Below are 63039 nucleotides of genomic sequence, written 5' to 3'. Positions count from 1 at the left end.
AAAGCCTTCGAGTTTTTGGATCAAAACACTTGTAGCCTTTTTTATTGTTTCCATATCCCACAAAAACACACTTCAAAGCACGAGATTCAAGCTTAGTCCGTTGGCGAGGATGCAAATGAACATAAACCACACACCCAAAAATTCGTGGAGCCAAAAGTACTACCGGTGGGAGAGTGCAATGGTCAGAAAGGGCATCCAATGGTCTTCGAAAATTAAGAACACTGGATGGCGTACGGTTCATTAAATAGACTGCCGAATTCAAAGCTTCACCCCACAAGTAAATAGGAACATGACCCCCAATTAAAAGAGACCGAGTAATTTCCAATAAATGTCGATTTTTTCGCTCTGCGACACCATTTTGTTGAGGAGAATCTGTGCAAGATGTTTGGTGAATAATCCCTTCAGAGTGCATAAATTCCATCAATTCTTTCTTTTCGTACTCACCACCATTATCAGAACGAAAGACTTTTATTGGAACACCAAACTGAGTAGTTATCATTTGATGGAACATGCGAAAAATTGAACATGCGAAAAATTGAACAAACATCACTCTTGTATTTCATTTGATAAACCCAAGTCATGCGAGTGCAATCATCAACAAAAGTTATAAACCACCTCATCCCATTAAGAGTAGAAATTGGGGCCGGTCCCCAAACATCTGAATGAACTAATGAAAAAGGTAAATCTGTTTTATGATCACTCAAATGAAATTTAGTACGATGGCTTTTTGCTTTCACACAAGTTTCGCAAACAAAATCTGAAAGATTACATCCATGAAACAAGGATGGAAATAATTTCCTAAGATAGCCAAAGGAAGGATGTCCCAATCTCCTATGCTATAACCAAATTTTCTCCTTTTTTTTATTCATCGAATCTCCATTTACCACAAGAGCGTGCCCTTTTTTATCGGATTGTTGGAATCCATCTTCAAGATAGTACAATCCGCCCATTTGTCTACCACTGCCAATCTTCTCCCGAGTATGGATGTTCTGAAAGACACAGTGAGTAGGAAAAAATAGAGCAACACAATCATGAGATTTGGCTAATTGATTCACAGAGAGAATATTACAATTTAACGACGGCACAAATAAGACATCATGGATTTTTAACGTGGAAGATAATGGAACTGTACCAACTCCAAGAACCGGAGATGATACATCATTAGCAGTGGTGATAGTGGCTTTGGAACATTTAGGAGATAAATGACTAAACTTATAACGATCACAAGTCATATGGTCTGTTGCGCCAGAGTCAATTATCCAATTACTATTTCCAGTAAAAGACATACCAGACTTAGCAGTGAATGCAAGGGTTGTGGCTAGATTTGCTTTTGGATCAGAGTTCGCCTCCTTATAACCCCAACGTTTTCTCCCACGGATTTTATTTCGGGCATTCAAAGACCACTCCACATAATTGGTACCGTCCAGCCGTTCCGGAGTGATGAGAGAGGATGTTTCCTGCATATGGAGACCAGACACAATAGTCGAAGATTCGTTCTTCTTTGATGATTTAGCACCACTTACTTCAGCCATGACGGCACTAGAAGAAAATTTTGCAGCGGAATGATATGAACAGAAACACCAACAATTGTGAATACAGGACCTACTTCAATTCCTAGAGTTTAAGAAAAGGAGATTGAAGGTGGTTTTGATACCATGAAAATAAACACAATTGTGGAGTAATTTTCTGATAATTCTATTCATCGTAGTTGTACAATATATATAGTACAAACATTAACAAGGAAAGAATACAAGATTACATGAAAATATTCTACACTTATGGCATAAAATAAGATTACACAATTAAGGATATTGACCAAATCAAATATTGACTAAATTATATCCTTAATTCTAGCATTTGTATAGACTTGTGTTTAGAGTTTCTGTTAAACGAACACGCTCGTTGTTCAGCTCTAGAGATGCTTTTGAATTGCGAGGTACTTCGTTAGTACCCTGATGAGTCTTTTCGTGAGCTAGTTCCTTGTGTTCTCCTGAGCTGGTTCCGTGTGCTAACTTGAATAAGTGCATTTCTATGTTCGAAGGAAAATAAGAGGAGATTGTTCGCAGCGCCGGCAACTATTTCTAGTTGTTCTCGGGGTTCTTGTTTTCATTGAGAACTCCATTCTCTCTTAGAATATAGAGAAATTTGACAAGAACGGGTGTCAATTACCAAAAACGACTCGACCACTAACTTCGTCCTGTGAGAGAAAATTCTCCTAATAGGGATGCGAAGATTGCTCTAGACTATTTTTTTGTTAAGGATTGAGTTAGGAATCCAATGTTTATCAAGAGGGTAAGGGAGGGATCACCGGATTAGATTCCAACTTAGTCTGGAAATGTTATTTTCTAGTTGAGTTTGTTATTAGGAATCACAATCCTATTTTGATCTATTTCAAACACATGAATCATAAAGATGTGAGATCACATTCACATTCATTACTAGTACTCCTACACACTGAAACATGAAATATAACATCATATTAAGTGGAAATATTATCCCTCAATTACGGACTTTGAGTTGGTGCTATACAGTAAGGTGCACAGTATCGTGTTGTACACCTCCGAGCCGTCGAATCGTGCATCCGACGACTCGAATCTCATCTCGACAAACCAACGATTGAGAGCCGTTGAGATGAGATCCGAGCCGTCGGATGCACGATCCGATGGCTCGAAGGTGCGCAGCACGGTGCTGCGCACACTACTGCACAACACCATCCCTCAATTCCTCACTTACCCTTAATAATCTTAAAAAATAAGTACTTATTTCACATTTTTAAACTAAAAAATAATGTAAATGAAAAATAATTTTTTAATTTTTTTGCACCGTATTAAAGATCTCAATGAGATCTTTCAAACTAGATCCATATTGCATATTTTTACATTTTAATAAACCTATTATTTTTGAGTTTGAAATTGTTTTCTTAAAAAATAAGTACTTATTTCACGTTGCGGAACGGGGCCTATACCCTAATGAGTGTTCTCATGAGCTAGTTATGTGTGTTCTCATGTGCTAGTTTCGTGTGCTAAATCGAATTAAGTGCATTTCCATCTTCGAAGAATAACTAGAGGAGATTGTTCGCAGCGCCGATAACCCTTTCTGGTAGTTCCTGCCTTTCTAGTGTCCTTGTTTTCATTGAGAACTCCTTTCTCTCTTAGAATATCAAGAAAGTTGCCAAGAACAGGTGTCAATTACCGAAAACGACTAGACCATTAACTTCGTCCTGCGAGACAAAATTGTCTTAGTAGGGATGCAAAGATTGCTCCTAGGCCATTTTTGTTAAGGATTGAGATTGCTCCTAGACTATTTTGGTAAGGATTTATGATGTAGAACACGTGAAAGGCCAAATTTCATGATCAATTGGATTGGTTGAAGTCTCAGAAGCCCAAACGTTGTTTAATTACAAATTACCCGATTTGGCAACTTTCGGACGAGCTCAGATCAGACCCAATCTTGGTGAGCTAACTTATTTTCGCGCTGCGGTCAATACTCACCATCCTAAGTTGTGACTGGTGGTATTTTTCAGCCTAATTCTTTCGTTTTAGGCCTTCAATTGGACGTTTTTGCCATTTTAGAAAATATTTATTTCGTTAATAACTTTTAGCGTATAATTCCGTAGAAGTTTATTCTTTTTGGGAAAGTCTTATTTTTCTTTCATTTTTTCAATTTTATTATTTTCCCTAAATTTTGGGAATTTTCATTTTTGAGTTAAGGTTTTGCTAGGGTTACGTCTTTTTTCCTATAAAATGGATTGTAACCTAATGTTTAAGCAGTTTTTTTATCAATAATATACAAACTTTGTCTCTTTATCTCATGTACTCGAGTTTATCATTCGTTTGATTAATACGCAACTAATCTCCTTATTAATTTCACTGCGTCAATTTAGTTAGGAATCTAAGGTTTATCATGAGGGTAAGGGAGGGATCACCATATTGGATCCTAATTTGCAAATGTTATTTTCCGGTTGAATTTGTTATTAAGAATCACAATCATATTTTGATCTATTTTAAATATAGAAATCATATGGATATGACGTCACATTCACATTCAATATTGATAAAATACTGAAACAGGAATCATATCCTCTTAATAATCTTAATTTCATGGCTCAGTTCATAAAAAAATTTTAAAAGTTAGATCTTTTTCGTTTTGGTATTTGGATTTTGGACATTTTCTCAGCGCACGGTTCCTAATAAATTTTCTCTAAATCATTACTATCATTTTTCTTTCTATCCCCCTTGGGTTTTGGACCTTTCTCTCAACGCACGGTCTCCAATAAATTTTTTCTCAATCATTACTCTCATTTCTCTATATATCTATTTCCACTCAAAATCCAAAATCCAAATACCAAAACGAACAATGTCTTAGGTCTACATAAATTGCTAAAACACATGTTTCCTACACAAGACCACTAAATCAATCAAAACGCATGAATACAATTTGCCTCAAGTATTGAGTTGATTGGAATTTAATTATTGACAATCATAATTACTTTCCCTCTCAAGATCCCGTCATCCCAATATAGCCTTGGATTCTATTGCACCATGAGAGACGAAGGAAGAGAAAATGTTAAATAAAATGACTAGATGTAGGAAATTACCGCCATCTAAAACATTTTGCACATTTCCTTTTTCAATTGAATTTGTTTTTAATTACGTACTTAGTTTCACATTTGTTTTCTTCTCCGCTGCAGGCCTATTTTTTCAAAAGTGCTAAATTCCTTTTTTTTTTTTTGGTCACCTTCTCTACAGGAGTAGTAACTACTTCTCTTCTTTTTATAATGTTTCCTTGAATTGTGTGAGGGGGTAAATTTGTTACCATAAGTTATCAGCATAAATCAAAAGAAAATAAAAGAAGAAAATTAGAATTTCCGTTTGATCGAAAAAAAGAGAAAAGAAAATTACAAATGAATTAATTAGCGATTCGCTCGTCCTCGGGGTATAGAAAAGCCGCCGACGATGGTTGTCAAGTAATCGCCGACCATTTGGAGGGGTCCAAGAACATAAGCTCCAAGGATGGATTGTCAGCTCAGAAAACTTCTCCAAAATAGTTGACAAACCAAGGAACCCGTTATCGAGCTGAGGAGAAAAGAGTCCTTGAATAGTTGACAAGTAGCAAAGCTTCTCCAAAATGGTTACTCGGTGTCCCATCATTGCCAACCAATCAAAAAATAAGCTAGATTGACAAATAGCAGGATAATGTAGGAGTGTTCAAGAAAAACGTTCGAACCGTAAAATCGGTCGGATCCGGACCGAACCGTTCTATTTGGTCCGGTTCTACGATTCTGTGGTCAGGTTATGGTTCCAAAAAAACAAGAACCGTTAATTTTGGTTCGGTTACTGGTTCCCAATTAAAGAACCGAAGTTAGAACCGGACCGGACCATTTAGAACTAATATATATAATTATATAAAAATAAATATGTGTAAAGATTGGTCTACTTTTGGAACATGGAAGAAGTTAGTGCTGCTGATTTAAGTGATATTTTGGGCATTGGAGCTGTTGTTCTTTACTTCAAGATGTGCTGCTATATTTTACAGTTTATGATATATGTTTAATTTTAGTCCTAAATATAATGGGTCATAAATGTTTTTCTGTCGCTGAATTTAATATTTCATAAGTGGTTTTGGCTTATTTATTGGTGGTTTTCGTCAATGTTTTTCGGCTGAGTGTCAAGTATTTCGTGAACTATATTGGATTTTGATTTTTATTAAAATGTCTATTATTATTTTATGAGTTATTTGAGGCTTTAAAATTTTAATTTTGTGAGTTTATATTTTGTGAATAAGGGTTTGGATGCTAATTGGATAGAACCGGAACCGAACCAAAATCGGACCGATTTTGCGGTGCGGTTCTGGTTAGGTTCCACGCATATATTGGTTAGGTTCTGGATCCCAATTTTCTAGAACCATTGAAAATGGTCCGATTTCTGATTTTCTAGAGAACCAGACCAATCCGAACCGTGTACACCCCTAGGATAATGCAGAAATCCTAGCCGTACCGACCAATTTCAAACCGAAACCGTACCGACGGCCGCTTCGGGCTGTCTCCGGCCACCGGACGGCCGATCCGAGCCGTTCAAAAATTCTAAAAAAAAAAACCGAGTGGCCTTACGCGGGAATAAACGGCATCCGATGTATGTAGAGTGGTTAGATCGAGTACCCTATTTTTCGTGTATACTCGTGTATATATGTATACGCAAAAACTAGGGTACTCGATCTAACCACCCTACACATATCGGATGCCGTTTATTCTCGCGTAGGGCCCCTCGGTTTTTTTTTTTAGAATTTTTGAACGGCTCGGATCGGCCGTCCGGTGGCCGGAGACAGCCCGGAGCGGCCGTCGGTACGATTTCGGTTTGAAATTGGTCGGTACGGCTAGCACTTCTCAGGATAATGTACCCATATCACAGATCTTAATAACAATATTATATTAATAGTTGTTTTCAAGGGATTACTCACGCACAGAAAACTTCCTCATATATATATACGCAAACATATACAAGATGAAAAACTCTCTGAGAGCCACATTCCGGCTCACCGCTAGGAGCCACACCGGCTCGCCACTAAACCTCACCCACTCAAGACTACATTTTGCTAATTAACCCACAATCTTACACTGAGAGTTTGTTCCGCAAACGAAAAAAAATTCTTATTTTTTAAAAAGGCAATTTAAAGTTCAAAAATTATGATTTTATTGAAATCTAAAAATATGCAATATGGATCTTGTTTGAAAATCTTTTATACGATCGATGCAAAAAAAATTGAAAAATTATTTTTCATATACATCATTTTTTAGTTTGAAAATGTGAAATAAATTTCTTATTTTTTAAAAAAATTTCTGGAACGGGACCTGAGCATTACAAAGCATTATATAGGCAAAAGGGAGGGAGAATTAGTACGAAGAGCATTGAATGCTCTTTTCATGCGTGAGGGAGAGTCAAGAAATCTTCTGCAATCCCAGCAAATCCAGCAGCAGCCCATGTGGAGAAATCAGGAAAAGTCAACAATAGTACTCGTAACTTTTAACCATGTCTAAGGCAATTAATGAGTAGTTTTGGGTGGTTTGCCATTTGCCTACAAATACGAGAAACATAGGCAGCAAGCAGCACAAGGCATGCGAGAAATACCTAAAGAATGCAGTAAGAGAAAATGTACAGTATTTCCCTATCCCTTTTCTACACTTAGGCTCCGTTTCAGAACACTTCTAAAAAAATAAGTACTTATTTCACATTTTCAAGCTCAAAAATAATGTAAATGAAAAATATTTTTTCAATTTTTTTTACACCGTATTAAAGATCCCAATGTGATCTATCAAACAAAATTCAAAAAAATAATTTGCGTAAACACATGATTTTTAAGCTTGAAATTGTCTTCTTAAAAAATAAATACTTATTTTCCTTTCCGAAACGGAACCTTATTATAAGTTCCTGTGAGTTCTTGGACCAGCAGGTTTTGTCCATAGTTAGTTTTCTCTCGAGGGAAAACTAACTGTTTCTCAGAGGGCATGCAGATCTAGTCTCACCACCCGAAGTGCTGTTAACGGTATTTTATCTTGCATAGATCGAATAGGTTGTAGTTGTACGGAGGATAATCACGTCTTCCAATCAATAATCCAATCATCTGTGGGAACATCAGAGATCACACTCTGAACACATTACACAGAATGAGCATTGTAATGCACGCCTAGGAGTGGAGTAGCTTAGTTTAGTGTGAAGCTTAGAATTAATTAGAAGAACAAAGCTTGGTGATTAGCTTTCAGTTTAGATTGAAAGTTAATTAATTTCGAAGCCAAGCGTTTAGGTTAAGAGTAAGCAAAGTGTTTCGAGTGTGTGCGTTGTTCAGAATTTTGTTCTTGTTAATTTGTCGCCCGTATTTTAAGCTAGAGGATAATTCGCGCAATCGCAATTGCTCAAAAGTATTTTTCAATAGCCCAATTTTATTTTTACTGAATTCTTACTGATAATTAAGAAGAATATTACTCTCTCCGTCTCAATTGAATTCCAAATTTTTAATGGTCCATCATCATTGCATTTACATTATAGAGCAAGTATTTTGATGTCCTCTCTTCACCGAGACATTTTTTTTTGGACAGCGGAAAATATCCAAAAGCATCAAAAGAAAAACGAATGGGGTATATCGGACCATCGATAAGAACTTTTTCACAAACAACGATCACAAAATCGTGCTTAGCCGAGATGTGACTCCTTCGTACAAATTCAAATCCGGACGGCAACGAATACTTGTGTGGATCCACCCTTCTTACGTCTATCGAGTATTGAATATAAAATGCGGTGTCATTAGACTTTTTTTTTTTTTCAATCGGCAATGTTATTGACGGACCGAGGGACGGGCTGCACAGCATGCTGCGCAGACGCTGGCGCGACCTTGCCGGCATTGATCTGAAGATCGGAGACGTCCACTGTGTAGAGCTCGTCAAAACCATTGGGAAAAAAAGGAAAGAATCATAATGGATACGAAGCACTGGATCAAAACCACTGAATCCATTTTTTTAAGTTATATGTACTCCGATTAGGCACTTAATAATATTTGATTAAGTTAATTTTTGATACACTTATAATACTCGACGAGCTCTACGTAGTGGACGTCTCCGATTGTCTGATCGATGCCGGAAAGGCCGCGCAGCACGGAGCTGCACAGCAGAGTCCCCGGATCCGTTATTGACTGCTGCCTCTGTTTCGATCGAGCAGCGAAGACGCGCCACGTAGGTGGTCCCCACCGGAACTAATTGCTTACGTGTCAGAGACAAGAACGTGCATTGATTGACGGAGGGGCGGATTGTCTGACACGCGGGGCCTTGTTTCTACTTTTTGTCTCTTGCGTTTGCTTTTTGCTTTTGTCAGGTTGTTTAGTATACGGTTCCTCAAGTTTTAATGGACCTATTGGAAAAAGAGAGAGTACGTTCGATTTGGGATTTTGGATTTGGATACTGATTGTGTAACTTTCTTTTTTGTTAACACCACTCTTCTAAAATTTTGGATTTGGATACTAATTTTATCACTCCTTTTTTTGTTAACGCCACTCCCCTGAAAGTGTATTTTTGGGTGCAAAAATATACTTTCATGGGAGTGACGTTAACAAAAAAAAGAGTGACAAAATCATTTCCCTGGATTTATAGGTAATTGTGGCTGATTTGGATTAAAAAGTCATTTTGACTTCTTCTTTTTTGTTTTCACTCAAAATTTTTTCGAATTTACTAGTTTAGCGTCAAACTTTTGTGACTTATTGATTCATCTCAACGAGAATAATCGAAAAAGAAAAAAATTATAATCGAAACTCATAAATTTTTTCAAAAAAAAGACAAGAATAAGTAAAAAATGACGTCTTTTTGACTTATTTTTGTCTTTAATAAAAAATTGTGAGTTTTGATCAAAAAATTTACTTTTCTGATTCCTCTCGTCAAGACGAATCAATAAATCAGAAAAGTTTGACGCAAAATAAACAAATGCAAAACAAATTCAAAAAAAGACAAAAAAAATAAGTTACTTAACTTTTCAATCCAAACCCACCCTTAGTGTAAAAAGAATAGAATAATAATTAAAAATAGTGGTAATGATTGAATAGAGATAGAGAGAGAAAAATGAAAGTAATAATTGAAGAGAAATAGAATAATGATTAGAATCCAAAATCCAAAACCCTTAAACTAACTGGGTCATAGTGATTTTCGCACTCCTCATATTGTTAACCGCACTCTTAATGGAAGTGCGAAAATTAATTAATATTGATTTTCGTACTCTTCAAAATTAACAATTTGGAGAGTGCGAAAATCAACTCTCAAACTATAGCCAATCTCTCCTCCATAAGCGGACTAAATACGTGTAAATATTTTTACATTAGATAAGTTAACAATTTGGGGAGTGTAAAAATCAATTCTTAAAATGCAGCCAGTCTCTCCTCCATAAGCGGACTAAATACGTGTAAATATTTTAACATTAGATAGGCGGTGTGATTTGAACACTGGATCTATTGTCTACTTTGATACCATATTAGATTATTAATTACCAACTCATCTAAAAGCTTAAGCTGTTAGAGGAAGGGACAACTTTATTATGGAAAAATGATATTGACACTCCAAAAATTGATGCTGGCCCTCCAAAATCAGTGTAATTCCAAAGCACTTTCCTTTGTTTTTTGGATGGCCTACGTCAATTTTTAGAGTGTTAATACCATTTTTCTTTTATTATTTATACCTTCAACAATGTTCAATGGAGATCTTGAAAAGAAGAGGAAAAAGAAACTTATTGATGGTGGCGTTGACTTCACCCTGTTCGTGAAATACATGATACATCCATTCTTTACGTGAAGGAATTGCTCTAACCAGCCTTTTAGGTGTGAGCATGTCTCACTAATTTTTCGTGATTGATATCTTGCCAATCGAAAGATTGACTTTCGGATTGGGAATGATATTATTTTTAACTTTGTTAGAAATTTAATGCCGTTTTCCTAATTCCTATTAATTTTTGTAACAATTTCAAAGTACAAAGATTAATAAAATGATTTTGCCGTTATAAAAAAAAAAAAAAAACACTGTGTTTTAAGCTGCTATCTTTTTTGAATCACAAATAGCAGTGTAAACTTGCAACTTTTTTGTATGAACAATACTGTTGGATACCTCTAGCTTATGTGAGAAACGTATATTACGTACCAGACTTATGTTAGGAACATGTGCGAAAAATTGAGTCCCACATCAGATAAATAGAAAAATAGTTGAACCTTAATATACAATTGAATGACTTACCACTTTTTGTAACCACAATTAGCAATTACCAAACACGATCATGTTTTTCGTGCAAAGCCGTAGGAGCTCGCCTAGTGTAACAATAGGTGTGGGAGAACGAAGGTAAAAAAAACATTGGAAGTAATCTGTTGCCATATTCAATTCTTCGCATTACAAGAAAACTGAAAACATAAATGTAATTTCCTCTGTTGACAAATTTTGATGCAAATGTTCAATTACACCCAATGAATCAAATAATAAAATGTACACTCGAATAGTATAATACAAAATAAACACCTTATTTTCCTCTGAATTTGACCAGCACACCAATATCAACACATAAAATGCAAAGGAGAATTGCCCAAGAAAATAGTACAAAACAACTTACAAAAAATTGCTCCAGCAAGTGACATTGCCATACTTTAAATGGACACTACAAAAGGGTAAATCTCCAGCAGCCTATATACATTGAAGTAAAATTAAGCTCAAAAAACAAACAAGAAATTACCGTGTTCCGAAAGCTTTGGTTGTAGCTAAGTAACAAGAACATCACAATTAGGCATTACTTGTTAGCCCACTTGAATTCTATTTCCAGATTCCGCGAAGGCCCACTTTTGCTCTCCGGTAACAGAGTGTACTCGCCAGCTACTGACCCCAGCATCACAACACGATCAATCTGGATTGTTACTTTTCCGAATGAGCTCTGCCAAGAGATTAACCGGAAACAATGTTAAGTGACACATCAAGTAAACATCTAGAGCAAAGAATTTTGAACAAGATTACTATTTTGAAAAAGATTTTCCGGCTCATTTACCTTTCCCATTTTGCTTTTATTCTTGCAAGAAATATGAAGCTTCTGGCCTTTTGGTGGACTTTCAAAGGACCATGCAAAGCTCTCATCCCACTCTGGATTAGGACCAGTTGATACCACCTGTTGGCAAATGAAGACAGAATTTGTTACCCCATGTTTGAAGCACTGGAAGAAGAGGGGCTAGTGAAACAGAAGAAAATATTATTTCTCATGAAAAATACCAGAGAAGGATATCCCCATACTATCACTTTAGAGTTTGGACCATTCGGGCTGATGAACATCTACACATGCGATCACTTTTTGGACCATTCTCGTGACTATCTGCATATGTGATCACCTTCTATCTCTTAACTTTTTTATTTATTTTTATTTTTTTGGCAAATGTCAGAAGTTGTATTTAACTGTGAGGCGAAAGCCTACATAACAGAGAGGAATCCTATGGGGGCAAATGGGCGTCCACAGACCGGACAAACCATTAGAGAGGGCAATCAGAGCACAGCATCTGGAGCCCTATTTCAAACTCGCCTAGCGAAATCAGGTTTGCAGAAAATAAAACTAATACCAAGCAATAATTTTACCTTGTTAGTATTTTGGCCTTTTCAGTAATTTACGTATGTTGTTTTGGTCAACGCCTTTTTCTTTTTCTTTGGAACTATGGTCAACACCTCAATATTTGACTAATAATTATTAAGAGCAGGATGTGTCCATCTATCTCAGGCCTGAAAACATTCTCCTGTAATCTCAGTTACAGATGTATCTTTCCAACCTCTATACAAGTGGGACTAAAGTTTTCTAGTAAGCACCTGAACAGCAAAATCCAAGTAAATGTATAGCGACACAGTTGGACTCCCTATTGAATTTCAAAGATATTAGAACCTATTACTCTACTTGATTTACCCACATTCACATTTGTCTAATGCAGCATAGCCCCAATTCTGCAAGCACAGCCCACAACGGCAGCATGGGTTTGTCTATGGCTATATCATTCTGTAAAAATACTTTGAAGCAATTCAGAACCTGTTGACATTTAAAATCTTTTCCTGCCTTGAATTAATTAAAAATAGAGTCTATTTGCTCCTTCTACAGCCACTTGAGTTTTCCTTTTTTCTTGAAACTCCAGAAGTTTTCCTTTTTTTGTTGAATTCACGTTTTATTTTTTGGATTAATCATCCGTCTCAACGATAGGAGTCTAAAAAGTAAAATTTATAGCGAAAAGCAAAAAAAAAATTCACTAAAGACGAAATATACCAAATAGCTGGTATTTTTTTGTCTACAGTGTCGTCTTATATGAACTTTTTTCAACTTGGTCCACATTTTTATACTTTTCCGATTCCTCCCGTTGAGAGAAACGATCAAATCCCAAAAATAACGATGAAAAGCTAAATAAAAATGTCGAAAAGTAAGTTCAGTCAAAAAATACCAAATACAAAAATATTAGTGTGAACTTAAAGGTGGCTGGCTAGAGGTGTATTATTCAGAATTTTTAGCATTTTTTGTGGTCAGCTTCAAAATTGTAAAGCACTTCCATCCAGTAACTTAAATTATAAAACATGACGAAGCTACACCATCAAACAAAAGGAGAACAAGGAATCGTGGACCATAACAAAAGCATCATACCTGTGTTTGCCTTGGTGGAGTGTTGCCAAGTGTAAGCTTGCAATACACACTTGGGTTTCCAACGGACTGCTTCATATTGTTGCCACGCTTAATTATTACCACCAATGTCCCGGGTAAACACTGCAAAAGATATTCTGCCTTCTCCTGAAAACGAGGTGGGCCCGACTGGATTAAATACTGCAGCACAAGAATTCCATCAGCAGCAGCAATTGATTGCGCCCTTGAGACTTCAGCAGGGCATGCAGACCAAGCTTGCCTGAGAAGAAAAAGTGAGTCCAAGGCAGCTTCTTGAGTGGCCTCTGAGCCAGTTTTGAGGGATGTGATCAGATGGGGAATACTTAGTGTGGCAGGCTCAGTGGCTCTAAGGCGTGGGAAGTTGCTGAAGAGTGCATTCAAAGCTTTCAGATACTCTTCATTCACAGTTCCAGTGGCCCATAAGTCCTTCTCTAGGGCAGCTGCAAGACCAAACAACCTGATTAAACAACTGATTTTATTTTTGCCCGGAGTGCCATCCTAACAAGAAGCATCCTCGACGATTTTATAGGCTTATATCCAAATAGGCAGTAGCATTTAAATATAGTAAAGTAGCCAATCTTATATGTCATACTTCCCCTTGAGGTGCAAAAAATTCAACCTACCCCTGTAAGATGCAATGCACTTGAACTCAGCTCAGGTCCAGGGCAACTTTTAAGTTTAATCTTTTCTATATGGCGTATATGCATTTCGCCCTGAATGAAAAAAAATGTAGATTTCCTCATGAAGAAACAACAAAGAGCTTTGACAAAACATATGGTGTGGCTAAAGCCACCCACATAGCTCATCACTTTTTGTTGTCAGAAAGGTTCCTGTGACTCAAACCCACAACCAGTAGGCTAGGGTGGATAAAACTTGCCATCTCGTCATGTCACGACCCATATGACTTACAATGTACTTATGTAATAGGCACACGACCAATTCAGTGGTTACCAGTAAGATAATTCTATCCAAACACATCATTTATAATTGTGTCCTTATCTACCAATGTTGATACAAGAAACGTTAACGTCAGTAGAGGGCTGAAAATACCGTATGTAGTTACTAGTTGCCTACATTGTCGGAAAAGATATGCCTATTACAAGAGGCTAATATCAAAATGCCTATTACAAAAGGCCAATATCAAAATCTATTGAACACTTCAATACAAAAACTCCACCAGTGTTGGTAATAGGGGCATAATAGGGTACCGTAGGGAGAGGGAAGGGATTCAACATCCATGCACCAAAAAACGTGTGTTTGGATATGAAAGTTTGGCAAACAAATTACACCTAACCAATAAATAACAGAAACCTATAAAGGAACATAAAAACTCTGATACCAAACCTCTGCTTCTAGGAAAAAGTCTAGTTATAACAGGCAAAGAAGTTGCCATAAACCAAGAGACACTTGTAAGTCAAATCCAATGGCATGTGTATTCATGCCAATGAGAATGCAGACACATGCAAACAAGTAACTCAATCAGAACCAGACGAATTTTTCACAAAGAGATTAAAGAGGATTTACCAGTAATAGCTCTGACTGTTTCACTGGAAGCATACTCTTGAATAGTATTGTTCGAGAAGATAAGCTTAATAAACATGGCAGCCTGAACTGAAGTATCTGGATCACTCGAACCAATCAGATCGAGTACAACCTGAACACCACCAGCTTCTGCAACTGCTCTTTTATTTGATTTACTGTACATCACAAGGTTTTGCAGGGCACAAATTGCCACCACTTTCATTTCTTCGGTCGGTTGGTCCTCCAACAAATTCACTAGGGCCCGGCAAGCTGAAACAGCATCTGCAGTGCGAGCAAGAGTCTCATTCTGGAATATGTCACCAAGCGCAAGTGTTGCCAGTAACCTTGCCTGTTGACCTTGTGTTTGTGGATCTAAAAGGTACTGTGATAGTGGCAAAATTGCTGGTTTGGAAGCTTTTGATTCCCTAATCTTTACATTGTTCAGTAACACCTCAAGCAATCTTGCGGCAGTTTCCTCGCACTGATGATGCCTGAGAAGTTCAAGTAGAGCCTCAATTGCACCACTTTCTGACATTGCCTCAGCACTTGCACCATCGTCACTTTCCAAAACAAGAAGAGCATTCAGTGCACCAGTTACTGTGCTTTCTGAGCCAGAACGAAGCAACCTCACCAAAACGGCAACAGGTACTTCCAAATAAAATTCAGAACTAAATTGCAGAATATTGGCTAAAACAGAAGCAGCTGATTCCCACAAGGCGTGAGGGAGTGAGGGGTCTGCTTGCAATATCACCCTGGAAAGCTCACTGACCCCGCCTTCTTTTGCGATTTCGTTTGGCCAAGTCAGTGCAATACCCACAAGACCCTTTACGGATCTTTGCTGCAAAATGTGTACTCCAGAACCAAGGGAGCGAATTAGAGGACCAATCACTTGCTGCGTCGCTGGATCCCTTTGAAGATGTTCTTCCAAAAGTATATGAGAAAGAAGCTCAGCTGCCAACTGCTGCACTAACGCAGATGGAGAGTCTAATAGAGGAATAAGTGGTTCAATAGCTTGGTGAGGTGTCAAGTTATAGTCGGCTCTACACTGTGGATGCTCCAAAATATTTACAAGAACTTGTAAAACGCTATGCTGTCCGTCGGGTCCAAACTCTGGTCGAGTTAGCAACAGGAAAAGGGGCTCCACCACTTTTGCAGAAGATGGACCCTTGGCAATTGTAGCGTTATTGGTCAATATTCGGAGCAATTCTGCGAAAGCGGCAGAAAGAAAATCTGGAGCTTCATGGAGAATATCAAGCACGCTTTCTATCACTCCAGATTTCACCATTTCCGTCTTACAAGAAGGCCTATCTTTGCCCAACTTCACAAGAGCTTTGGAAACAGCCTCATGAAGCAGGAAATTTTTACCATAGAGAAGGCCAACAAGAGGAATAACGGCACCATGCGCAGCAATTAGTTCCGCCAGTTGCTCATCATCCAAGAGTTTATCCAACGCACGGACAGCCGAATGCTGAGCTGGACTAAACTCTGTTACAAGCAATGAGACCAAGGGCTCAACACAGCGAGCTGCAGCCATTGTAGACCTGATTCTTGTGTTTCCAAAAAGGACCCCACACAACTCGGCTGCATCACCCTTCAATTCAATCGAACAATTCGACGAAAGAATCCGACAAAGAACATCGACCGCATTCATTTCAACATCCGCCACCGCAAGCGCTCTTGATGGGTTATCGCTCAGTAACCTAACTAGGGCAGCGATAGCAGCATGTTGCTCTTTCTCCAAACCAGTGTTTAGAATTTCCACCAATGGTTGAACAGCTTGCCTTGAAGAGTCTGCATTCCTAATATGGTCAGCGGAAAATAGGTTTTCCAATGCTTTAGCAGCACTGTACCTTGCACCCCTTCCACCTAAACACAAAACTGCTACAAGTTGACTGACAGCACCAAATGCAGATTCATGTCTCCGAATTTCAGCACTGCCAAATAGGATTCCCAATAGGTCCGTAGCAGCTTCCTCTGTTGCGTCTTGTGGCCCAAGCGAAAGATACTTAGTCAGTGCTTCCAGAGCCCCAGACTCTACCATTAGAATCTTGTTTGGGGGACAGTCTTTTGCAAGCTGAGTCAGAAGCCCAAGTGCTAGAAAAGGTGCCCCCGGACGATCTGGAATCGGTTTGAGTAGATCGACAAGGGCAGGGATTGCTTTTCTAGAAGTAGCACCAACCCTAATGTCATCAACCCTAAACAACCTCTCAAGAGCTGCTTGTTCCGGATAACGTACTAAAGAAAATTGCTCTGACAACTCCAGAAGATTAGATATGTCAACATCAGCACACCCAAGCAAGGAAATGAGACCACCTGCGGCGCCTGAATTTGCAACAGACAGAAGAGTCCCCCTGCTTCCATTACATACTAGACTGGCCATAGCTTGTGCAGCAAAGTATCTGTTTGCTGACTCCTCTGACTTCAACAAATTTGCAAGTACTGGCACAGATTTCATCGTTGCATGTGCTCGTATGATATCTCGCTCTTGGAACATAATTGCTAGTAGTAATGCGCAAATCCATAAGCTACTATCTTCTTTAAAATCAATCTGCGTGGATTACCCCAGTATAAACAGAGTGTCAATTGCAATATTAGTATCTGAGAAACATTCATTGGCTTAGTGTGAACAAAAAAGCAGGCTAGAAAGTAAGAATTTTACAAGGCTTGCGCAAAAATCAAAGGATTTTCCGATCCCTAGATGCAAACAAGAAGAAGGTTTACACTCTGTGAGTGGAGCAAAATCTGAAAAACAAAATCTGTACCTGACTATATTGTGATTCAGATATTCTCTCAGTGAGGACTTCAACTGCTCCAGCCTCCATAATCTCAACTTTACTTCTGTCGTCATGACAAGCAAGGACAGAAAGTAGCCATACAGCCATGTTCGCACCAGAAATAACAGCTGTGCTTGTTTCGGCTTCGCCATTCCTCCCCTCTTCAGCATTCCCACAAATACTTATGGACTCGTTATCCGCCTTCTCTCCAGAATGAGGAGACTCCATGGAATTAAGCATTCCAACAAGAGATTGAATAAGAAGGCTACGTGAGTTTGACTGGTTCAAATCCTCCAAAACTCTCTGGTGATTCACTTTTGCAGCACAAATAAGAAGCGCAGTTCCCCCAATCTTGACCCTTCTGTTTGAGACACGGATAACCCTTCCAGCAATTGATGAAATACATCCAGAGGTGCTGGCAATTGCATTCCCTAGGACAATAGGCTGAGACTGGCAAAGCTGTGACAATATTTCTATAGCTTTGTCCTGCAACAAGGGTGATGATTCAGCAATACAGGACACAATGGGGATTATGCTGTTTGGAAATTCAGCAAGAACTGCCCATGAAGGTTTGATATGCCCACTAGCTCCTTCTGACCTTGAAAGAAAAGCAAGGGCATCTAATGACTCTGACATGGCAGATGATCCATTAGCAGCAGACTCCAGAAAGGCAACTAATGCAAGAACAGTTCCAGCACGATTCACACAATCAGTCAGCAAATAATCAATTTGGCGAGAATAAAGTAGCCGCGCAATTGCTGCTGCTGCATGGGTTTTACCGGAAACTGTGCCTTCCCGCACAACCCTAGTAGCGGGAAAAATAATTTCTTCAGGAATGGCTTTCTGTGAGACTTCACTGTCCAGAAGAAGATTTGCTAAAGCACATGTTGCTTGCTCCGCCACTTGCAGAACTGGAGAGTTAGCTAGCACCACCAACAAAGGTAATGCATCTCTAGCAACAGCAGCCACATCCTTGTTCTCCCTGATTGACAGAAATATTGCTGCAAGGCAACGCGAGGATTCCACTAAGATACTGTCTGAGTCAACGTTTAGAAGCTTTGTGACTGCCAAAAGAGTCTTGACAGCAATGTTACTTTCACGTAAGTCCTTTCTGAGATCAAAAATTCCAGCTAGAGCTGCCGCAGACTTTGCCTGAGTCTCTTCTAGAGGAGAGCTTAAAATTTTTATCATTGTCTCTATTGCATCATTTGCAGCACCTCCTTCACGCAGCATGTCACTAAGAGGGGCCACAGAAAGCATGCTTCTTAATGCATCCAACACATAAACTTTGGATTCGGGTAAGTCACTGGTTAATAAGGCGCTGAGTTGGCTGATAGTTGACGTGTCTGATTTGTGGATCAAATGGTTCAAAGTCTTTGCAGCAATTTCTTTACCATTTGTGCTACCGTTCTTCAGTAGCCATAATAAAGCAGGAACAGCATCAGCACTTTCCACGCATGCACGTATATCTTCACTGTGATTACAGAGATTCCCAAGGATTGTAGCCGAATCTTCCTTTGCTTTTGCGGACCCCGTCTCTAGAATTTGAACTAGTGGAGGTATGCCACCGGCGGCTGTGATAGCCCATTTACTTTCATCATTTTCATTAGATAGAAGGCGAAGTAACGCAACAGCACATTCTTGTTGTTGTTCTGATGAAAGCCCAAGAAGAGAAATCAATAGCTGAATACCCTCGCGGCCTTGAAGGGCCCGCCAGAGACTGCCTTCGTTGTTGCAAAGCATGAGCAGGGATCTTGTCAGCTCATCTTGTACTTCATTGGTTGCCATTGTGATCAAACCAACCAAAAGATGCTTAGCCTCAGAATTCACAAGTTTATTAGATAGTATGGCATTGCCATACAAACTAGCTAGGGCTTCTATGGTCCGTTCCTGAACAAGAAACGGTAAGCGGGGCTTAATTTGTTTAACCAATGTTTGCTCAATATCCAGAGGATCCGATGATCTGGTAATTTCTGCTTTGCTATCATATATCATAAGAGCCGACGCTAAAGCTCCCAATGTGTCGGCAATTTGTGCAGGGGAAGAGCATGATTCAAGGCTTTGACCAAGGCTTGAGATGACATAAGACAAACCACCAGAAATATTTGCAAGAGCGCACATTGCATTCTCTTGTAAAGCTTGAGCATACTCACCTTGCATGAATTCTTTTGAAGGAGCTATAGTTGCATTTATCAAAGCAGGAATCCCATTACAACTAGCTATCTCTCTCCTTGCTTCTTTGCACTGGGCAGAAAGAGACTTAAGCGCACCAGCAGCTTCTGCTCTGACAGGAGCTTCATTATCGGGTCCCAAGAGCTTAAGGAGTTGTTTGGTAGCCTCCGCAGCTAGGACTTTAGAGCAAACAGATGCATCCTCCATCATTACACATGCAAGTAGAAAGCAGACATTAGCTTGAGTGCTTGAATGTCCGCTTTCAAGCAATTTCACAAGTATATCAACCCCTCCAGCTTGTAGTGTTGCAGACCAGAATCCCTCAGTGCTGCTGGAAAGGTTTCTTAGAGCTCCTGTCAACAAGTTATCAACCAGGTTTCCAGCCTTTAGCCCCTTTTTTAGTTGCTCCCACAGCACCGGCACAACTCCTTCAGTTGAAAATATTTTTGATCCGACGTGATCTTTTGCACCATCTTGGGAAACAGCATGAATAGTCTTAGCAGCTGCAATTTGACCTTCTGCTGAGCTGGACCTGAGGAGCCCAAGCAGTGGAGGAATGCATCCCCCTAGCAATACTTTCACCCTCAGTTCATTCTCTTTACATAAGGAGCCCAAAACAGTTGCAGCCTGCAGTTTCACCCCAAGTGATCCTGATCGAAGAAGCGACACCAGTACAGGAACTGCTTGAGAATGAGATCCAACAGCGCTAAAAGCACTTTCGCGTGTATCAATGAGCTCGAGTAACTGCTTCAAGGAATATTCTTTTTCCTGTACAGATGAGGAATTCTGACGCAACTGCTCAATGCATTGGGCAACACTTGCCAATGTCCCATCTGGATCTTCCATGTTACTACGCTCTCTGCAAGTAGTGGGATATGTAAGATACTTAAGTTGTGATTTCATCAAAATTGTGACCAGATATGGGCCGACAATATATTATTCAAAACTTAAGTAGAACCAAAAAAATACACGAGGCAGATGTTCAATGACCTCTTCAAACATTTAGTATTTCCAGAGCAAGAGTCTAATGGTTACGTAGTCGAGAAGAAATGAAGGTCAAAAGATTAGGAACTCTAGAGGATCATGAATACAAAGAAAATGTGGTTGAGACTCTTGATGAAAGGAACGAATTCCATGACAACCAACCAAGGGGAAGCCCCAACAAAGCAGACATAAAATAAATGTCACCTCCAACTGAACCAAGTTAATTAATTCCACGATGTTAGTTGTGCTTGGTAGTCAATTAAGTCTTTTACTTCAGTGTTTTCTTGGGGAAGGGGGTGAGATTTTACATCAGCGATTGGAAGATGAGGTCTTTTCAAATCAGACATTCCACTATTGTAAAATTCAGACTGATTTCATTGGAATCCCTATCCAGAATTGGAGATATTCCTTTAGATCTTCCTCTCATCTATTACAATGTTTTTCTGCTTTGACAGGGACTAGAGTTCAAATTTTGTCTGATCCAATAAAACTGGAAGCCAAACAGCAGTAACTGCATCCTAAAAGTGGAAATGGCTTACATTCAGGGGATCATGACTTATGAGTAATTCTTTTTTCAGAATGTGGTATTTGATCAGCCATACAGAAGGACATCGCCCAAGTTCATTAATTTGGGGGAAATCAAGCAAAAATAGAACCACAAATGGGCTTTTTTTCCAAAGAGAGGTCTCAATCAGTGTATTTCAATCTCTGCGGTGAGCAGGAAGTTTTTACCTCGAAAATTAAAACATTCAATCTCAGGTCACCCTAAAGTGAAGATCAGTGTCAAGCTTAAGGCAGAACAAGATCTCACTCATGGCGTTACTCGAGAGTGAAGACTGAGGCTTGAGAGTTGAGATTCATGGGACATGTATGTGCGAGGAAAATTATTATAAGATGGATGGAGCCTTGTTCTAGAAATTACATGAATTGCCTTATCAAAGACTAGATCTTTAGCTGTCTCCTAGACTAGAACTATAGCCTGATCTGACTTCTACTCTGATATGACATCAACCTAGTAAGACGATGTGATTCTGGCATAACGTGAGAATAAGTTCCACAACTATTTAGCGCAGCAGAGGTAAAAATGAGGTCCACATGAATTGCATATATGGATAACCATTTGCCTCCTAATTGCAGTTTACAAACTAGAATATCATACCCCACTAGTTGAAACTCCAACACCATGATAAAGATTGAACTAACCTTGAACCCATCTTCATAAGAGAATGTGGAGTTGGAGGCTCTGAATCTTGAGGTTTAACATCACCGTTTCTCTCCTGAAAAAAGAACAATGAGATAGTGCAGAGAACAGTACGTATAGCAGCAAAGAAATCAGTCTTAGTACACTAAACTACATCAGATATGAAATGCTGGCCACCCTGAACATTCTTATCAAAAGAACATGAAACCAGCAGAGTGATAACTTGAATCTGGTACTGCATGTTGCGAAAGAATGACTTATATATCCAGTATTACCCCAATTGCACCGCAAGTTAAGCTATCTTTATAACTTAGGGAAAGAAAGGAAAATAATATTTTTTCTCTTCCAATGTTTGGACCCAATTGCTCTACTCTTTCTCTTCCTCTCCTTAGTTCTTAGTTTTCATTTTCTCATCTTAAACTCAAACAAGGAAAAGTTATTCTCGTCTCATTTCTCTTCACTTTCTTTACAAAGATAAACAAAAGAAAATAACCACCTTTCTCTTATGTTTCTTAATCAATCCCTCCATTTCTCTTTCTTTTCAAATGTTCCAAAACACAAGTCTCAAAAGGACAAACAAATACTGAATTAATTGTGCAGAAATATGAAGAAAAGTACCAGATCATTAGTTGCCAGGCTGCTGCCATTGGCGGCAGGAAACCTCCAAGCTAGAGTCGTCGCCAGCTTTGCTGCGATTTTGAGATCTTCGGATCTGCCTCCAACACACAGTCAAAGGACAAAAGCCTCTCCTGTAAAACACCTTCACCAGTCGAAATTCCCAATTTTAGATGCAAAAAACTACCAACTTTTAATTATCAATATTTTCCAGAATTCAACATGTTAATCCAAAACACTCCAACCAATCCAGCTGAATGAAAGAATGTGAATCAATCCAGAAACCCCCGAACGAAGGCAGATCAAGTCCAAAATACAAACATGCCAAGTATTTCAATGGAAACTTAACTAGAGCTACGTCAAAACTGTAGAAACTTTAAGTTCAACCCAAAAGCTAAAACTATTAGTAGCATAGATCCCAGTATCAGACTAAGTGATCACTCTTTCCTTACAGAACCAATGTAGGACCTATATGGCTATATTATCTAACCAAAAAAAAAAAACTTTATAGCCTATTTGTCTGCACCAGTTGTGCTAATAAAGCATCATTGAAACCCACGTAGAAGCTCAATATACTGCCTTGACAACATTAACAAATCTATATAACGACAACATTAACAAATCTATATAACGACAACGACAGAACCCATCTAGTCCCTAATCATCGAGGGTATGGGCGGGGGAGAATTGGAGACAGACCTAACCTTTGGCAATATATGCACAAAGTGAATGCTCTCGGAATACTATTGAAACTGTGGCTCCCCTGTACCTCCAATAACGGAGGAGCTAAATGGATGTTTTGCTACGGAACCATGCCCTCAAATCAAAGCCGAAAGGCATTAGAGAGGGCAGACCTAGAGATCCAAATCAACTTCTGTGCACATTACCAAGCTTCCTCCATTAACAAGTCTATATACCTTAGAAATAATGATTTTTTAAAACATACCCAGTAATAAACCGCATAGAAGTTTCAGAAAACAAACGTAGATGAAGATTCAGTCTTAGTATGTTGTGGTTCACAACCAACTAACAAAATCCCATTGATTCGAAAGCCATTCAACAGAATTTCCAAGAATTAGGTCAGCAAAACTATTAGATTGTCACTAGATACCAAGTTAAAGCATCCAACTCACAACCAATTGGCAATGAGGGAGAGGCCGCCCAGGCTCACATACCAACTTACTATCAAAGTGATAATTAATCGATGTGGGACAAATACCAAACAAGAACATTAGATCCACGCGTGTTGATACCAAAACTACACATTTCCACAAACCAACTGAACTAAGGCGACATAAATCTACAATTCGCACTACACTAAAGGAAGAACTAATATTCCGAAGTACCCAAAAAAAAAAAAGGAAGAACAAAAAAAATATTGAAAGAAAATGCATAACAGTTTAGCTAGTTCCAGGGCAGAAGTTTAGAGAGAGAAAGAAGTATGAATTCAGCAATTATGTATAGAAGATCTAACACAATTGACTGGTTGTAGTAACCGATAATGCGAGAAACAGTAATCCGAAACAATACAGAGAGAGAGAGAGAGAGAGAGAGAGAGAGAGAGAGAGAAATGGGTGACCTTTGAAGAGAGACTGTGCAGAATGGAGGAGATCGAGGGGAAGGGAGATCTTCAGTGCATAGAGGGCGGGTGTCGTGGGAGTGAAGGGAAGGAGATTCAGCAGATGTAGAGAGAGAGAGAGAGAGAGAGAGAGAGAGAGACGAAGGAAGAAAAGGAGAGGTGGAGCTATCTAGGAGTGGACCACCGACAGCTCAAAGCTTTCTGTTACATAAGGCTTGGCTTGGACTCTATTTTTCTACTAATTTAAGTGTTAGTAATAATTAGTAATAATTAATACTGTTTACTTTACTTCCTTTTTCAGTAATTTTAGACAAAATTGCCCTTTAGATGTTCATTTCTTCATAAATAAAAAGGGTAATTTTGTAATTTGACATGAATGCAAACATCAATTCCTAATTTTATGGAGTAATAGTTATTATTTGTAACTGTGAATTAATAATAGCTATCTTATAAAAGGGAAATCTTGTAATAATTTTCTAATTTTATGCTGTGGGCTACTTAATACTGGAAGGTAGTAGTAATTTGCACTTTCAGAAAATTAAATTCAGTCTTTTGAACCCCTTTGTTTTTTCCTATACATGTAAGTTTCTAAAATTATTCTTAATTAGTGTGGGAAAAGTGAATTTAAGAAATAAGGCTAATTTGATATTCACATATAGATAGAGACGCACACTGCAAAAAGGAGTTCATGAGGATTACTTCCTTTTTAGGTTCTCCGATATTTGTTTGGCAATTTATTCCCTTTACATTTAGACCACACAAACCTAAGAATAGTGACTAATTAGTTTTCTTTTTCTTCGTATTTTTTAATAGGACAATGACTCAGGTGACCATCATACATTACAATGATAGTTGCCTCATAAGATGGCAAGAATTAAGCACGCTCATATTTATAAGCAAATAAGAAATAAACTATTTGGAATAAACAATCTTTTTATTCTTTTTATTTGCTTATTTTATAAGGTATAGCTAGGTTACCTTACCATACGAGGGTTATAAATTTATAGTGGCTTTTGACCATTTTTTGCCCTCAAATTAAATTCTTGCTTGTTGAGTTAAAGTAAAAGTTTTTGAAACCTCACTTGAAATCAAACACTCCAATGAACAATTAATCTCTTAATTAAGTAAAAAAAAATACTAATGGATGAACATTTTGTGCTTATTGGATGGTGTTGGAAATATTGTAGTGTTGAAAAGTGTCAACTCTATGATTTTAGAGGGTTTCTTTTATGCTTTGGGTAATTTTATTGAAGTCGTACGTGCAAAATCACATGATAAAAAATATATATTAAACCGATCAACTAATAAGTATTAGAAATCAGTGTGGTCCACCCTTGCTAATGGCTTATGGTGTGTTCTAATAACTAAATAAGTATTTATTTTTTGAATTAAAAAGATGGTGTATTGTGAAAGAATGATCTGTATCTTAAAACAGAAAATAAGTAGTTAAAAATTAAGAACCTAAGCGCAACAGAGCCTTAGTGATTGTTTCAAAAGTCCCAAAATAGCCTTATAAATTTTCAATTTAAAAAACTGAATATCCGTTTACTAATGGGCTAGTGTTTATTTTGCGACATTGTTTAATATCTTACCATCTACCAACTACCCTCCACTATTTGAATAGATTATTCCAAAATTTCCATTCTCTCACTAATTGGTCGGTATGCAAATTTTATGTTTAGACTAATCTACAAAACAACAAAAAGATACTAGCGGTTTGGGCAAGTGATCATAAAAAAAACAAATAATTTTTTGTCCTCAACAAGATCGTAGGTTCGAAACTCACGGAGGTCAAACATTCCAAAATCACGGGGTAAGTTAGCTAGGGAGTCCGCCCGGTTGTTAATTTGGAAATTCCGAAACTAATTGAGTTTTAAGTAAATTGGTCCAGACATCCAGCTACGAAAGAAAAGATACGAGTTAAAAAGCGGTTGGCAAAATTGAGGAAATAAAAATTTGATAGAAGATCAGAATTACAAATTCGGGAGTTCTCTTCGTTAACATCTGAATTCTGAATGTCTCTTTTTAGGATTCTTTGTGTGACATTTAAAGAAAAATTCAGACGTCCAGATGCTAGAATGAAACCAAAATCAAATACTCCTGTAATACAGTAATGCAAAACCTAGATTCAAGCTGAGCCAAGCCAAACTGGGAAAATTGAGTTGACTTGAACGTCACCTCTCTCTCTCTCTCTCTCTCTCTCTCTCGTGTAGAAGTGGTTGGCAGCTAATGTATTTGTGTATGCCTATGTTTGCTGGTTAATTACACTCTTATCCCATAAACTGTAATAATTTTTTTTCTATTTGGTCCTTAAACTATAAAAATGATTTATCACATCCCTTAAGTTCCCGATCTTGCTGAAGAGCTCTATTAAAATCATTCAGCGTAAATAAGGTCAACAGATTAAACGTCATTGGATTCTCTCTTGGGACTTAGAGGGTGTGTAATTGGTGTGGTAATGGACCCATTCCTAGGGGTTTCATCTCCCCACGTTATTGAAGCTATGAGTTTCCTTTTAGCATTAGCGAAAGCTCTGGAATGGAATTTTTCTAAGATCATTGTGGAAGGTGATGCAAAACAAGTCATCCAAGCGATTAATCATGACAAGGATTATATATATGCTAACTGTGACTCAAGCCTAGTTTTTTAAAAGTGCTAAAATACAAAAAAGTGCTAAATGGGCTTTTTTCCCTTCATTTTAGGTCGTAGTATCCAACTAGCTTACTTTCTCGTTTTCAATGTTGTAAAGTATTATTTTAGTAACTTTTGTTCACGACTACGGTAGTTTAGCTAGTAATTTTATTATGAAAATGTTATTATTTTTTTATGAAAATTTTAATTAACTCTAATGTGGCTTGATGAATATGCCATTTTTCAATCGCTAGTGTTTTCAATTAAGAAAACTCATATTGTCAGATCATTTACTACAAATTTTTTTTCTTAAAGTTTGTATTTATATTATGCCCCCACTAGTTCTAATTCCCGGCTATACGCCACACATGATCGAGGTAGAGGAGGAGGTGGATGTGAAAGGAGAATTGCGCCAATGCTATCATGAGCATTGAATCGTTTCTCATTTAGAAAAGATGGAGGTTTTATGTTGGGTTTTGTTTGCATTTCATGTATGATTGATTTCATAGCGAAAAGTTTGTTTTTCCATAAATGACTAGCTATTGGTAACGATGTAATGCATTTCCATCAATGATCACATGAACGGATGTAATCAATTGGGCTTTTACAAATTGAAATAAGAAGCTTAAAGGATGTGATAGACCAAATAGTAACTAATTTAGGGATTAAAAAGAACAAATTAATGATATTTTGGGGCAAAAGTGTAAGAATAAACCTTTGTTTGCTGTTGGGAAATGAGAGATTGACAATACATTCACAGTAAGGTACACCTAATCAGCCTGGTGTATAAACAAATTGGATTTTATAGCAGACCACGTTCTTTTGCACACTAGAATTAAACTAATTAAAGTATATCTCATTTATAGTCAATGACCAAAATGAACCCACATGTATGGTCTCTTATTAGTCAATAATTCCAAAAAAAAAAAATGCAAGATTGCTTCTTCTTTTGATAACCGGATGTCCAAGTCAGTTTGTGCGCACTTCAACTGATTTCGGGGCTCCGAAGTTAACGACCAACGCAAATCCTCCAATGGCACCAATGTTTGAAATGTTTAGCTTCCATGAAATCTGAACACATGACCTCACAGAAAATAATCACTTATTGCGTTCTCATGCCCACTAGAGTCGCTTGACCAAACCCCCGTTAGAGTTTAATAGTAGATGCATCGTTAATAGCTGCACAAAACTCCATTTTGTAAATTGAAAAGTTTTTCCATGTATGAGGACAGATATTGGTGCGGGGCCTAGGGGAATGGCCCAAGAGATTTAGCTCCTGTTTCACAAGGTTTTTTTTTTCAATTTTTTTATCCTTATTCAAAAAAAAAATTGCAATTGTTATTTTTGTGTCAAACTTTTATGAATTATTGGTTCGTCTCATCGAGGGGAATCAGAAAAGTAAAAAATTATGATTTTAACCCAAATATTCCGGAAAATATCCAAGTGAAAGTCCAAAAAGCTGGTTTGGGCTTTATCTTGGATATTTTTTAAAATATTTGACTAAAAGTCATAATTTTTTTTTTCCCAATTACTCTTGTCAAGACCAACCAATAATCCACAAAACTTGACGCAAAACTAACAAATGCAAAAAAATTTTTTGAATAAGGACAAAAACCAAAAATTCCAAAAAAAAAAACAAAAAACTAAACACCTTATTTGATGTACAATTTATTACGTCCTTTGTAATTTTTATTGCCCTTTCTTAGAGTTAATGTTTTGTACTTGTATGGTGAAAGGCAACAAAAAAAAAAAAAAACCAAGGTGGAGCCATAGTTTTTGCCTCATTTGTTTTATCGATTTCTTTTTCATCATAAATTGTTCCACAAATCCACCACCCAAACATAGAGCTTAAAGTTTTGGTTCAAAAAACTTACTGTATTTGTTTTGACAATTTTAACAACTTTTTTTTTCAAAACAAATTTTTTTAATAAAGAAATCGGTGAGATGTCATGTTATCATACCTAGTAAAAAAAAACCCAGCTATCGCGTCGAGAAAATTTATCAGTAGACAAGTTAAATCCATTTCAAAGGGATTAATTCCCCCCGATAATTCGTACTCAAGCCATAGAACGCTTCGCAATCGGAAACTCATCCAATGCTACTAAAGCATCGCTCCAGCAGCTCTCCTCTTCCCACCGCACATTACTGTGGTGCTTATCTAAAAGTACATTGACTCTACAATTATGTGTGGTGGGAAGAATCGCTGGGAGCAATGCTCTAGAAGCACCGGACAATTAATCTCTCTGTCAAAACGTCTCTAAAATAGGTTAGAAGATAGTTATATTTCACATGTCTTTAGTCCAAGTTACACCACAATTAGAAGTACTCAAATTATTAACCTTGAAAGGTAGGGACAAATTGTGTGAATTTTCTTTTCTTTTCATGATTAGTGGGTAATGAGAATTCTGGGCATATGGGGAATGATTGAGACTCTGTACCAGCTATCTAAACCTTCATTCTGAGAAATATAATACTCCTAAACAACCTTAATAATTGCCCCTCTCTCCTCTCTCTCTCTCTCTCTCTCTCTCTCTATAGTTGAGTCTGTCTCAAGTCCCTTCTACTCATACCCCTCGATTGGAGATTACATGGGTACTATTGTTATTGTTGTATATACGAGTAAGATACTAATTGACCAAATTGCTATCCAGGCAAATGGAAAATAATAAGGAAACCTTTGTTTTCTAGAGTATTAGTTAAAGGGCATGTGTCTTGACTTCTCCAAATTGTCCCTATTTCTGCCATTTATATATGAAAATGTCGCACCATTATTTTTATTTTCACAACTCTAATCACCTTTTCCACAGTGCAAGCTGTCATTATTTGTTTATTCTTTACCACAATAGCTGGGATTATCATGTCACTTTCGCCTCTCGAAACTCATAATATATTATTGGGATTTGGATACTCGCCAGCAGGGCCGGCCCCGGGTAAGCCCGCAAGCCCGTCGACTTGGGCAACCCCTCAAGCTAGGGCAACCAAAAAAAAAAAATTCATGTAAATATAAATACGTATATATATTTTTTTGGACCGAAACATAGCATAAAAGATTGTGCTGATTTGTTGGTTAGTATGGCATACTTAAGTTTCCTCAAGTGTACGTATTTATGATTTGTTAAGAAGTGAAGGGTCATTTGTTGTTGGTGTACATTTTTTATTTTGGAAGATACTTCTTCTACATCAATAATTAGGGTGTGTTCCACTTACTAAAATAAGTATTTATTTTTTAAATTAAATTTGATGTATTGTGAGAGAATGACATGTCTCATAAAACAGAAAATAAGTATTTAAAAAATAAGAACCTTAACGGAACGTGGCAAACTCCTCCAAAAAAAGAAGAAGAAGAAACAACTACTTGCATTCGCATACTCACATAGTGATGTGTGCAAATATGAAAAATATACATGTATATGTATCTACTATATACACAGAACTCACCAATTTAAAAAACTTCAATAAAAAAATTAACCATTTTTAAAGTCAGGTTTGTATTTTTTCGAGTTGGTCCATAATTTTTTTTTTTCAATTTATCATTAAATATAGAACAATGATCAAAATAAGAAAATAAAAAAAATGAAAGTTAAAATAAATAGAAACCCATCATGTTTTTTCTTTGAATCGAATCATGCTAAAGCACCATAACCCGAATTCCATTCTAATTTTAATTTTTTGATAGAATTCAAACTAAAAGCAAATTGTGACCTTGATTTTTTTTAAATTTTTTATGACTTAATAATAATCGGGCAACCAAGCTTGAGGTCGGGCTTGGGCAATTCAAATGTCGGGGCCGGCACTGCTCGCCAGTCCCTTTGTGGGGCTTGTCGGTCCTATAAAACTACTTTGTGAGTCCTTTCTAGATTAATTTTAATGATCGAAATTGTTCATTATTAGAACTTGTCGAGACCATTAATCATGCCAAAAATTATGTTCATTCGATGTCGATAGATATGTTCAAGAAACTCATTTTTGTTGCAAAAAGTGGGATTTTTTTTTTTTTTTGGGAAAACACGGAATCGAAAATGTTTTCCACAACGTAAATGTGTTCTAAAAATGTATCAATCGATATCTGATGAACATAATTTTTGGGTGGTTGATGGTCTATAGGGACATAGGAAAGTGCAAGGGTGAGCTGCCGGTCCAGCCCCAACCTTGCTAGAATCGCCCTATATGTATGTAAAATGCACATTAAATATTCATAATATACTACATTGATGGAGCCGGCTCTAAGCTAAAACTCGAGGTGTGGTCGCTTTAAGCCCCTGAAAAAATTACAAATTTTGGGGGCCCCTCCTACTTTGATACCCTTTATAATAGTAGTCCATAAAAGGACCTTATCTTTAATATTCGTTTTAGGCCCCCGAAAGTCAGGACCGGCCCTGCATATCAACCCCTTCAAACTTAAAAAATAAAATAAAAAGTGCTGTGTATATGGAAAACAATTACTTCCTTCAATGTTTATATGCATGTTTTGCCAAGTACTATATGCATACAGAGTGACTATATTTTCCAGAATATTATCCGGGAAAATGACGGTCTAAGACATGTTTTGATAATTAATACCCGCTGAGGACATTTTCAGCATTAACAAATGTTCTTAGCTTGTTCTTGGCGGGTATTAATTATCAAAACACGTCTTGAGCCGTCATTTTCCTTTATTACCCCTTCGATTTTATGCTTGAATTTCACACTACATGTAAGGTAAACTTAAAAATTCAAACAACCATTTGAATATGTAGAATTACAGGTTCTAAGTTGCGGCCTTCCCTCCATGTAAATTCTAGCTCCCGGTCCAATCTAAGTGGATTCATGAAAGACCAAGTGCTTAGAGAGGATCCCGGTCCATACTCTTGTGAGCTCCCCTCCTTTCAATTTCGGGGGGCAGTTCCTAGCACTTGACACATCAATACTTCTTATTATAAACTGAACAACTGTGCTGCTTGCACAGATAATTTTACACATTTCTTGCACATACATTTTTGTGGGGTCCATATCGGAGTCCCACAAAATGATTCGAATCACTCATATTTTTTAAAATATTTGTTGGAGGGTTCCTGTAAAAAATCAACTCCAACTGATATCGGTAAGGGCTTTCTCAAAATTCCTAGGGCAAAATAGAATAATTCGCCCTATGATTTCTGAGAAAGACCTTACCGATATTCGTAGGAGCTGATTTTTTACAAGAATCCTCCAAAAAATATTTTAAAAAAAATGAGCGATTCGGATCATTTTGTGAAACCCCGATATGAGCCCCACAAAAATACATGTGCAAGATATGTGCAAAATTCTCTGTGTGAGAATCATTTCTGTAAACCGAAAGCCCAAAATTTGTCTACCTGTTAAGAAAAGTAATATCTCTGTATAATTGGATCGAATTGAAAAGTAAAATCTCTGTGGGCAAATCCAACTAATTTCGTGCTCGAAATTGTACTTTACAGTCTAAACCCAAATTGGAGAGGAGTTGAACCTAAATCTTACGATGGGAGAGGATACTCTGTGCTGAAAACTCATGTGCCTCTGCGCTGAGAGATTTTCTAACTGTTGGATTTAAAACACAAACAAAAATCACACAATCCAACGGCTGGAAAATCTCTCGGCACAGAGGCACATGAGTTTTCGGGACATAAGAGATTGGACCCCTCTAAGAGCATCCATAGTGGAATAAGCAAAACAAAAATTGTTAAAGTTAGCAATGTTAGAGCATCAGCAGTGGAATAAGCATATGTGAAGAATAATCAAAACATGTCACATCATATTTTGATTATCCATTTAGAGATTACTAAAGTTAACAACGTCAAATCCCACATTGGTTATTTTTTGCCCATAATCAAAACCAATGGGCCCTCAAAACTTTTTTCCTTCATTTCACACATACTCTTTGAAAAAAAGGGTTTTTGAAGGGAAAAAAAATAGTTTTTCGAAGCAAAAAACAGTTTTTCAAAAAACACACTTTGTTCACTTAAAAACTATAAATACAATTTTGAGAAATTTTGAAAGAATTGTATTTACACAAATAATTTTGAAATTTTAAAAACTATAAATATAGTTTTTTAAAAACAGATTTTGTGTAAAAAACAATTTTCTATAAAAGAGTTTTGAAATTTTAAAAACAGTTTTTTGAAAAACACACTTTATTTACTTACAGTTTTTAAAATTTTTGAAAAAATTGTTTTTTGTAAATAAAAAGGTTTCTGAAAAAAAAAAACAGAAAAAAAATCTAAAAGTTACAATTTTTTAAAATTATTTTTTGAAAACATTGTTGTGAGAGAGAGAGAGAGAGAGAGAGAGAGAGAGAGAGAGAGAGAATGTTTTTATGTAATGTTGGTGTACTTGATTAAGAGATAAAATTTGGTTATTGACAACATATTGCTAGTTTTGATTATTGAAGAGCCAAAATTTGATGAGTTGTTAAGAGGTTGCTAGATTTGGTTATTCCAATGTGAGCACTTTTTTGATCTAACATTGCTAACTTTAACAATTTTTTGTTTTGCTTATTCCACTGTGGATGCTCTTAGATCAAAAAAGTGCTCACATTGGAATAACCAAATCTAGCAACCTCTTAACAACTCATCAAATTTTGGCTCTTCAATAATCAAAACTAGCAATATTTTGTCAATAACCAAATTTTATCTCTTAACCAAGTACACCAACATTACACAAAAACATTCTCTCTCTCTCTCTCAACAATGTTTTCAAAAAATAATTTTAAAAAATTGTAACTTTTAGATTTTTTTTCTGTTTTTTTTTAAAACATTTTTATTTACAAAAAATAATTTTTTCAAAAATTTTAAAAACTGTAAGTAAATAAAGTGTGTTTTTCAAAAAACTGTTTTAAAAATTTCAAAACTCTTTTATAGAAAATTGTTTTTTACACAAAATCTGTTTTTAAAAAACTGTATTTATAGTTTTTAAAATTTCAAAATTATTTGTGTAAATACAATTCTTTCAAAATTTCTCAAAATTGTATTTATAGTTTTTAAGTGAACAAAGTGTGTTTTTTGAAAAACTATTTTTTTTTCCTTCAAAAACCCTTTTTTTCAAAGAGTATCCGTGAAATGAAAGAAAAAAGTTTTGAGGGCCCATTGGTTTTGATTATGGGCAAAAAATAACCAATGTGGGATTTGACGTTGTTAACTTTAGTAACCTCTAAATGGATAATCAAAATCTGATGTGGCATGTTTTGATTATTCACATTTGCTTATTCCACTGCTGATGCTCTAATGACACTCAGGTTGCCTTTCTTTCCAAGGATAGATGCCATTAAAAAAGGAATAAAATATCTCCAATTTTCATTTGTAATGTGTTGAATCAAATTGGATTTGTACCACAACCAAATTCTGCTAAACCAAGAAAGTTGACCTTTTTGTCAGAGTCTTAGTTCTGAAAAGAAAAAAATTAGTTTTGTCTTTCTTTTTCTTTTTCTCTTTCTCTTCACAAATCAGATCCAAATCCAACATAAATGAAATCAATTGGAACAAAACAAAAGGATAATTAACCTCAAGCGGTTATCCTGGTGGTCTTTACATGCTTGGGACTTGATGGTTTACTTTCATCTAAGGTTTAAGGTTTTATTTTTCTTGTCAGCAACTCTTTAGGTTCACTTCACCCGCTTACGCGCGTGTGAAAAGGCTATGTGAGAAGTGTTGCAGTGCTTAGTCCGAGGTGGACATAGGTTGATCCGGGACACCGTGCATTATCACAAAAAGGAGGCTAGTTTTAGTAGTTGCTACTTGCTTGTTTGTCATAATAACTCATTCCAACTGTTTTACAATAGCCACCTCATCTCAGGTCAAGAATCTGCTAACTTGCCTTTGTCATCGTTTCCTTGACAATCAACTTCAACAACACAAAGGACAACCTATTCCCATTACTCAAGTCCATTGCAGGCTTGCAGCCAATTCAGATTCAATTTTAACAGATTTTTCCTAATTTCAAGTATCAATTGGGCAAGGAATGGCCATATTGGTGGAGCACCTCCCAGAAAAATTATCCACTCAAATCCTCCGTACCGAAGAACAGTGATGTCTGTATTTTTGGTATCTCGGTGTATTTTCTCATTCATCCAATCAAGTGAGAGTTTAAAGACATATGAAAGTTCACATGCGGCCTTGTTCGTTTTGGGATCTCAAAACCTTTAGGCATGATCTCTAATAAATTTTCTCTATCTATCTCTTTTTCATTCATTACTTTCAAAAACCTCGCTTAAAACCAAAACCAAACAAGCAGGATCACCGATAGAGATATTTTTTTGGTATTGACAATTTGAACACAAAGTTCCTTAAAAAAAAAAAAAGCAGCAGTGCATGCCGAAATAAGTATCTGAAATTTTGGATTAAAAAAAAGTATCTGAAATTTCTTAGACCACTTAAATACCAGGCTAGGCAAATGAGTGTTTTAGTCATTTTAGATAGCGTGCATAAAAGTAAAAGTCCTTCTCCCCTTAATAGAGCCTCTCTAAACTAACTTGAGCTACAGTTACCACCTACATCTGTTGAGTAGCTGTTCACTAGGGATACCTTATTTTGGTATCATTCAACATTTCAACTTACACTTTTCTCTCTTCTTAACTTTTGAAAAATGAAAAAGAAAAGAAGGAAAGAGAGAAAATTAGTAAGAACTTCCAAGGAAATAACATATTTCCCAGTCTCCACCCAGGCTGCTCCATCAATATCCCCCTCCAATTCTAGTGACTTAACTGAGACTGTTAATACATCAAAAGAACTCCTCAAGAATAATACTGGAAGTCCAGCACATTGCAAAACAGGGAGGAAAAAAGGTGCTGCAATTGCTAACAAAATCTATAAAGGTATAAACTCGTTCAAAAAGGCTCGATCCAGGTTTCTATGATGTTCATTGACATAATTCCGGAATACACTACCTCATCTGTATACTAAACCGCCACTGCATCAATCAAATGGATTTCATGTCATCAGCCAGGAAAGAGACGGTCCAACTTGGCTTATAAAAAGTTAGAGGAGTGTTAAGTAAGGCTGATGGCAGTAGCGTAGGCCCGTACGAAGGTTAAAGCTTGCTCAGTGATGGCCCTGTTTCTCACTTGCCTCAGCCAATCATTAATAACTTCTGCCGCTTGTGTGCCCTTGACACCATTCTCAAGAGAATCTGCTGCTTCGGATAGCTTTCCTTCTGCTAGGAGGCTCTCCACTCTGTTTATAAGAGATTCGATCCCATCACCAGATTGGTCAGCCTCGTTAACCTGCACTTACAAGCAGCGCGGAAAAACGCTTACTCAGTTTGTAATCATGCATTACAAAACTCTATCTGGACATATAGCACTCGTAAATGCACCTTCAATGAGGACGCAACATGAGCCAAAGAATGGGTCAGAATGCCGCCGCCGCCAGGCGGTATCAGGCTGAAGTGCCGCAGCGTCCCTTTTAAGGTATCAAACTGCAAAAATAACCGAGTTCAGATAAAAACCAAGTTTCTGTTTTTATACTGGTGTTATTATGCTTTGAAACACAGGCACTAGGTAAGTTGAGCAAAAGAAAACAATAAGGTCACGCATTCAAATGCTCCATCCCCTTGAGCAGTAGAGGCAAAGACAGCCAACAAAATCCAGTGTAAGCTTTTCATCGAAATAAAGGAAGGTGGATGAAGACTTTTCTTCCTTTTTGTTTTTTTGGTTTTGTTTTTGTACAAGGAAAATAAACTAGAGGGATAAAAACTAAACCTTTGGCATAGTTTGCACGAATTAACTCGTACTTGAGCCCACATTCTTATGCATAGCAGGCCAAGCTTCCTACCACAACACCGCAAAATGGCCTTTCACAAGAACAAAGTAGGTCCATCACACAGATAATTTTCTAATAATACTCCTACTTATGGAACTTCAGGCCGAGTTTGTTCATTAGCCGCCAAGTGCGATAATCATTCACATGAAGTGAGACTCGCAAATACCTTCTTAATCAGTTCATCATCACTTTCCCCTCCATTTATAACCGCAGAAGTGCTAGAAGAAATGGAATTTTGACTTCCACTACCAAATGTTTGAGCGCACAATCATTCGTTGTGTGTGCACACCGAGTGAGTTCCTCAATGAAATGGACTGTAAACCCTAAAAGTTCTCCCAACCTATTTGATTTCCGAAATTTGCCAACAGCTTACCAAATGAAAAAAGATAAAAAGCCACTAAAGGCAAGAGTTGTCACCCAATCAGGCACCTGAAGCATGAAACAAAAGACCAACTCATTCCTCATGAATATTCATAACCTTCATCATCCATAGGGCCTTTTTGTTTTAGTGGCCATTTTTTGTATACAGGACAGCATTGCCTTAATCCTTTTTGGTAATAAAATTATTTACTTATCAAAAAAAAAACCTTCATCATCCGTATCGATGCAGGCAGCAGCTTGAGACTACGTCTACATCATCAATAGGCCCAACATGATGCTGAGGAAACAAAACAACTCACCTTGTCCCAAGACGCCCTACCACATTCCTAAAAGAGGCAACTTAGTGCAAGAAGCTCCAACTATAATGGATTCTTCCCCAAGCAGTGGCTCCTTATTCCAGGAGAGGTTTCCATGACTTGATCCCACACCACCGGGGATGACAACATGACGCCATTCTGCTTGGCCAAGCCACCCTTTAAATGGGTATCCGTCTCCCTCTAGAGGAGGGGGTCTAGGGATGCTAATATGTGTGCATCCTTAACCCCATTCCTGGAGAGGTGGTTTCTGTGACAAGAACCTATGGTACATGTTAGAGCTTGTCTCACATTGCTTAACTATAACTTCCAAAACTAGTATATGTGTCTGGGCGGCCGCTCCATTCATCTCCAATTGGTTTTGAGTTGGATGCTTCAACATGGTATCAAAGCTAGGTTTTCGGAGGCTTTTGGACAAGACTCACTTGACTGTTTGTGCCTTTAGTGGACCTTGTTTTGTTGTTTGTTGTGATCCATATGTTATAGATCCGTTGTTTATCTCTCCACGTGCGAGTCAAAGGTCGCATGTGTAGGGGAGTGTTAGAGCTTATCCCACATTGGTTAATTATAACCTCACAAACTAGTATATGTGCCTGGGCGGCCTCTCCCCTTGTTGCCAATTGGTTTTGAGTTGGATGCTTTAACACCACCAACGGCAAGCCTTATTGTTCAGCCAAGCCACCCTTTACGTCAACAAAATGCTATCTCTACTTATACCGAAAGGTCAAACTATGGTATGATAAACTCAAGATATAATGCCTTCCCATAAATTGAAAACTTGATCCTTTATGAAGAAGCTCAAATTTCAAACAAAAAGACTATTTTCTAGCCTTTAACAAAGATGTAGGACAGAAATTTCCTTTTTGTTCTTAGAATCCCATTCTAAATTTTAGGACCTCAATGCCCTAAAATTTTACAGCATTTCAGAATTCATATCATGTCCAGGTGCTCATACCCAGGCGGTGGATACATCAATATGCTAAGGCCAGGACACACCCACTCCAAGAGATTATGAAGTCGGTCCACTTCCCAATCTTAGTAATTCCACCTCAATCCAACATCCCAAAAGACACCATCTACGAAGCATCTTTTGCCAGCGAGGCTTCTTTTTAGACTTCAAGTAGAAGGAACAAAAAGGGAGGGAAAATATCTCTCCAGCACCTCATCTTCACATTACCAATGATGCCCGCACTTAACATCACATCCCTTCCCCAAATTAGCCAAATACTCTTCCAAATCCTCTCCCATGAGACATAGGAACTTCCAAAACAGTCCAATCACCCCAACAGCCAACCATATTTTGTCTTCACTGCCTTTCTCCAGAATTTATACCTCTCACAAGCATATCTCCAAAAAGGACTTGAAATGGTAAATCTATCCCCAGTTGATTTGCACTGTAAAACCTCAGAGAAAACAACCCACAGAATCCTCCAAAGGAAAAGAAAAAACACCTACCATACAGACTATATCTACCCCGGCCCGCACGCGGCCAAAGGGTAATTATGGACCTCTTATCTGTTACCCCAAACAGACAAGGGCTACAGTCAATGCTCTTTGACAATAACGAACACTAATACACAAAGAATGTAGTATGAGAACAAATATGAGAAGATTAAGCATAGCAAACAACTAAAAAGCTTGCCTTATGCTTCAATTGCAATATAGTATCCGTGCCCTTGCTCTGTGTTTCTTTAGGAATTGATGACAGAACCAAATCCAAAAGAGGATCTTTAGCATCGCCTTCAAGATAAGTGTGCAAAGCGTGTATTTCTTTCTCAATAGGTAGCCCTTGAGATAATGCATCTTCCAATGCAAGTGCTCCCTGCAGGCCGCAAGCACATAATGATAAGACTCTCCACAAAACATAAAAAAGCAGGAGAAACAAAAGAAACAGAATAAAAGGGTTGTTAAGGGTTTTAAAAATTGTATTAACTAACAAAAGAAATCAAATCAGACAATATTATTAAATAATCAACATAAAGGGCGTCCATTTTCCCTCTTGATTCTCATTAACTAAAAAGTTATAATTCATATCTTTCCAATATAGGGATTTGACAGAATCTTTTTCCCCCTCCTGGTACTGTTTATTTTTTTATTTTTGTTGTACATAAATACATACCAACTTTATTGTTTTTTTTTGTTATTTTACTTTATTTATGTGTGTGCGAGCACGCGTGACTGACAGATCCCATTAGGGAAGGATCTCAATATAAGCAAATATCCAATCATGCATAAGACATATATATCGTATTAGTTCGTAACCCCCCAAAAAAAACTTATCCGAATTCTGCAATACCTGAATTGGTTTGTTCCAAAAGGCTGTTCACTCAAATCAACAATGTGGCATGCCACATGCCATACTTCAATTTAAATTCTGGGCCAATAATAAACAGTGTTCCAAGTGAAAGGGAACAAAATTTAAACACTGTACTTGAATACATGATTTCCCAACAACCACAGAACTCATATAAGAAATGAACAACCGCAAGTGTCTAGAGACATTGGTCGAATCATTTTCTGCACAACTGACAATACTGATCTTGTATAGAGGACAAAGGCATAATGTTCATGGCTAAATCTAAGATATGGAAAAGCGATTATGGCTGTTGGTGCGGCTGGAAATAAAATGAGTGGGGATGACAGAGAACTTTGAATCACTCTAAAGGCCTTTCAGAAATCCCACCTAAAAGCGTTGAATGCAATCTCAATATTGAAAGGAACAAGAGTCTCACCCAAAAGCTTAAATGCCATCTCCTCAATTCGTGACCAAATTTGACTACCATCTCACCATTGAAAGGAATAAAAATCAGTAGAGAAACTATTTGATTGGTAGCCTACTTATAAATTGCAATACTTGCTTGTAGAGGAGCATATTAGCATTTATACTCGTAAAACAAAGTCCAAATAACCTAGGAATTACAAGCACCTCCTTGGTGTTGACAAAGATCTTGATCTTCTAAATCCATATTAGTTTGGTAAAACCAAACCCCTCAAAATAGTCCCCTATCAGCTGATACCTACAACATTACCCACTGGTCACTACTAGAGTACTGTGTTTCTAAGAGTGATGGATTATGTTCAAGCATGCCCACCCATGGGCAATCCACATGTTGCACGAGTAAACCTACATTGTCAAATCCCGCAGATTCGATCAAACTCGGTCCCTCTAAGGAAAATCTGCTAGGCCCTCAGTGATCTTGGGTGGCCCTCCTACTATTGGCCTGATGAAAAATTCATAGATTGTTTATTTTCCATGTCAAAGCTGAGAGCCAAACATCTTAGACATGTATGTGTAATAAAAATTCCATTTTACCAGAAAGCTAACTTTGTATAGCTGGAGGCAGGAGCCAAGGCTTGCTGGTTCCACCCATATACTCTTTTTGTTAAATTAAATAGCTTATGATCCTTAGATACCACAACCAATGGGAACAATAACGACTGACTTGATTACAACCCATCACGTCCGTATCGCAGTCTCTATCAGAAAATAATGATAGTACTTACCAAAGCAAGCTTGTGAACAGAGTGACTCTGGCGAGCCTCTTCGGAACGTGCGTAGAATGCCATGCACAAAGCATTTATCTACAAAACAACCTTAACAGTATAAGCATTTAGCAAAACTCATTAAACCAAGGATTGACACCAATTTGGAAACTTCTCAGATTACAAGATGGATTTCTGCCATTCTCAGTATTATATAAGTTTGTCCAAATTTCAAAATCCGGTTATTTGACAAACTATGAAGTTCTTATAATCTTACATCATTTTCTATTGTATGGGTGTTGTCCATGTCGATCTCAGGCTCCAGGGTTGTCCCACCTTCCATTTGATAATTTATTCCTTCATATCTACTGTTAAATTAATGTGCAAATTTCACCACTTATTATTTCAGGTCTGATAAATTAAAGTGCAGTTCATTTTTCATATATTTATGTGATGCATTACTCCAAGATACAATATAGATTAGCTTTAAAGTACATTCCAAAAGCCACAAAAGGTCATATCTGTTGATGCCATTAACTATCTGATATGTACTCCTATACTACAAACTATCAAGAGCAGGAAATACAATATGACGAAGGAAATGCTTCTTATAAATGCGCATGATTATTGCACAGCAGCACAATATAGGGAAATTGAACTCGTCCATGGATATTTCTTTCAAACCTATCCATGGTCCAAAGCAAGTGGTTGTACTTCAATATCCATGGTCCACAAACATTTTCTGAAACTTATTATGCTCAAAAGCAAGTGGTTTTACTGCATAACACTGATAGGGATTTTTTTGCAAAACTCATTCCTATGTTCAATCCTGCGTTAGGAAATATTCAAGAAGTTATGATAAAATTTCATCAATCTTCAATTTCAAAATCAGTACTTCCAATGGACCAGATGGGTTGTGGCTGAATATGAGGTCTACAACTCACATGAGGGCAACTATATGGGGGAAAAGAAACTTCAACAAATATCGTACATGAAGATTTGCTTCTGCCATCTTTTCAATCAGGGATGCCTTCTCACTTGCGATAGCTGCAGCCAATTCTGCTTTTGATAGCTCCTGGACATTCTTCAACCTGGATTCTGCTTCAGTTTCCTGTCATTTAAAATACAACTTAAACTACAATTTCCTAGTTGTAATTTCTGGCAGAAAACATTGTCAAGGAACCAAACTTCACCTTCTGCTCAAGCTCGATCCTAAGTTTATCTTCTAGTTCTTCTCTAAGTGACTTGAGAGCAGCAGTAGCTCTCACTCTTTCTCTATTTAGTTCCTGAAATGGATTCAGTATTACACTCTTGACGACAGAATAATATCCTAAAAAACCAAGCCGGTGAACAATTCTGCATTCCTTTAAGGGCAATAGAGAGATCAAGATGATCAATTAGTGAAAGAATCTCCGTTAGTTTGGAGGTTAGATTACTGTTCAGCATAATAGAAAATTAATTTTTTGTTCCAGATATATTTATCAGAATTTCTAATTAATTGTAAGGGGTTCAAGCAACTGGTCTCTTAATTTAGTAAGCCAACAAGAGAGAACTTATACAAAAAACAAAGCTCAGAGGAAAAACATCTTTAAGCAACTCAAACCACAATTAGCTTTCAGTGTATAACTAAAGTGGTAGTAAATTCAAAGCATGAACAGCACAGCTGTCTAGTAAACTTGGATTCCCATAAATGCAGAAGGCAAACACGGTGACCAAACACAAAAGTAATACAAGAGCAGAAGAGCAAATAAACATGTAACCTTGTCCATAATGGCTGTCTCTTCAGCATACATAAGCTCCCTTGCCCTAGCATCCTTGAGTTCCTTTTCATACTTCTCCTGAATTAGGTCATAAAATATTGGAAAAAATAGAGCAATCTTTCAGTATATTGTTCCATCATATAGAAATATTTGAATTTGTTGAATAATATCAAAAACTGAAGGTATAAAGTTACTGAATATCTAGGATTATTGCAAATACCAAAATGCCCATAAACGAGAAGATAGACACCATGAAATTTGCTGGGAGCCCAAAATTACGAACAAAACAGGAAATCTTCTCTACACATAATTCCAGGCTTTCAGTCTGCTTTCTTCTTTAGGTTTCTTTAGCCAAGAAACTTTTGAAGCTCATTTCATCGTTACTAATCCAATGGGGTTTTGTGCAATAAGATAAATCTCAGTGAAAACATGAAATATGTTTTCTTCCAAGTTGGTGTCAACTCCATTAGATCTCTGAGAAACTCATCCAGAGGTAGAATGCTTTACTTAAGTAAAGAATATTTCCTCGTGCACATCTCATTTTGACAGGCCAATATCCCGTGTAATACAATGCTAGAAGGCAGTCTGTAAAATATCAAGCTTTGGACTTAGATGATAAAAGTGAAAACGATTGAAGTTTCATTTATGTCCAGGTTCCATTCCTTGGTTATTTATTCAGCGATAATAGGTAGTGCAACGCAGGCATGTATGTAAAGCTTTAATAAGTAAAGAATATTTCTCGTCTTTTTCCAATTTAAAAAGCTTTAATAAGTAAAGAATATTTCTCATCTTTTTCCAATTTAACAAGTCATTTTTCCATGTATTACAATGCTGCAAGGAAGAGCCTGCAAAATACCGAAAAATAAGCTTCACGGGTAAACACTATTATTGAAGAGGATTGAAGCTGCATTGATCTCCCAAATTCCTTTTTTGGGTTTTCAAAAAACTAGAAAAGTTGGCGCAAAACATACATGTATATAAAATGGTAAACAAAAGCCTTTCAAAATCCTATGCATAAGTCCATGACAAAGGTACTTGCAGTGGAGCAATATTTTCTCAAGACATGTTCAGCTCATGGGTATTGCGGGAGGTGACAATTGACACCATCTGTGCCACGGAAAGGGGAGTTTAGATGAGGATTATCCTAATATAGCTCACTTAGGGCAAACTAGGAAGCAACTACAAGCAGTTAAGGTTTCGGGATGCGATGAGAACAAAGGCCCCACCCACAACTACACTATTGGAGCATAAATTCAAAGGGAGATACTGAAAGCCTATGTTGTTCCCAACTGATGAAAGATTGGGAGATGGGGCAGCTATGACATCTTCTTGAGAAATTTTATGCTGTTCCTCAGAGGATGGAAAGGATGCTATCAGATGGATGATATCTAAGTCCGGGCCATTCGCTGCCAAACATTTTTATGAGGCTTTGGAGGGTTATGTTAGGCTTCTTTTCCCTTGGGATAGGGGTGTGGGCATGAAGGCCCCTTCTAAGGTCACTTTCTTTCTGCAGTTTGCACTGCATAGGAAAGGTTCTTACAACTGAGAATCTGATCTGGAGGTGGCAAATTCATCTCAACTGGTGCAGTTGGTGAGTGTGTGGGTCATCTTTTAATTATTGTGAGGTTGCCTCAGATGATTGTCCAAGCCTCCATTGTATCATTAAAGACAATTTTACTATAAACCAATTATTACAGAGTCAAAAATTTAAATTTCTTTTTGTAGAGATAAGTAGATAACCAACAATCAAACCTTCATCTTTCTCTTTTCTTCCGCGAAAATATGAGCATCCAACTCTGCTTGCCTTTTCTCAGCTGCATGAATAGCTTGTAGGAAATCAACAACCAGTTTTCCATCCTTGGATAAGTAAGCATCATTGGAATCTTCAATTGCATCAACCAAATCCTTCAGTTTCAGGAAACCAACAATTAAAGATGCATAAGCCTTTTGTACCCCAGGAACATAAGCATGAATTATCAAACAGTTGGTGCATATAAACTATAAAGTAGGGTATGGTAGCAGGTCTTTAAAAAATGACCTATTAATCTTCCCAAAAGAATGAAACCACTAACCTTATGTTTTTCAGATAAAGTAGAAATGGTTTCTTCAACCTTATCTCCTAAGTTATATTCATTTAGGAGGGACTTTGGTTGTTCCACACCATCACCATGCGCCTGCAAATGAATATCCCAATAATAGCCGTAAATAATACACCATTGAATTAAACCTTTGGTGACAGAAATATATACCCGCAAGTGGAGTGGTAGTTAAGTGGTAGGCACCGTGTACGATGCATTTCACAGGTGTTCAAACCTCACTAACTACAACTAACAATGCTGACTTACGCCGCGAGAGAGAGAAAGAGAGAGAAAGATTGATTTGTACCTCTGGCATGTCTTTAGCAGTTTGTTGCCGTATTGATATTGATTTCATCTCATTTTCTTCAACTACTGTGTTACCCTGGGGAAGAATGGGTGTGTTTTCAACTGTCTCATGCTGCTCTATAGTAGATTTCACTTCTGGTTTCATGTCAAGCGTCGATTCAAGAGATGCTCCGGGAGTTTTAGATTCATCATCAGATGTCACTGTAGGCAACTCTTTCTCTTGTACAGGTGCTACATCTTCTTTAGGTGTCGATTGAGGTTCATCATTTACCTGAAATTGGCTTTCTTTGTGTTTACTCAAATCATCAGGGTGAGGGAGATCTGAATGAGTTACATTGTCTTTTCCAGCAGGCTCCATATTTGGACTTCCACCTGACTCTTGAATACTGGACATCACATTTTTGTCCCTCAAAACTCCGTCTTCCTTCAAATCTTTATTACTCTTTGACAATTCCACAGGATCTTTAGTGCCAACTTTAAGCGACTCAAGAATACTACGCCGCCCTTCTATAGATCGCTGATTCAAATGATAAGCTGTCATGAGAACAGCCCCAAGCGTGAGAGTTCCAACGATTATCTTTGGCAAAGAACTCCCTGACTCAGGTGGCTTGCCTGTTGAACCAGACCCTTGGGGTGCATTTTGCTCAGATGCAACAGAGTATTGCTTCCTACAAGAAATATAGGGTGGTATCTGCACAAGAAAGATAGGATCATAAAAAAAACGTTGTGACAAGACCGATAGGATTGCTTCTGTATTATCTGGAGTACAAACTTGTGTTCATATAGAACAAGATAATTACAAAAAACAGCAGCAGCAAGAACTAGCATAGAATGTCGGCTAGTATCGAGCCGAGCTCAAGCTCGTGTAGCAAACGAGCTAAGCTCAACACTCTAAAACTCGGCTCAGCTCGTTTGGATAGGCTTGGCTTGTTTAGTAAATGAACTGTGCTTGGCGCTCAACTTGTTTACAAACTAGCCGAGCTCGAATACTACAAAGCTCGGCTCGGCTCGGATTGTTTGCACCCGCAGTCCTACACCATCAAGTGCCAATTGCCCACCATCTCGTTAGGGTTTGGGGCCATATAGGGTCTAGCTTTTGCTTACTCGCGATCAGTCCCACTATTTTGCGGCTTTGCATATAATAGAATAATGATCACTAGACATGTCCCCTCCACTTTTTCCAACCGTAAAAAAAAAATGGTAAATGCAGTTCTATGTACACATGAGAAAATCACATTAGTCCTTCCAAAAGATGAGATAGGGTGACATGCCTGAGCTGCAATCCTAGCAGGATTTCTTCTCAAGGATTGACGGGACGATATCTCCAAAATCGACCTGCGAAAACCAATAGTTCATCACTGCAACAGAAATTCATGAAACATAATGGGGGCAAATAGAGAATGCCAGAACCCTAACGAAGATCAACGAATGACAGCGCAGGCTGTCTAACACGCATGCCACTCATACAAAAACAATTGCAATTGTATTAAGGGTATGTGACGATAACAGTACCTCCGCAACATGCTGTTAGGGATTCAGTGAAGATTGAAGCGAGATTTTTGTGGGTACGAGGGAGTGATTCTCTGGTGTTGTTGCTTCGTGAAAGGGTTGAGGGGAGAGAGAGAGAGAGAGAGAGTTTTGCCGATAAATCGAGGCTTTTACTGCCCGAGCCCTGAAGCTACGGCGATCGAGGGAGAACCTTGTGAATTTCCCCACATTACATTTTACGTATTGTAGGCCTCTTTCAAAAAAAAAAAACATTTTATTGTAGGCCACTGCTAATGCCACGACCATTTCCTTTAATGCCACGAAACTTTACAAATTTTCATCTAGTCTTCCAGAAATACCCTTAACTCTCTTTCTCTCTCTCTGTTCGACGACTTGATTTGTCTCATGTTCCTGCAAACCCACTTCTCTTTCCTTTGCTATCAATCTTTCCAATTACTCCTTGTTGGTACACTCTGATTCAATTTCTAATTTCTTTATAGGCAGATTCCTGGACACCACCAAATAAGGCGTTGGATTTCATGCCAATTTTGATATGCAGAGAGAGAGAGAGAGATTTTGCGAAAAATGTTACACTTTGTGTTAAATGACAAAACTTACCGGTGGTCTTTGAATAATAGGCATGTTATGCATGCATTTGGTATACGGAGGGATTTTGGGTACAGATTCATGTACGGAGGAATTAATGGAGATCAGATGGGGATTTGGGTTTCTAGTGAGAGAACAGAGGAGGATGAGATGAATTTGATTACGGTTGTGGTGGAAGAAAAGAAGAAACGAGTGTTGATAGCGTTGAATTGAAGTGAAGGCACGATTGAGTTGTTGTTTTAGAATCTACTGAAACGAATTGGGACAGAGAACGAGAAAGATTCCCCATTTACTACTAACCAAGGATAGATTAGACAATAACCATAACAAGTCGTGGCATTAGCACTGGCCAGAAAATCGACGCCGGTGTGGTGAGTCAAGAGACTCAAAAAGACGCAGTGAACTTCAACCTAGCGTTTTCCAAGACGCTAACTCAAGGTCGTTGTAAATTGCAACGACGGTGTATGCTTAAAAGTAAACCTTGCGTTTTTAAGACAGGGCTGCTAACCACACAGATAATCTGTGCTCAGATTTTGTTGTGGAATCCACTATGGGTCCCATACAAACGATTTGAGCCGTTCATTTAATGTAAAATATTTTTTCATGAGTCCCAACAAAAAATCAGCTCAATCAGATACTTATAAGTACTCGATCCAATTATCTAAATTTTCATTCAAATCTTCGGATAATGAAAAGTCGTTTGAGTACTTATTGATATTGTATTTGGCTAATTTTTTGTAGGGACCCACAAAAAAATATTTTACATTTATTGAACGGCTTGAATTATTTGTATGAAACCCGTGGTGGGGCCACAATAAAATCTGTGCACAGAAATATCTTTGTGGACAAACTTATTGTTTTTAAGAGGTGAATTCTACTTGCAACTCATAATTTTCGCAATACAACCCATTAACAACCAACAGATATTAAGACAAAAAAAAACCCCTATGTGTAATGAACATTTTATCCATAAAATTTTCTTCCTTCAACCCTTCGTCTTCTTACTACGCTATAAATCCTAGTCTCCTCTACTCCATTTCTCATTTCTCTCTTAATGAAAAATCAATCAAAGGTGTCGCGGACATGATGTTTTGGGAGCCGAACAGTGCATAGAGAAGCCACAAATAGAAAAATAGGTTTGAGTAGTTTGTTCGGATGACGTCAAATTCTAGTCTTGAAATTTGCACATGGTTCAAAAAAAATTTAGATATTAAAATTAAAAAATATGTACAATTTTCCAGATTTTAAAATTAGAAAATATGTTCAACTTTCAAATTTTAAATTTTGAAAGCTGCATAAACTAATTGAGAGCCAGTTCCAAACACTTCTTAAAAAATTGTAAGTATTTATTTCATATATTTAAATAAAAAAATAATAAATTGATTTTTTTGTACCGTTCAAAAGGTCTCTGTAAGATCTATTAAGTATCATTTTTTTAAAACTTAAAATGACCTTTTTTTTAAAAAAGTACTTTAAATGTGTTTGGATTGAATATTCAAAAATTATTTAATACTCCCGGAGTATATAAATAGTATACCTCTCACATAACATGTAGGGCACACGTGAGATCCACATGCTATACGAGGAAAGAGAATATATACTGTTCATATATTCCGAGAGTATTGAATAATTACTCCTAAATATTACGGGCAGTAGTGAGGTCAAGGTGGATCCAAACGGCATCAATCTGTTGACCTCCCCGTTTTGAGAAAGAACCATGCTGTACCAGACACAGATTGTGCACAGATTTTGTGGTGAGGCCCACCACGGGTCCCACACAAATGATTCGAGCCGTTCATTAAATGTAAAATATTTTTTCGAGAGTCTTCGTAAAAAATCAGCTCAATCTAATACCTATAAGTACTCGATCCAATTATCTATATTTTCATTCAGATTTTCGGGAAATGAAAAGTTAGATGATTAGATCAAGCACTTATAGGTATTGGATTGAGCTGATTTTTTATAAAAACCCTTGAAAAAATGTTTTACATTTAATGAACGGCTCAGATCATTTGTGTGGGACTCATGGTGGACCTCACCACAAAACTGTGCACAATCTGTGCACAGATTGTATGTACGAGTAGCATTTCGGTTTGAGAAAACGCGAGGCTTCGAAAACAAAGTCAGTGGGAAAATCGCATTCATTTCTTCTCTACCTTTTCCCTTTCCTTTTCCTCCAAGTAACAAACAGGGCGTAACGAAAACGCAGAAACATAAACCCTGCCCGCGCGCAACACCGTCCTAGAACGAATCTGAGAATCACACTCCGCCGTTGTTGTTCTGGGTAGAAACCACTGTTCTGGGTAGAAACCACTGTTCATCTCCAAAAAAAAAGATGGGTCACAACAAGCCGAAGAAATTCAGAAATAATCAGTCACATCGAGGTCAATCTAGTCGCACTCGTGAACTCCAAAGGTAAAATTCACTAGGGTTTTTTTCTACCGAATCTCGTATTCGCACCCACATGTTCTTCTCTGTATGTCACGACTCACTGACGACTATTTGAACAGGGATGACGAAGAGTCTCTCCCGATTGAACCAGGTAAAGAATTCATCACAAATCACATCCATATATGAGAATAACGGCCTCCTAAATTTTTAGTAATTCTTTTTCACTGTCTCTGTATTTCATGGGAATTGCTACAATGCACCCCATGTTTGGGTGTGTATGGTATGCCTAATGCACCCTTTGAATGATTTAAATTCGTAACCTTTTGTACGAAATTCGTAACATTTGTTCAAGAATTCGTAACATCAAGACAAGAATTCAAGATGAATTTCATTAATTTATGTCCAAATGTTATGAATTGCTCTACAAAAGTTATGAAATCATGGATGATATTATTAATTTTTATGAATTTTAGGTGATTCAAGGTGTGCAATTGTACTTTTAAGATAAGGTTTTATAGGGTTCATGATTTTTTTAGAGCCTAACTTTTGTTTTACTTTGACCTCCAAAGTCGAATAACTGGTGCTTGCATAGGACACGGAGATTCCTACATAGCTTTAGAGGTGTTTGCTATGCCCATCTCGGTTGGCTCATAAAATAGCTTCTAAATGAGGCTCTTGTATGAGAAGAATAATTAGCATTCTGTCAAACATGGATCCTAAGTCCAAAGAAAGTATATAGGAATGTACGTAGGTTTATTTTCATGTACTTAACGCCTACTTTATCTACCCATTGGAGCACCCATGCACTTTCTAAAGTCTAAACTAAAAAACGTTTTTGACACTGAAAAATAGGTCCCACTTTTTTCATTCTGTCATATGATGTACTTCCGGAGCCAAATGAGATGCTCTAATCGTATTTGGGTTCTTTAATGAACTTATGTTTTCACTTCCTCCACAGAATTATTAACTTTTGCGGTTAATGGACGATACGGATCAAGAAAGTAGAACCAATTGTTTTGAAGGCTTACTAAACGCAATTCCAACCCCCCCTCCCCTTTCCTTTTTTGGGTTTTGTTTGGCTTGTAATTTAAAGGACTTCATTTTTCAATTAGGCTATATACACATTTTTACTTTTCCAATTACTTTAGATGTGTTTTGGGATGAACGAAAACTAAAAGTGTTTGGCTCAAGGTGCAAATGTTGACTCTGAAAGAAAAGAAGAGGTTGCTTTTTTAGGCATTCCAAAGACATCTAATTTGTTTCAGTGGGGTGCATTATTTGTTTGTGACATGTAACAAGTTTCTTATCGTTACAGAGACTGAAGAAGAGCAAATGGTACCCAAAATTCAGCTAGCGATGTGGGTATGCGTCTGTAATTTTTTAGGCACGATGACATTGTTTACTACTTCTGTGGGTAGCTGTGGGTGGTTAAACTGTTGACGATTTATTCAGTTAGCAAGTACAACCCACATGAGGTGTTCCCTCTGCATGGTTAAAGTTATCGTAGCTGCTAAAGCCTTCTCTCTCTTTTTTTTTTTTTGGGTACTTTCCTAATGGGTTTGTGAGGATTAATATCCTACCTTGTACTTTAGACGTCTGTTTGGATTTGCAATTCTTGCCTTCATTCTATGCTTCAAAAAATTATGTTTGAGAAAATTCCAGGCAATTCTACCAGGGGTCTGCTTCAGCTGTTGTATAATCATTGCTGTTGTAACAGTGTGTGAATGCTGTAGAGGTCCAAAATGAAAAAGCTTTTCTTGGCATTGGCAAAAATCATAAAATTCATCGCTAAAGTATCACGTTCACGAGTAACACAAGTTAAAAAAAAATTGAAATTGAATGATTTCTTTCAGTACCATCACAGGCAGGGCTAATTCACACACCGACTTGGATCATGAACTGTGTAAACTGTCACAAATAAATTTAATTCACATATCTGAATCTAGTTGGTGTGTTCTGTTGGTTCAGGATTTTGGGCAATGTGATGCAAAAAAATGCACTGGACGCAAGCTTTCAAGATTTGGTTTGTTGAAAGAGAGTACCCGCTTAACTTGTATTTCAATTGTAGCTTTTTTTATGCATACGCACAATTAATGCTGCCTGCTAGAGTTGTCTTACATTTCAAAAAAGAGAGAAAATTCCACTTGTCTTGGTATGAATGGTTAGAATAGCGGTCAACTAGACTGCAACAAGGTATGAATGGTTAGAATAGCGGTCAACTAGACTGCAACAATTACCTCGAAGTGTTGTACACAAGCAATCTGTTTGTATTTGATAGATTGCAGTGGTTCAACGAGCAAGCAGAAATTCACCTCGGAGATTTTCCTTTTATTGTTAGACTGGGTGTTTAGAGGCCCAAACAAGTTGATGTACGTTGGGGCCAATTTTAGTTGGCAATGTGTCAGTTGCTTGTTGGCTATTGGGTTTGAAGAGCAGGCTTGGATAATCACACTCAGGTATCGTCTGGGCCAAAATATTCATGGCATTTGTGAATGAAAAGGGGAGAGAGAAAAGCGTCATGAGCCCAAGTGTTTCGTGAGGGCTAGACACTATTGGGGGAGAAAAATAGAGATTTGGCGTAGAGGTATAGGTCTTGTTTTCCATTCAGGCCTCCATAACTGAGCTAGTGTGGCTCTGCTAGCCTAAGGGCAAGTGTGGTTTACCTCCTCTTTTCGTGATGCCAGTGAATGGTTCCTGTGATCTGGAACTGATTTTCTGACGTTTGAGAGGGAACTATAAAAGTTTGCCAGTGCTAAGACTGTTCAAAAAACCTTACTAGTGTTGCAGTTAGTTTGAAAATTTGTGCTGGCTGGGCTTGAATACTGCTCATAGGCTTACAGAGCTGCACATTTGAATACTGCTCAAGCATTACTAACTTTGCTGAATGATGAATTTGGCAATATCATGCAGGAGTTGCGCGTCACTAATGGTTTTGGGGGCATTGTGTTGAGGTACTTACATCGAAGTTCTCTCTGTTTACCTACGTATGTTTGTGGTCCTCTTGTAGTGACATGGAGAATCCTATATGTACGTCACCCTAAACATAAAGGTGTTGCGGGGTGGGGTTCAGACCATTTAGTAGAATATACCTCTTTCTCTTCTGTAAGTCAATTCGCCACTTTGCCAATTGACCCCCACGTCACAGTTCAAAATTAAAAAGAATAACTACCATGTGACCTGGAGGTCACGGGTTCGAGTTGCGGAAATAGCCTCTTTGCTTGAAGGGGTAAGGCTGCGTACATCAATCCTTCCCCAGAACCTACAATGGCGGGAGCCTCGTGCATTGCATTTGCACCCTTTTTTAACTACCATGTCTTTTCATTATATAACTTCGAGGGCTTGCTTATCAAAGAATAAAGGAAAATTTCTTTTGAGTGCTACTAAAATATGCAGCCTAAAAGTAGGTGAAAGATTTTGGTTGAAAGTTTTATTTTCCATCAACTTCTACTTGCTATGGAATTTGAACCATAGCTAACAGATGCTAGTCCTACCTTTCTTGCTCACACTTGTACCCTATGAGCTCGAGAAAACTGGAACGCTTTGAACCTGTTTACCTTCTGATCATACATCTCCTGAAAATAGTTAGTGATTAGGAGTTAAACGCATTGGAATGTACATGTCTTTCGCCTTCCCAGATTAACAATTCTATTTATGAGTATAAATTGATTATTGGGAAGGTACAATGTGCATATACTAGCATTTTATGGGGCGTAATTATTACATCTATAGCTTCCATACAACACTTATTTACATCTCTTTTATATAATCATGTTGCCAGTCCTGCTGGTAAGCAATGTGTCTCTAAGGAAGATTATATCCTTATGAAAAGGAAAGGGTTGGCTGTTGTTGATTGCTCATGGGCTCGCTTGGATGATGTACCGTTCACAAAATTGCGTTGTGCTGCTCCTCGTCTCTGTAAGAACTTCAAACAAGCATTTTAGATCGGCAACTTCAAACAATTTTTTCACATCAAGTCTTACTTTTTACTCTACCATTGTGCTATATATGCATTTTGTTGAGCTAAAAGGCTGACCTATATTAAACCAAGCTTGGCCTTATATGGTATCTGGTTTATTGATTTTGTATGGGTTTTAGTAAATTCTTAAACGTGTAAATGGTGAGAGATTTACAGATTGACTAACTGAATCTTTATTGTGTCACTTGCCTCACTAACTGAACCTGAAACAGATCAACGTGTGGAGGCAATTTTGAAATTAACCGCCACTGTGTAGTATTTAAGATTGACACTCTCTTTGGGTTAAATGATTTTGTAAGAGTTGTAAACTTGTTCCATATTTTCCTAATGAGTATTGTAATCTTGTCTATAATAGATCTAATCAAGAACAGAAAATACTGTTTCAAGCAGGACCCAATTATTGAAATGATAGATATTGTATTGCTCCCTTTTAAGGATGGATGCATAATGTGTAAGAGTTTTGATTTTGTTGGGCAGTAAGGCTGGGTTATATACACATGAAAACACTAATAGTATGCTACAGTCACTGCACAATGCACAAGTGTCAATAAGCTAAAGCTAACCAGGATCTGGTATATATCAGTTACTTTAGTTTTTCCCTAGACTCTCTTGAAACTTGACAAATCTTCTTTGAATGCAGTACCATGGTTGGTAGCAGCGAATCCTGTAAATTACGGTCGGCCATGTCAACTATCTTGTGTTGAGGCATTGTCTGCAGCTTTATTAATCTGGTACCAAAATTAAACCACCTCTATGCAATATGAATCAATCTGCTGATTAGGCTCTTGTGAAATATGAATCAATCTGTGATTGTTGGAGAAAAGAATACACATCCCATGTTGGCTTAGCACTTGTGACCCCTTATTTAAGGCCAGTCAGTCAGATGATGGGCTATGTGACATGGATTACTCGAAATACGTGGTGTATCCGTGTTTGACACATAACAAACCATGGTATCGGTTGGATATGTTATGTGCTTTTTTTTTTTTGATCAGCGGATATGTTATGTGCTACTTCCAGTTTTTTGAAGAGGCTCATTCCACTGCCTTGTTAGAAAGAAAGGGACACAGATTCCTCAATTTTGTCATAATAATATTTTTGGCCAAGCGAAGTTTCCTTATCAAGCTTGAAATATTGCATATCTTAACTCGAAGATGAGGAAGGACTTGTGTAAACAGTCTAGTAATGTCCCTTTGTCCTGATTTTGGAGGATAGGCCTGTATGACTCCAGACACTAATGTATAGTTTAGGACTTTGCACATGTATACTTCTAAGTTCAAAGTTTCACTCACCAAGTTCTAAGTTGTAACATACCATGTTGAACTTGTGGCAGCACGACTAATACATAGTTTCCATTTTTGTTTACAGTGGGGAGGAGGAAACAGCGAATTTATTGCTAAGTAAATTCAAGTGGGGTCATGCTTTCTTGTCCCTAAACAGGTATTTTTTCGGTTCTCTTTAATCATGGACATTGTTTGAGCTATTCTTAGTTGATTGTGCTTTGTGCATGTATGCATGTGCTTGTGAGTAGCAACATGGAATTCATTGAAACAGTTTCAGCAATTGAGCCCATTGAGAAGGCCAAAACCAATCTCTCTTTGTCCTGGAAAATGGAGTTTACGAGTTCGGTTATTTACAATAGCTTCATTTTGAGTAGAGTTACAGATGATGGACTATTTATCTGAACTCTATATCACATTCTTTTCCGCATGAGGTCCATGTCCTCCATAGTGTCATAATACTAAGTATTCTTGTACCTTTTCTCTGTATTAACTGCTGGCGTATTCAACCGAGGCAGGGAACTTTTAAAGGCGTATTCAGAGTGTGAAAATAGTGCTGATATTATTTCAGTTCAGAATGCTTGGCTTTCCCAGGAGACTCAATTGATTACAAAGGTTCCTTCCGCTGAAGGTACGTAGTTAGAGCATCCGCAATGGGAATAATCAAATTCAATAACCAAAATGCGCCACGTCAGCATTTGATTATCCATTTAGTTCATAATCAAACTTAACAAACTTTACCTCCACATTGGTTATTTTTGCATCCCTATAAAAAAAAACCCCACAATACGCAATGCACCTATGTCCAATTGCAAACGAGTTTTAATCACGCACTCGACCACACCAAATTATTCGTCTCGATGAGACAATTCTAATGTGGGGTGTTTTTTAGTTTTGAGTTTGGTTATTGGGTTTGATTATTGAGTTTTGGTTATTGGTAAAAGTTGTTAAGTTTGGTTATGGAATGGATGGAATTTGATTATTTGCTAAAAGACTTGTAACTTTGCTTATTACAATGTGAGGTGTTTTTTTAGCATTGTTGTTAAGTTTGCTTATTCATACCAATTTGTTTATTATAATGTGGATGCTCTTAGTTATCAAGAAAAGATATCCTCTTTCACCGGCCAATATGCTCGACAAACCTCCAGTTAAGAGTTGGAGGTTACCAAAAGCAGCTTACAGCTGCAGTTCAATTCAGCAGCTGTAAGCTGCTTTTGGTAGCCATTTACTGGGACTACTGAAGCCAACTTCTAATCTCAAAACTGGGGGTCACCAATTTTCCATTTGTCCGAATCAAGGGCCATTTATTGTGTTCTGAATGTTTTCCAACGATATATCACTCACTTCCTTGGTCCGGAGCTTTATTCCTCTTCCCATTACTTTTGCAGCACAATATTAGGACTCTCTACCTCAGTCCAGCCTGCATTTGATGTTTTTGTTTTAAGAACTGAATATTGTAATTCGGCATGTACTTTTAAATGCATTCAATAAGTAGTATATTCTTTTTCTTTTTTTTTCCCTCGTTAATATCGTCATCTGAAGTATTTATCCCAAAAACAAAACAAAAAAATCGTCGCCTGAATTACAAATATAATGAACATTAACACCATCTGCATGGCCCATGGGACTCTCCTGGTATGATTTAATTTTCACGTTTGTGGAACAACAGGAGCAGACGTGGCATCCCGAGGTGAAGACCAGGGCTCTTGTTCTGATTCTGAAGACGGACTTCCCCCGCTTGAAAGGAATGTTAATCATTTAAGCTTGGAGGAGAGTGATGAGGAGAGTGAGTGAAAGATTCTATTTCCATCCTCAGCTTTGTGACGCGAAACCCCCCGGGAAAATGCCTTGTTCATGACTGGTATTTATCTGTATTAAGTGGCTTGTGTTGTGGGTCTAGTATGTAATAATGCTAGTTGCTGTAGTTAGCCTTCCTGTACTCATTTTATCCTCCCGCCTAATCTTTAATCGCGTAGAGATAGAGTCGGTTTGGGTGAAACCCAGTTTTGGAGTTTTTAACATCACTTCGCTGAGACTTGCTTATTGCATAAACGTGAAAATAAAAATCAGTTTGTACGATGGCAAATTATTTGGAATGACTGGTGATGATTCTTTCAGACCATCTTTTTTGTCAATTCGGCGACCTTACGACTTTCTGAGTGACCTTATGGCTAATTTTAAGTTCTAAAATTTGGATTCCAAGCTAAATTTATGGGAGGATAAAAACCGGTTGACTCCATGCCATCAAAACTAAAATGGGTTAACAAAATTATTTTCGTCACCACCTTGTATTTGTAAATATGATTAATCTTGTATTTCCATGATTCCATCCTCCAGTTCGGTGACGAAACCAGGGCAACTTTTTATTGATACAAACCCAATATGGCAAATCCCCTTAAAAGTGATCAGCAAAAAATTAGTGAAAAAAACCCAAAAAAAATATTGCTTTTAATTTTTAATTATCAGTCCCAAATAATATATTTTGAATAAATGACTCCGATTATTTGTGTTGGAATCTGAGGTACAATCCAGTATAAGCATTTTCGAACGATTGAGACTCCATTTTGCTAAGGACTTTTTTTGGTTTTGTCATTATTCAAAAAAAATCGCGTTTGATTTGTCTCATCAAGATGAATAGGAAAACTAAAAATTTATGACTTTTACTTAAATATTTTGGGAAATAACCACTTTCAAGTAAAAAAAAGGGTCAAAATTTTGACATTTCTTAAAATACTTGGGTAAAATAAAAAATTTTACTTTTCCGATTCATCTCGTTGGAACGGAGCAATAATCTACAAAATTTTGACACAAAATTAACAAACGTTAAAAAAATTTGATTAATGACTAAAAGTATTTAAAGAAAATGAGAATAAATTCTATCCGGATTAGCTGAAAAACTTACCTTTTCCGCCCCACCACACCAACTCGGCAAATTCCTTCTTCTCTCTCATGACTTTCCTGGCTTGGGATCCTATGTTTCATCTCTATTGTCCTGCTCCCTGTCCCAGAGCTAAAAACACTACACGTGTCAACCACATTAAAAAAAAACCATGGACTAAGCCACACCCAATTCCCCCACCATCTCCCCTGGATCTTGCCGACAGCAACCATCAGAAGAACACCATCTCTACACATCACCATCTCTCTACAATCACCGCCTTCTCACATCTAAAAACTTTTGACCTACGCACACACAAATGTATGTATTTGTAAATTCATCTAACGCTCTGAAAGATAAATAGTGTTTTATTGTATTTCGTTTTGACTTGTTTTCAAGATTAGAATTTAATGAATTAACAACCCACTATTAATGGGTTCTGAACAATTCGATCAACTGTGTTTGGGTTAGGTTTCAATTTCTTTAGGATTTGGTTTTCAATTACTCCACTTGCTGCGAGCAGAGGATTGGGGCGAGTGGGGTGGGGAGGGGATGGGTTGGGTTGGAGAGGGAAGGTGTTTCGTAAGCCAGTTTCATGGTAGGGGGATCGGGTGTGGCTTAGTCCATAGGAGAGGAAGCAAGGTTGGAGAGAAGAAGTAATTTGCTGAGTTGGCAAGCCTTCATTGGTGGGGCGGAAAAGGATTTCCAACTGATCCGGATAAAATTTAGAGAAATGTTACATTTACAACATTTTTCTATAACATGGTGACGTGGCCAGGGGACCCACTCACTTTACCCAGCCAAAAAACAAAAAAATGAATGGGTCCCTTGGCCACGTCACTATATTGTAAAAATGTTGTAGAAAAATATTGTAAGTGTAGCATTTCTGTAAAATTTATTCTCAAAGAAAAAGTGCATCGCGAAACCTCAGGGGGTTACAGTATTTTCCAAACCTGGAGGCAAAATCTGTTGTATTTAATCCGAGGGTGCTCTAGTGCACATATAAGGCGATACACAGCAATTGATTTCATCAATCAATGGTTCAGATTAAAAATAATCTTTTACCGGTAAAAGATACTTTTTATTACCGTTGAAAGATTAAAAACACATCACAACCGTTGATTGAAGAGATCAACAGTTCGTGCATCACACCTGCACTACACCGGGTACACTACAGCACCTCCGGTTCCGTGACATTCACTAGGGGTGATATTGGTTTGGTCGGTTCGGTTTTTTGGAATTTTAGCAACCGAAGTATCGATTTTGTTTTCCATATTCACCTACTGAAACCGACCGAAAGAGATATCGGTTTTTTCGGTTTCGGTTCATTCGATTTTCGGTCGGTTTCAGGTTTTAAGTTATGGGCCTCTTTGGGGCCTCAAAAAATGGAACAAAGTAATAATTCACACATTTATTGGGCCCATTTGGGCTAAAAATGCAAGATTTATGTGTTCTACACACTTCGAAATCATTTGGGCCAAAACACTTAAACAAATTTCGTACTTTTAAAGTTTCATTTGGGCCAGTAAATTCCAAACCGAAAAAAATTATGATCCAAATTATAATTCGGTTTGGTTCGGTTTTTTCGATTGAAACCTTAGTAAAATCGAAAACCGAACTGAAAAAATAAATTTCTATAAACAAAAAATCAAACCAAATCGAAATTCTCCCTCAAGCTGAACCGAACTGATTACTTCGGTCGATTTTTTTGATTTTTCGTATCACCCCTAGTTCATATTGCATAAAATGAGATATTTTGCTCTATTTTTTATAGCTTACTCAATAGGCTGCCCAGATCAGTTTTGGGTGGATCAGTTTGGTTCCCAATTCGATCCACTCACGGCGGATTGTCGTTTTCTTCATCTACCAACCGTCCGTGATTGTCGTTTGATCAGTTCTGTTTGGATGGTTTATGTGGATTTGAGCATGCAATTTATTTTTTTTAGATACACCAAAAAGTTGAAATATAGAGCCCAAAGCTTCAAGTTCAATGAAGCCTAAACAAGTTCAAACAAGTCTTAACATTCATCCACCCTAAAGTCCAAGCAAGTATAAGATAAACTATTGCATCATCCACCAAACCAATATCATTCAGAATTACAAGTTATTTGATCGGGAAATCCTCCGAGAGATAGATTGTGAACAAAAATAACACAGTCACCTACATATGAGTACTTTAGGGTGGATGAATGTTAAGACTTGTCTGAACTTGTTTAGGGTGAGTCTATCCAAGCAATTTAGGATTATAGACTAGGGTTTTCAATCTGCTCTTGCCTCTTAGTCCATTTACTGTGTTTTAAACTTTTTTTTTGGGCGGATGGTTCGGTTTGAACCGCCAACCAAACTAATTTGATTTGCATCTGCCAGAATTGTTATATTAGGATCTGTATCCGTCCGTAACCTACCTCAAATTTTTTTTTAATCAACAACAAAGGGATTTCAATACCATTAAAAAACAAAAATGCTAACCACACAGATAGTATGTGCACAGATCGTGCACATACAGCTCTGTGGGGCCCACTACGGGGTCCACAAACGATTCAAGCTGTCCATTATCTTTAAAATAATTTTCTAAGTCATCGCATAAAAAATCAGCTCAATCCAATACCTCTAAATATTTAATCTAATCTTTCAAATTTTCGCTTAGACTTTAATCTGAAGAAACATTTAGACGATTGGATCAAGCACTTAGAGGTATCCGATTGAGTTGATTTTTAACATGATGGCTTAGAAAATCATTTTAAAGCTAATGGACAGCTTGGATTGTTTGTGGGGACCCTATCGTGGGCCCCACAGGGCCGTATGTGCACATACTATCTATGTGGTTAACATTTGTGATTAAAAAATGATACAAAAGAGAATTCTTGTAATGATATACTAGGGAGCATTATGCACAATGACAGTACCTCATATATCACTACATCTCATCTCACTGTTTTTTTTTTAAACAGAAAAGGAAAACACCCCAAAGGTTGGTAAGACACAAACACCCAAAAGAAACCCAGCTCAAACAAATGGGTTTGGCCCAAATACCAAAAAAAACTAAACTAACCCTAACTCAAAATCCAAATCATACAGCAGCCCAATACGCATCTGCACCCGATCCACCACTGCTGTCCCATGGCCAATGGAAGCTGCCAAACACCTGCAACCACAACAAAAATTCGGCCACCAATGCAACCCTGCAAACGCCGCCCATCGACCCAGACCCAACCACCCACCATCATCAGCCGCCACCATTGCCGTTCTGGGACAAAGCCTAGAGGCGGTTTCGCATGCACCCAACAACTGCAGCAAACCAGAGCGAGATGGACAACCCACTATTCTCACTATGGCTTTCTGCTTGGGTGTGGTTGTTGCTGTTATAATAATGCTAGTTTGATATTTGGCCTTCTGTGTTTTTTTTTTTTGGTCATAAAAAAAAATGTGATACACTCTTAATTTTACACATAAGCCCAAACCAATAATCATAACACTCAATGTTGTGTTCTCTTTAGTTTTCAAAAAGAATTTTTAAAAAAATTCCCCATACTTTCAACATTTCTCTTCACTTATTATCCTTACTATTTTTCAAAAAACTTTTCAAAAACTAAACCGAACACTATTTTTTCAATTTCGGTCTACGTTTTTATACTTTTCCGATTCATTTTATTAGGAGAAATGATTAATCCTTAAAATTACGGCTCCGTTTGTTTCGATGTAAAAATATTTTACAATGTAAAATGTTTTTTTATAAAACAAACTTTAAACTTTTATTTTTTGGTGTTTGGTTGGCACTTGAAAATATTTTATAAATCAACAAAATAGTGTGGGGGGGCTTAAACGGTGGAGAGACCTGAGAATATTGGAATTGGACATTGTTCATGACTGATGATCGAGGAAACTGAGATTTAAGAGTAAGTTATTTTCATCCAATTGATGAAAAATGTTTTACATGTAAAATATTTTTCTAATTTTTTTATACAACCAAACACCAAAAACTAGGTAAAATATTTTACTGGAAAACATTTTACCCCAAACAAACGGAGCCTACGAGCTTTGTTTGGTTTCCGTTTTGAAAAAAAAATTCCAACTCAATAAACACTCATTATGCATACTTTCAATAATTATTCTCATTTCTCTCTCCACTTTTCGATCATTATTCTCATTTCTCCCTCTATCTCTCTCCGCTCATTACCTCTATCCCAATCATTATCTTATTTTTTTCCACTCATTATCCAAAAAATCAAACTAAAAAATTCTCAAAACCCCATCCAAATACAACATAAATAAAAATTATCAAAGACAAAAATATTACCGTGGACTCACCACCGGAAGCGAAACCAAACAAAACTCCTCAGTTATTTTTCGAAGATAATAAGGTAATTGATTTTTACACTTTCTTTTCTATAACTATACTTTTCTTTTTGCTCTCTTGTGATATGAATTTAAAAAATTAATTTTTTATTTGTATATTCTTTCACATTTAGAAGGGTACTATTATAAATGTACTCTTTTTTTGTCTAGCCAAAAAAATATCGTACACTTTTAATACTAAAAAACAAAAAAGAGAATGTGGATAAAAAAAAAATACAGTATGAAAATCAATTCCCAAATACAAAAGCTACAGGGGTGTACTCAGGCGAAAACGGTGTGCATTTACAACCCCCCGCATCTTACTGTGTTTTTCTGAATGCGACACACGGCACACACTGCGAAGCGAAACCCTAAATAGGGCTAGACTCTCTCTCTCCTAAATCCTCTGCCACACAATTTATCGTGCTCTTGCGCACGCTCCCCGCTTCAGAAATTCTCCCGTCTCTGTTTTCCGTTTCTAGGGTTTTCGTTTTCCGGTCCAAAATCTATTCTAATAAACGGAAACAATAACCTCGACGAGACTTGTTTTCGCCGTTTATATCTAGTGTCGTGTTGGATTTGTTTCGATTGCGTTTGATTTTCTCGATTTTCTTTTTGTTTGTTTTGTCTAATGGTTGTTTCTGTGTTCTGAATGCAATTAGGGTTTGGGATTTTTCTCAACGTTCAAGGCCTGTGAACCGAACAAAGCGGTGAGTTCCAAACTAATAATCAAATTAGGGTTTGGTGTTGGCTTTGGGGGATATGATAGTTTCCATGAGTTGGGTTTGAATGTGATTTAGGTTTTCAGCCCCTTTTTCAGATCTGTTTGGGTCTAAAGTAAAATGATAACCATGGGTAGTTTTCTGAGACATCTGTTTCTGGCTTGGAGAAACTTTTTCGAGAGAGAATTAATATTGGGTTGTTGGGAGCATTATGGAAAATATACGCATGGAAATTGGTAAACCCCTAAAGACATTTTATTTTTTTTGGTCTTGGGTGGTCGGTTGGATTATGCTGTGGAATCAAGCTATGCTTAAAGATAGATGATTGTTAGTTATTGTGAAGTCCTGCCTTGGGTTTTCACTTTTCAGTTATGCTCATGGCTTCGTATATTGCACTTGTTGTGAGCATTTTGGGAAACATCCAAGTATATGTATGCATAAAGCCCTTGGAACATTTCTTTATTCAGTTTAGTTAGCATTTAGTCTATTTTGTGAGGGGGAAAAGTATGGAAACATAAGTATTTTTATTATATTCACTGGGGGTTGGGTGGGTGATAGGTGGAAATTAAATAGCACGTGGGGTTGCAACACTAGTAGGGTTTCATACTCTTCGAAGTTCTCTCAATGCATTTGCTTTCTT

At 37.4% G+C, this 63039-nt stretch overlaps 4 protein-coding genes and 1 non-coding gene across 6 annotated transcripts in view; 2 read left to right on the top strand and 3 right to left on the bottom strand.

Annotated features, from left to right (window-relative positions):
- Positions 1–10915: 10915 nt before the first annotated feature.
- On the bottom strand, positions 10916–24184 carry LOC131302434 (protein CELLULOSE SYNTHASE INTERACTIVE 1). Of its 2 annotated transcripts, none has more exons than XM_058329091.1 (8): positions 24022–24184; positions 22446–22587; positions 21830–21903; positions 17459–20501; positions 14700–17244; positions 13161–13615; positions 11547–11663; positions 10916–11435 (listed from the first exon to the last, which is right to left on the bottom strand). In XM_058329091.1, exons 3-8 carry the CDS (start codon positions 21844–21846, stop codon positions 11295–11297), a joined length of 6318 nt encoding a protein of 2105 aa, XP_058185074.1. In that variant the 5' UTR covers positions 21847–21903; positions 22446–22587; positions 24022–24184; the 3' UTR covers positions 10916–11294. The 2 variants fall into 2 exon arrangements, with proteins under 2 accessions (XP_058185074.1, XP_058185073.1); XM_058329090.1 differs by having other exon boundaries at positions 22446–22576.
- Positions 23238–23345, bottom strand: LOC131305817 (small nucleolar RNA snoR100). Its single transcript, XR_009193374.1, has one exon. It is a non-coding gene; the product is annotated as a small nucleolar RNA snoR100 (small nucleolar RNA).
- Positions 24185–35412: 11228 nt separating the features above from the next.
- LOC131302433 (MICOS complex subunit MIC60, mitochondrial) lies at positions 35413–46668 on the bottom strand. Its single transcript, XM_058329089.1, has 12 exons — positions 46236–46668; positions 45995–46058; positions 44725–45414; positions 44412–44513; positions 44092–44244; positions 42340–42417; positions 41773–41865; positions 41571–41690; positions 40601–40678; positions 38739–38918; positions 35956–36057; positions 35413–35863 (listed from the first exon to the last, which is right to left on the bottom strand). The coding sequence occupies exons 1-12, from the start codon at positions 46244–46246 to the stop codon at positions 35630–35632; spliced, it is 1905 nt and encodes a 634-aa protein (XP_058185072.1). The 5' UTR covers positions 46247–46668; the 3' UTR covers positions 35413–35629.
- Positions 46669–48917: 2249 nt separating this feature from the next.
- Positions 48918–56550, top strand: LOC131302432 (uncharacterized). The gene is made up of 10 exons (XM_058329088.1): positions 48918–49232; positions 49328–49359; positions 50524–50570; positions 51177–51245; positions 52122–52159; positions 52987–53123; positions 53825–53915; positions 54553–54624; positions 54983–55095; positions 56134–56550. Exons 1-10 carry the CDS (start codon positions 49153–49155, stop codon positions 56256–56258), a joined length of 804 nt encoding a protein of 267 aa, XP_058185071.1. The 5' UTR covers positions 48918–49152; the 3' UTR covers positions 56259–56550.
- Positions 56551–61973: 5423 nt separating this feature from the next.
- Positions 61974–63039, top strand: part of LOC131302431 (formin-like protein 5) — a 7911-nt gene continuing 6845 nt past the window's right edge. Inside the window, exon 1 of the mRNA XM_058329087.1 lies at positions 61974–62387. The gene's annotated coding sequence lies outside the window, so the exon portion shown is untranslated. The remainder of the gene's footprint in view (positions 62388–63039) is intronic.

The sequence above is a fragment of the Rhododendron vialii genome, chromosome 10a (genome assembly GCF_030253575.1).
Source record: "Rhododendron vialii isolate Sample 1 chromosome 10a, ASM3025357v1".
NCBI classification, from domain to species: Eukaryota; Viridiplantae; Streptophyta; class Magnoliopsida; order Ericales; family Ericaceae; genus Rhododendron; species Rhododendron vialii.
Note: the sequence above shows the minus strand (reverse complement) of the source record. Positions and strands in the feature narration are given on the sequence as shown.

Coding starts and splice junctions, on each gene's coding strand:
- LOC131302434 (XM_058329091.1), bottom strand. Junction 17,245..17,458: donor CTGAATCACAATATAGTCAG/GTACAGATTTTG, acceptor TAATCCACGCAG/ATTGATTTTAAAGAAGATAG. Junction 13,616..14,699: donor AACAGTCAGAGCTATTACTG/GTAAATCCTCTT, acceptor TTGGTCTTGCAG/CTGCCCTAGAGAAGGACTTA.
- LOC131302433 (XM_058329089.1), bottom strand. Junction 44,514..44,724: donor CTGCTAAAGACATGCCAGAG/GTACAAATCAAT, acceptor ATTCATTTGCAG/GCGCATGGTGATGGTGTGGA. Junction 40,679..41,570: donor TGGCAGAAGCAAATCTTCAT/GTACGATATTTG, acceptor GTTGTTTTGTAG/ATAAATGCTTTGTGCATGGC.
- LOC131302432 (XM_058329088.1), top strand. CDS start 49,153: ATGGGTCACAACAAGCCGAAGAAATTCAGAAATAATCAGTCACATCGA. Junction 51,246..52,121: donor GATTTGGTTTGTTGAAAGAG/AGTACCCGCTTA, acceptor ATCATGCAGGAG/TTGCGCGTCACTAATGGTTT. Junction 55,096..56,133: donor AAAGGTTCCTTCCGCTGAAG/GTACGTAGTTAG, acceptor GTGGAACAACAG/GAGCAGACGTGGCATCCCGA.